Genomic DNA, 72,089 nt, shown 5'->3' with positions numbered 1-72,089 from the left:
AGAAGCGCAAGTTTATGGGCGGAGAGCGGCCCAACCTCGCTGACCTGGTGAGGAAACGTGGCAAAATTCTCCCAATGTAGACACAATATAAAAGACATCCACACATTTGCCATTCTCTGGTCTCCATCAGGCGGTATTTGGTGTCCTTCGTGTGATGGAGGGCCTCGAGGCCTTTGATGACATGATGGCCAACACCAAAGTGAAGTCATGGTACCACCGCATGGATGTGGTCACCCTCAACTATCATGGATGCTCTCAGTTGTCACGGTAACCACCTTTTTCACCAAAAGAAAAAGGTTTTGCATAGAAGAGTGTGCCCGGCCAACATTCAATGCAATTGAAGGTGGATTTTTATAGATTACAGTAATACCTTGAGATACGTTCCGGGACCGAGCTCTTATGTCGATTTACTCGTATTTCAAATTAACCCTTCCCATAGAAATTAACTAAATTAATTAGGGGGGGAGGGGGAGACTTTTTCTATGACAACGTGCTCGTAACATAACATAAAATAAAAACGATACACACACAAAAATAAGTTTAATCTAACCTCATACGAAGTTTAATTATTATTTTGTTTTTAATTTTTTTTTACCTTCTCGGTTGGCTCTTTTTGCCCCGCCTGCACCCTGACTTGCAACCGGAGTTTTTAAAAGGAACATGTTGTTTGCTTTTGTCTTCCCTTTAAAATATTCCGAAACTGATCCTCACAAATGTCCTCACAATAGGATGACGCACGACCACTTGCCAACTTGTCCGGGTGCTTGCTCCTCTCATATTAGCGAGCCAGCTCCATCACTCATGTTTTTCGATAATTTTGTTCTTAATATCGATTGTCATCATAATCCTTTTCTTTGCACAACTCTTCAATCCACCTGCTTGCTTTGGACCGACCCATTGTTCCCTTTATTCTGCACTGACTAACGGGAAAAAAAATATGGAAAAAAGGGAACGCTCCGCCCATTGTTTGAAGGTATCTTTACACGAGGGAGTAGTGGCGAGAAAGACAGTGCCATGCTGTTCACATAAGCAGCTTCTTGTGTCTTGGCCACCTGGCTGTCTCGTATGCTCGTATCTCAAAAATTGTCTCGTATCTCAAGGCAAATATTTGCTCGGAATTTTACTCAAATTCCTTGTATGTCGTGGCACTCGTATGTCAAGGTATTACTGTATGTCAGTTTCATTTGAGTTCCCTAAGAAGTCCCCAAATACACAAGGAAACAACAAACAAAGCAAGACAGGCACAAAGATATTTGTGTTGAGCTTCTGGGATGAGGGTGGATGAGGCTGCTGTTAGAAGGTTCTCTTGAGATGACTTGAGTATTGGCCTGTAAATTATTGTCATGAAAAGAAAATCGCTCCTGGTTTGGAAACATCTCTGTGAAGAATTTCTCATGCATAATGATTGCAAGTAAAGTCTTAACCCACCTTTCTGTCAATGATCTATTTTGTATTCAGTGTCTTGTGTGTTTCAATTATAAAAACGTGTTGGTATCATTGACGAGGCCAGAATAAGTTTACTGTGAAAATTAAATTTTTAACTAGCCATTTTGATAGTTACTTTTATAATTACAGTTATCCCTCGAATATTGCGGTTAATGTGGACCAGACATGGCCGCGATAATCGAAAAATCTCGAAGCAGGGTCACCCCCAGGGCCTGGAAAGTATTAATTTTTGTTTCAGAAATATATTTGTCTTGCAAAATAAATATATTTTAATTTAGGCCGCAGAAAATAAATATATATACATGTTTGCCGTAGAAAACAATAATTGAAAATTATTGCAATATATTTCTAAATCCACTTATTAATATTTAGCAAATTTAAAAAAGAAAATCGGTGTGTAACTCGCTAAGTTTCAAGGAAATTTATCACATTTGGCTACCTTTATAATTGAGTTCTGACATTGAGGGGGGGATTGTCTTGAACTTCCTCCGGGGCGCAGAATTCCTCAGTATGCCACTAAGAAATTAATGAAAATATATTTTGATAATTGGGCAAAAATTATATTGGAGCTTAGCGTGAGAAAATTGTATTTTTTTCATGGGAAAAATTGTTTTAAACCCCAAAAATTAAATTTTGATGACCCCTGGCACTACATCCCCGAAGTTCCCATCCGAAAACCAGAAGAAATTTGCGTTTTTTGGTTTCACGGTTGTAGATTTATATGAAAAAAATAGAAAACTGTGGGGAACCTTCCAAAGGATGATACGATACGAGAGACGAACTTGCAATCCCAAAATGGAGTCTCACCAGCGCTTCGTTCTTCTTGGACGTGGTCAGTCAATGTTGAGTACAGAACAACGTTCGCAATTAGTGTTGCGCAGCTCAAGCCGTGTGGTCAACGTGGGGAAATGCATGAGCCAATCAACTAGCTCTAAGTGTTCGACCAATAATTGGCCACATTGTGATCACGTGGATTATGCATGCATATGCAATACTGGCGTGTGCGCACATGCGTGCACTGTGCACAGCGCATACAGCATTTGACCTTGAATGCATTGAGAAATGCGAGCAATGTGCATGCAGGCGTGTTTTTTGCGGGCATATATTTGCAAATTTCTCGCAAGCTACGGAAAATGGCCGAGGAAAATTATTGGAAATAATTTTGGTTCGGTGACCATTAATTGATTTTTTTTTAGCAGAAACATAAATATATTTACATCGTGAAAGCCCAATTGAAAATATATTTACGGCAATATGCTGCAATAATTTTCTAACAATTTATTGCGACCCCTGGTCACACCACTGTAACTTTTTTTTAAATTAAGTGCTGAGTCGTAGTGGCAAAAGTGGCTTCCGCTTGCGACTTTCAGTGTGGATTTTCACATTGTTGTGAACTTTTTCAAAAAAGGTTTTAATAATAGCAGCGAAAAAAAATCGCAAAGTCGTGAATTCGCGATAAGTGAAGACGCGACAATTGAGGGATTACTGTATTTTATATTTTGCCAACCTTCTACCGGTCAGCCATTGTGCTGACCTATGCTCTGTCAGTATGGCACTCAATCTGTAAAAAAGCAAACGGGAAAAGACATGATCCTCAAACTATTCCAGAAAGGGCTCCAGTGGGTGCAGGTTTTCGTTCCAACCTGGAAGAGGAAACCTTTCCACCAATCTGCAATCCTGGAAGTGCAATTAGTTGATTGCAGTCAGGTGCTTCTTGCTTCATTGGTTAAACTGATTGTGTTGGAACGGTTGGAAGAAGAAACCTGCACCTGCTTTAGATGGTGATCAAGACAGCACAAAAGATCATCAGCTTAAGCATGCCATAGTTATCCTTAAAACCCAGCTACTCAGACTCCAGTCAGCTCAGCTCGATCCAGCAAATATGTTGCCATTGTATTAAATATCTCATCTCATTTTCTGAACCACTTTCTCCTCATTTGGGTCGTGGGGGGTGCTGGAGCCAATCCCAACTGTCTCCGGGCCAGAGGCGGGGGACACCCTGAATCGGTGGCCAGCCGATCGCAGGGCACAAGGAGACGGACAACCATGCACACTCACACCCGTACCTAGGGGCAATTTAGAGTGTCCGATCAGCCTACCACAGTGGCGGGCGGTGCATTTTCTGGTAGCGCCTTCAACGTATCAATCCAACCCTCAAAAACTATTTTATGGCTATAAAACCTCTACTGCAGCTACAGCTGCGACACATAAAAAATAGTCAATAAATTAATGCACAAAAATTGGGTAAAATCCACTTCCTAGCAGCATTTCATGATTAAATACAAATACTGGAGCTTTTCAGACATTAAAACCAGGCCAGGGGGTGATTTTCCCGGGAAAAGACAGCGATGAACGTCAATGGTGTACGGGCAAACATTGCCCGAAAATTGGGTCAAATCCAGCCGAAAACAGCATTTATTGATTAAATACAAATACTGGAGCTTTTTAGACATCAGAACCGGGCCCGGAGTATCATTTCCCCGGTAAAAAGGCAGCGATGAACGTCGATACGTCCATACGTGAAATGACAAAAAATGCACTAATATTAGGTAAAATCCACTTCCTAGCATCATTTATTGATTGAATACAAATACTGGAGCTTTTGAGACATTACAACCAGGCCAGGGGGGTGATTTTTCCCGGGAAAAGACAGCGATGGACGTCAATGGTGAAACGCCAAAAATTAAACTGGGGTAAAATCCACTTCCTAGCAGCATTTTATGATTAAATACAAACTGGAGCTTAAATACAAACACTGGAGCTTTTCAGATATCAGAACTTGGCCCACAATTGAAATACAGTGGTACCTCGAGATACGAGCTTAATCCGTTCCGGGACTGAGCTCATATGACAAGATTCTCGTAACTCGAGCGGAAGTTTCTTATTGAAATGAATGGGAAACAAATTAATTCGTTCCAACTCTCTGAAAAAAACACCAAAAACAGGATATTGGATTGGAAAAATGTTTTATTTCTTCCAATTCCCCATATATTGACAAAGTAATAAATAACGAGTGGTTTAATAGAAATAAAGTGTTTAATCTAACTAAAATTGGGCGGATTTCGCCGAGGGGAGAGGGGCACAAAAGGGGCGGGGGCTTCGGTTTTTTTTTTCCACACAACGCACTCGTAAACGGAACAAACACTCCACCTTCACGTTCGCTATCGATGGGCTGTTTGCTGTCGTACTATTCCCTTCAAAATATTCCGAAAATGATGCACACAAATGTCCTCACAATCGGATAACGCACGACCACTTGCCAACGAGCAGCAGTCTTTTATCAGCGATCGCGCCGCTGCTCATGTTGTTGTTGGGTCACCTCAGGCGCCTGAGGATTACCCTCAGCAGCGCTAGAGCTGTCACTGGAACGCGGATTAGTTCATCCAGGGGGTAGCCGGAGGTGTGGGGCAGTGCGAATATCTCCGGCTGGATGAAAAACGTAGGGCGCCACGTTCCTGGGTGGCAGCTCTGGGTGGTTTTGTTGGATTCGCATGGGAGCTTCGGGGGCGCTGGCTAGCGGCTCCTTTTAGCTTGTAGCATCTGTGTTCGCATCCCCTCGAACGGCGCCTATGATAGAGTGCCATTGCCTGTCGGCGTTGTGCGCACGAGTATACTTCATTACCCAGAAAGCCCTCTTTTCCCCGCGCATGCGCATTGTGCGTTTCCTGGTCTGAATAACTCAGCCGGTGCTCGTAAATATTGTTATACACGAAAGATATGCAAAAAAAAAATGCCATGGCCACCTGGCTTGGTCGCATCACAAAATTTTGACCGCATCACGGGCGAATTATTCCATCGAAATTTCCCCCGTAAGACGAGCATTTTGTATGATGGGCGATCGTATGACGAGGTACCACTGTATTATTTAGGAATATAGCCATATTTTACTCACCAAAAATCCTTTTTACACAATATCCATCCTCCTTTCTTTCTTCCTTCTTTCCTATCGCCATCGAAGCTAATGATGAAAGTCGAGCCTGTCCTGTCATATTTCCGGCATAGTCCGTTTTGAAAATAGCATTAAATCAACACAACAATATACTATTTGCTGGTGGATCTAAGTTAGCGCGCTGAAAGTGCCCCACACACCATTTTCCCGGCTGTAACAGGCTTGCTAGCTTCGGAGTTGACCGCCCTTTCTTAATGATGTCCATTTTTTCTGGAAAAGTCCGTCTGGAAAATAGCTTTGTGAGCAAACAGAATCAATTTGTTTTTGCTTCTGCTTCTGTCGGCCATAGTGGGTGGAGTTTGCGATCTCGGCTGCCTGGGTACTGCTTTGGCCCGCCTACTAGCCAATCATAGTTTCTGAAAGCAATGACATGTCCCAGCCAGCAAAATGCTAACGCCTATGAAAAATCATTTTGGGGTTGCCAACTCGAAATCTGATTGGTTAAAAGCAACAGTCTAGTTTAATGTAGCAGAGCCCGCAAGAACTGATTGTGAAGGCTTTGAGGCAGATCTGATCTGGCAACAAATAATGGCTGAAATGTGATTGGTTAAATGCTTCAATATGAAAATACACATCTGGAAGCAGTGCAACCAGGGGGAAAAGCAATGAAAGGAAGCTAACAGACCATTTGGAATAATAAGTATTGATGGACAAAATATAATATGATTCAGATATTTCTTAGGCCAGCAGAGAAGGCCTTGAAGGCCCTGACGGCCCGCCACTGGCCTACCATGCATGTTTTTGTAATGTCGGAGGAAACCGGAGCACTCGGAGAAAACCCACGCAGGCCCGGGGAGAACATGCAAACTCCACACAGGTGGAAGTGACCTGGATTTGAACCCAGGACCCCAGAGCTGTGAGGCTGACACACTAAACACTCCCTCCACCGGCCGCTGTATTAAATATGATTTGTTTCATGTACCCTGCTCTGCCTTGCTTTGCTCAGGTTCGCTCAGCGTCGATCTGACAAAAATAAAAATCCAACTATGGGCAGCAGGCAGGGGACACCCTGAAATGTTTCCCAGCCAATCGCAGGACACAAGGAGATCGACAACCATTCACGCTCCCTCTTTTAGCTCGTGGTACCTAGTTTAGTATTCAATCATGCTGCCATCCATGTTTTTGGGATGTCGGAGGAAAAAGTACCTGAGGAAAAACCTACACCGGCCCAGGGAAATCATCCAAACTCCACACAGGAAGGTTAGAACCCAATGGGGATTGAACCCTCAATCTCACAATTTGTGAGACGAACATGCTAACCACTCTTCTACCAGGCCACCTTATTTTGGATATTGTGAACAAATATTCGTTGGTTACCCCACTATTCTAACCCATGTGCGGTCGTTTGGTCGCCGGTCTTTTGGTCGCCCGGACCCAAACGACGGGTGACCAAAAGACCGGCGACAAAACAAGGTAAAACAACACGGTCTATGCATCAATAAAGGGCCAACAATCGCCCTGAGCAGTTTCACTGAGCGGACATGTGAGTGTATAAGAGTTTGTATGTACATGAGTTTGTAAGATTATATCAGTTTTTGTGAGTATAAATGCATCGTTCTCATACAAATTGTGAATGGCTGACATGTCAGCACAAACACTCAACTGTCCGACACTGATCAATTACTTTTTGCCCTTCAAATGACTGAAACGTATCTGTTCAAAGTCCTGCTGACAACTGTCAGTTTTGCCTGTATATAAGACTCACTCACTGGTCATTCAGTGAGAGCTGCAAGGAGAACAGACTGTGAGCGATCACGCTGTTTGAGCTCTCCCCATTCCTGCAGTCCGGTAATAAACTTATTTCCTTTAAATTGGTCTTACTCCTTCTTAACCTCCTCCTTAAGTTGTTTTTCAGATCTATCATTCTTTGGTGCCAAAACCCGGGACCCAACACGCCAGTAATTGTCAGAGCGACGACGGACCGCTACGAAGGGTAAAATAAAGACTGTTGACAGCATTCTCCTTTGAAAGGGTCAGCCCGACGGACGTTCCCTCGCCGCTCCAGTGGGAAAAGAGGCTGAAGGTGACGGGTCCTCCGAACTAGGACAGGTTCGGAATGAGAAAGATCGTGAGTTCACCCTTTGATTTCTGTCTCCGTGATGTGTGATAATTTGAATGAGTATTATCACTACGGTAGTGAATGTTCGAGGTCTAGACCGACGTAGGTAGAACATGAATGTTTGTGGCCTGGACTGACGTAGGTAGAACATGAATGTTCGAGGTCTGGACCGACGTAGGTAGAATGTAACTGTTCGTGGTCTGGACCGACGTAGGTAGAACATGAATGTTCGAGGTCCGGACCGACGTAGGTAGAACATGAATGTTTGTGGTCTAGACCGACGTAGGTAGAACATGAATAGAGTCAGGGACTGCGCTAAGAGATAAAGTCAGGGACTTATCTGATCTTGGTGTGTTCAGAGATATTGGGTGAATCTCGAAGTATTGAGATGAATTTGGTAAATTTAGAATAGAATTGTTGTTTAAACTATTAAGTAAGTGATTAATATAGATCGGAAAGCGACAAGGGAGATGGGTTTGTTGCCGGACTGCAGAATGGAGATCGGAGGGTTGCCGGATGTGGGGTATGTACGGATGGGTAGTGTGGGGGGTTGCCTTTGTCTGCCGCGATGGGTGGAGAGGCATGGTTTATGTCCCAATTTGAGGGATGTGGAAGGTTTGATGAACGTAGAAAGGGAATTGTTGAAGAAAGTGAATAGAAAAGAAAGTGTGGGAAAAGAGGCTGAAGGTGTGCGGAGAGTTGACTTGAAGAGAGGAGAGTGGAGTTAAAATATTTTGTGTGCAGAGTGTTGCTGCAGAAAATGGCTCTTATCTTAAGTAAACATAGTCTCCTTGGTGGGGGTGAGATGAGCCAATAGGAATTCAGCCAGTAAATTTAGCTATCCTTGGATAGTTAGCAATATAGGGGTGATTTGCGAATTAAGAATTATTTGGTTGTTAATGATATGAAACAAGATAATGACAATGCAAAACTGGCATTCATCCAAATTATTAGGTAAAGTGTACCTGGCCTGTTTACGTAAAATAATTAATTAATAATTAATTCAGGATAGGCATGATTTCCCTAGGACGGAAGAGGCATGGAATGTGTTCCGTGCACGGAAGACATTCCTTGTTTTTCCCTGAGCAGGTGAAATATGCTTTGGAGTGGGTCATATTAATGACTATTAATGGAATACGGATTGCATAAGCATCGAACATTTGATATCAACCAAATGACGTTGACCTATTTCCTTTGGGAATGATTATTGCTAATAGGACAGCAAAAGGTGGTTAGCTGCCAAGAAGCCCCAGACTGGGGACGGCGCTCTCCACCGGTGATGAAAATTTGCAGACCACTGATGTCTGATTGAGTGTGAGCGTGAATGTTTGTCTGTCTTTTTGTGTTTTTGATTGTCTGGCCACCGAGATATAATCAATCGGTTAGATATCAAGGCGGAAGAGGATTTGGAAAATTGGAATCGATTTCTGAAATAGCCAAACAGCCCTTTTCAGGGATGGCGGCGAAGGATTTGGAAATTTGAAATTGATTTCTGAAATCGCCAATAAGCCCTTTTTCAGGGATGGCGGCGACAAATCATGGAAAAAATATTTCGTCAAGTGAAATTTTTGATTCAAATACAGCAGCAGTACTCCAAATGTGAAACTTGACATGGAGGAACAAATAATCTGCTCTGCGAAATGGGGAATTTGAGGGCACTGAAAAAGAAAGAAAAAAAAGGGAAAATCTTAAAGGAAATGCATTGAATTTGGGTTAGCAGAAGGAGACTGTGCTTCTCAACAGGAAACGGACCAACGGTGGTGCCAGGAGCCTGGGTGTTCAACCTACAGTAAAAAGAAGAAGCACTAGCACGACTCAAAGTGGGACCGTCCATAGCAAGTGTTGCTGACCAACCAGCAGACATGAAAATGCCGAGAGGGGGATGTGGATCCACCTTTTGCACTGTAAGGAGGGTCCCTCAGTTGAAATGTTTGAGGAGACAGGTGAGAACAACTTTCTGACGTAATAAAATGAAACGACAACCACTCCAATATTGATTGGAAAGATTATGGCTCAGCGAGCAATGCCATAAACCATAGGGAACTCTTTTATATTGGTTTTATTGTCTCCATATGCAAAAAAGGTGAAAGCGTTTCAATTGAGACTAAACCTTCTTACAAAGGGTTAAAATAAATGTAGAATGAAAACGTCCAATGGATCCCACGCAGAGCTTGTCACAGAACTCCTGAAAGTGGCACAGCTACCAATGAAGCTGGCTATCTGCAAATGTAAAGCACACACGACTGGACAAGACCCCGTCTCATTGGGGAAGAAGCGAGCAGACGAAGCAGCCAAAGAAGCCGCAAACTGCAATTATCTAGACGGCAATCTCCACGGTGGAAAGACACATCCCAATCCCTGCCGAAATCCTAAGAGGCATGCAACGAGGATGGTCCGCGGCCTCAGCTTAATGTCCTACGAGGAAAGATGCCAGCGACTCAATCTGCCGACCCTTGAGGCTAGCCGTCTGCGAGGGGACCTGATACTGGCCTACAACATCCTCCACAGTATCTACAACATGCCCCGCGATCTCTTCTTCACGCCCGCCCCTGATCGTGGTGTGAGGGGTCATCCGTGGAAGCTGTATCCTCGCAGGTTCCGGTTAAATCGGCGGAAGGCTGCTTTTTCGGTGCACATCGCCGGTCCTTGGAACCGGCTTCCACAGAGTGTGGTCGAGAAGCCGACGGTCGCCCAGTTCAAGAGGGCTCTGGATGACGTTTTGGCCGTGAACCAGTGACAACACCGCGTTTTTGTTTACACATTTCTTGTATCTTTGTTACATGGCCCTTAGCCTTGCGCTTTTTCTTGCCAATAAATTGAATTGAATTGAAAAATAAAAAATAAACGACCAGAAAAAGAGAAACTACAATGGGAAACAGAAGGAGCCACTCAACACAAGAACGGCCTCTATGCAAACAAGCCATGCGTTCCACGATCATTGTTTGAAGTAATTGCCAAATTGAGCCATGGCAGGAGCCATGTCTCAACAGGAGGGATAGTATAGTCCCAAAGGTCTCCAAACCTACTTAAAAAACTGCAGAAAATGTCTCACCTGCTGTAGACACAACTCTCAAGGCAATGAACGACCCAAGCTTGGAACAAGGCATCAGAAACATATCCGTTCGAGGTTCTGAACATGGGTTTCATTGAACTGAACCAAAGTGGCATGTACAAGTACTGTCTTGTGATCATTGACACACTTACCAAGTGGGTTGAGATATGCCCATCCAGGAAAGCTGACGCCATGGCATTCGCAAAAGCCATATGCAAAAGGATCATTCCAAGCCATGGAATACTACGAGTCATTTGGAGTGATGGTGGTGCTCGCTTTGTGAGCCGCATGATCCAAGCTGTTGGGCGGCATCTTGGAATCGACCTGAGGTATCATTGCGCCTGCCGCCCCCAAAGTTCTGGACTCGTTGAAAGAACCAATGGAACAGTAAGACTCAGACTGGTGGTGGAGGAGACAGGAGAAACAGATTCTCTCACTCAGTGGTTATGCAAAATTTCCAGGAAAGAACTGTGATAAATGCAAATAATCTGCCAACATCTTCTCTGTCTCCCACACAGGAGGTCCTGTCCCCAGGTGACCTGGTACTCGTCAAGGTGATAGAAAGAAAGTGCTGGTCATCTCCACGTTGGGACAGGACCTCACCGTGTGATTTTGACCACCGTCAAAGCTTATGAACGAGTGTTGGAGCTCACGACCATGATCCAGTGTGGGGCTCGGATGTCCCCCTCAAACATAAACACTGGTCAGTCTCCTCCAAAATCCTGATAGCTCTGTTCCCCTGGGTAGGAACAGCAAGGAACACTACGTCTGGAGGCCATTGACTGCAAATTCCAGGCCTACGTCACCGCATCAGTCCGACTACAGCAAGGCCGGGGACTACAGCAAGGCCGGGAAGCCCAAATAACCGCCCAGCAGGGAGGTGTGTGTGCCATGGTAGGAGACTCATGCTGCACTTTCATCCCTGCCAGCGCATCCTACTCAGTCCATGATGCCCTACAAACTATGAAGAACATACAGAACGCTATGACAAGAGATCCGGTTCCATGAGGATGGCTTGACTGGTTCCTCTCGGGCTCATGGACACAGACTCTTTTGAAAGCCCTAGTACTGTTCGTAACAATTATTGCTCTCGTGCATGTTATCCTAACTTGTTGTTTGCCCTGCTTCTCAGCTTTGATCAAACGTACCACTAATGTCACAGTCGAACGGACCATGATTGTTGAAACCCAGCAAATGCTGAATCGTATACACATGCAACAATCCATATCCCAATCTGACCCTGATGTTGTGCTACTATCTGACACTGATTAATGTCTTTCCTATTCTGAGACACCAGGCCATGAGGCGATCATTCCAAGCGGGAGGTCAAGGGAGGAATTCTCCCTCAACTCCTCGAGGGTTTTTTGCCCCCTCCTGGTCGGTCTAAACTCCAGTTCGAAGTAATTTGTGAAGAATTTTGTTCAAAATTAGCGTTGCGAGGTTCCGATGTGTTTATACTCACACAGGAGGGAATTGTAAGATTATATCAGTTTTTGTGAGTATAAATGCATCATTCTCATACAAATTGTGAATGGCTGACATGTCAGCATAAACACTCAACTGTCTGAATGAATAATCAATCTTAGTCTTGTGATTGGGTTGACATGTCAGCACAAACACTCAACTGTCCGACACTGATCAATTACTTTTTGCCCTGCAAATGACTGAAACGTATCTGTTCAAAGTCCTGCTGACAACTGTCAGTTTTGTCTTTATATAAGACTCACTCACTGGTCATTCAGTGGGAGCTGCAAGGACAACAGACTGTGAGCGATCACGCTGTTTGAGCTCTCCCCATTTCTGCAGCAGAAGGATTTGTAAGTAGGGTTATCACCATATACAAGTTATTTTTAAAATGACTTGAATGAATCCAGAAGGCAGATCATGACATAGCACCCTTGAACCTTTTGTAGACATCCCAAATTTCCTGGTTTTCTGACGAGACGGGCGACCTCGTCGAAGTAAGCTTCCCCGTTGCCTATGGCAGCCTAAATCGACCACAGCATTGATCTCTCATTTTCATTAATGTTCTATTTCAAGCTACTGTATTTACTCGCATATTAGCCGCTTTTGTCGGAATTTTTGGAATTGAGGGTACGGCTTATATGCGCATAAAAACACGTCATGAACAAAACTGCAAGGTGATGACGATTACACGATGACATCACGACGCAAGACAATGCAGCACTATACGGTCATTTATTTCAAAATAAAGAAAAGATAAACGGATAAAACGCTAAACAAAATGAATTCTGACGTCTATAAATATAATTCAAGGAAAGAATAAACCGTATCTTGCATAAAACGTGAAAAAAACTCACATTCCCGTCACTTCTCATCATCGCGTAGTTAAACGTGGTCAGACTGGCCAGATGTGAGTACACACACGTGTGTGTCTGCTATTGCTTGCTCGGGGCGCCGCCATCCTACTGTAGCTTTTACCATGTCAGCACATCCAATAGTTAAGGCTGTTCGAAGGTCTTGCGGTCAATCGTAAAAATATAAACCTTGGTACCTACTTAATCGAAATATCTTGATTTTTTATGGTTCATATTACTGCAATAGTTGTCACTTTCGAACAAGAAATAAAAAGAAAAGAAAATCAAAGTGGAATTTTGTTTTATTTCATAATCACAAATGTACAATCATTTCCTCTCTGTGATCCGAAAGGGAGGGTGTTGTTTGCACGTAGACAAATTAAAAAAGGAAGTAACGTAAGTACAACCAGGAAATATGCTCATAGCACTATGCGTAGTGTTCAAGTCTCTGGGTGCAATAAAAGCGTTCACATTATAATAATAATCGGACATAGGCCCTGTCATCATCAACAATAAAAGCCTAATTGTCATCACACCCAGAAACTGCGTATGTTGAAATTGGTAGTGCTTCTCCATAAGGTGCGTTTTCTCGGCAAAAGACCTAAATAAGTGATAGTTCCGGACTCGTAATTTGGTATTCTGCCGTTATGGATCCATCGCATCACCCCCTGAACGGATCACTTACCTCTCACTGTCTTTCACTTACCTTCAGTCAGCCAGTAGGAGGCAGATCACCACCCAAACATCTTTTCATATAGCCTCACCCCAAAGTTATTACACAAAGGATTGTGTGTCGTTCTACCGCAAGTTCAGAGTCCCGATGGGTGTGGGAAAAAACTGTCCTTGAGCCTATTTGTCCATGCTTTGTGAGGCCTGTAGCGTCTGCCAGAGGGCAGCAGCTGGAACAGGTTGTGACCAGGGTGGTATGGGTCCCCAACAATGTTCCCGGCTCTGCTGAGGTAGCGAGGGCTAGCAGTGTCTTCCAGTGAGGGCAGAGAGCAGCCGACAATCTTCTGGGCAGTGTTGATCACTCTCTGCATGGCCTTATTGTCTGCTGCCGTACTTCCAGCGTAACACACTGTAATGCAGTATGCCAGGATGTTCTCCACAGTGGCTCTATAGAAGGTTACCAGAAGCTTAGTGTGCGAATTGTTCCTGCTGAATACCCTCAAGAAATGGAGTCGTTTCTGGGCCTTCTTCACCACTGCCGTGGTGTTGGTAGACCAGGAGAGCTTGTCCATGACGTGGACCCCCTGGAATTTGAAGGACTGGACCCTGTAAACGCATAATCCATTCATGAGGAGTGGGGCCAGGCCTGTGCTGCGTTTGCAATAGTCCAGGATTATTTCTTTAGTTATCGTGGTGTTCAATTTGAGATTGTTCACCAAGCACCACAAAGACAGTTTGTTGACCTCATCTCTGTAGACCGACTCATCCCCTCCTGAGATGAGTCCGACCACAATGGTGTCATCTGCAAATTTCATGATGGAGTTAGACTGGTGGGTCGGTGTACAGTCGTATGTGTACAGGGAGTACAGAAGAGGACTCAGTACACAGCCTTGAGGGGAGCCAGTGCGCCGTGTAATGGAGGAAGAGAGGTGGGGACCAAGTCTAACAGTTTGTGGACAGTTGGTTAAGAAGTTCTTTATCCAGCAGCAGATGGAAGAGGTTAGTCCAAGGTGGGAGAGTTTGTCAGCCAGAATGTCCGGTATTATAGTGTTGAAGGCTGAGCTATAGTCAATAAAAAGCATCCTCGCGTAGTTCCCATGGTGCTCCAGGTGGCTCAGTGCTGTATGTAGAGCTACGGCGTTGGCGTCCTTAGTGGACCTATTTGCTCTAGAAGCAAACTGGTGAGGGTCAACTGAGGGAGGGATTGTATCCCTGATATGGCGGGCGACCAACTTTTCAAAGCACTACATGATCACAGGTGAGTGCAACAGGCCTATAATCATTCAGGCTGTCAATGGTTGGCTTTTTAGGGACCGGGATAATGGTGGCAGATTTCAGGTAGGATTGAATGATGGATTGTTGCAGGGGACAATTGAAAATGTTTGTGAAAACACCAGTCAGCTAGTCAGCACAGGCTTTGAGCACCTTACCAGGTACTCCGTCGGGGCCAGCAGCCTTCCTGGTGTTCACAGTCCGCATTACCTGTCTCACTTCATGTTCCTGAAGCTTCAGTGTACTGCTGCAGGGTGGTGGTGGATGTGTTGAGACTGAGTCAGATTTGTCAGTCTCAAAGCGGGCAAAGAAACAGTTCCGTTCTTCTGCTAGTGAGGCATCTGCGTTAACGGACACATTATTGTCATTGTAATTGATAGTGTCGTATTCCCTGCCACATCTTTGGTTTATTTCCTGTGAAGTGCTCCTCGATTTTCCTTGTATATGCTGCCTTGGCCTTTTTAATGCCTCTCTTTAGCTCTGCCCGGGCAGCGCTGAATTTTACCTTGTACCCTGACCTGAAGGCGGTATTACGGCATTTGATGAGTGCATGTGTCTCACTGGTCATCCAGGGTTTTTGGTTAAGAAAAAAACGTATCCGTTTATTAACAGTGATGATGTCCGATCAGTGTTTGATGTAGGAAAGTACAGTGTCTGTGTAGTCCTGGAGGTTGTGGTGTTCAAAATGTTCCCAAATGGTGCTGGAAAAACAGTCCTGCAGCTGAGAAAGGGCGTCCTCGGGCCATGTTTTTATTATCTTTATTTGTGGCCTTGTTAGCCTCCGGAGTGGGGTGTATGAGGGGGTGAGGTACAGGCAGAGATGTTCGGATCCAGCAAGGTGAGGGAGGGGTGTGGCTCTATAAGCATGTTTGATGTTAGAATAAACATGGTCTAGAGTTTTATCTCCTCTGGTGTGACACTTCACGTACTGGATAAACTTAGGCAGAACAGTCTTTAAACATGCTTTGTTGAAGTCACCGGCGACAATAAAAACTCCATCGGGGTGGTCAAGCTGCTGTTTGTTTACAGTCGCTAGCAGGAGGCTAAGTGTCGTGCTAACGTTAGCATCCGGTGGGATGTAAACAGCCATTACAATGACAATCGTTAGCTCTCTAGGTAGATAGAAGGGCCTGCACCGTACTGCCAAGAGCTCTAAATCCGAGGAGCAGTGAGTGTTAATGACCCTACTGTTGCAGCACCAGTCATTGTGTATATACATGCAATGCCCCCCTTGCTTTTCCCTGCTTCTTTCGAACGATCATTTCGGAATAGCGTCCGACTAGCTAGCGATACTGCGGCATCGGGGATTTGCGGGTGTAGCCACGTTTCCGTGATGAAGATGATGTTGCAGTTCCTGACAAAGCTGTTGGTAGCAAGCTGACGTTCCAAATCGTCCATTTTGTGGGTAATGGATCTGGCGTTGGTCAAGAAGATACTCTGAAGCGGTGCTCGGTGTGGTTGCTTCCTTATCTTAGCAGCTAGGCCCAGCCGGCATCCGCACTTTCGCTTTCTTTCCCTTCGCCACCTCCGTCGCACTCTGAGTGGGCTGACTATCCACGGAGATCCCGGTGGTCTCGAGATGTCCTCGGGGATTTTGTAGGTTCATTGGTAATCTGTTGTAATGGATATATCGCATCTCCTCCCGAGAGTAATTAAATCCTGGCGACTGTAGAAAAAGTTTGCCTCGCAGATGTTAGTAAATAACGATAAGATTGAGAAAGCAAAACACCATACTGGAGAGCAAAGAGCCGCTGCACCCGTGCGCGCCACCATCTTAGGGTTTTAAACCAGGAAAAAGGTTTTAAATCGGGGAAAAAAAGTAACGGGACAACAAGTTTAAAAATTAAATGGGTTAGTTAGGGATGAAAGGCTTGCCAAAGACATTCCCGTAGGAGGTCTTCAGGAAGTGGGCGTAATTCTGCAGGCTGCGGTTGCTCTTGTCCGACTTATCCAGATGCTTCTTTAGGTTCTTCAACTGGTTCTGGGAGTGCCACTCCAACTGCGGCGAAGAAAAACATTGGTCTTTGGCCGTTTGAGAGTCCGTAGGGGTCGACGGATCACCTTGTCCTTTCTGCGTTGCAACTGAGGGAGCTGTACCGTTGCCCGGATTAGCTGTTCCTCCAAGTCCAGTGCTTTGGACTGTGACCTATGTTCTTTGTCCAAGACTTTCTCGGCACTGTACTGTGCCTGCCGCTGGGCGTCGTGCAGAGTTTGCTGTAGCCGCTGGGCCAGGACTGAGTTCTCACGTTTCTTTTGTTCTAGTTGCTCCTTGGTCCTCAGCATGCTGACCTTCTTTTGAATAAGTGCTGAGCACATCTCCTTGGTCTCCGGCAAAGAAAAACATTGGTCTTTGGCCGTTTGAGAGGCCGTAGGGGTCGACGGATCACCTTGTCCTTTCTGCGTTGCAACTGAGGGAGCTGTACCGTTGCCCGGATTAGCTGTTCCTCCAAGTCCAGTGCTTTGGACTGTGACCTATGTTCTTTGTCCAAGACTTTCTCGGCACTGTACTGTGCCTGCCGCTGGGCGTCGTGCAGAGTTTGCTGTAGCCGCTGGGCCAGGACTGAGTTCTCACGTTTCTTTTATTCTAGTTTCTCCTTGGTCCTCAGCATGCTGACCTTCTTTTGAATAAGTGCTGAGCACATCTCCTTGGTCTCCATGTGTATGGACTCCAGTTTCCTGGAGGGAAAAATACCATGTTTTTTTCTTCTTTAAGGCCCGGGCACCCTTCAGTGCGAACGGCTCTATTCTGAAAATAAAATTATCACTCATCTATAATCCTTATGAAGTGTGATTTATGGGTGTGTGTATGTTAAGATTCTCTCTTTACGTTTGTCCAAACCGTGCAACGTAGAGTTGAATTTTTTATGGTGGCCAGAAACGGCAGTCGGATGATTGAATTCCTTCTCTAAGTGTGTAAACTCAACTTTTATTTGTTACAGCTGAAAGCAGAGTTGATGTGAGTCATTGTTTTTACATGATGTGTCCTAATTACACCGTGTGGCTGATTGGTCGGCCAGCGAGTTTCTAGGTACTCCCCGGAACACTTTTTTTTCTGTCGTGTCGGGAGTTATAAAACATCCACCTATCCATAATTCACGCGTTATCTATTCTCTAATCCTTGTAAAGTGTGATGTGCGGATGGATGGATGTGTGTGTGTGCACCTGGAAACTTGCTGGCGGAAATTATTCCCAAAATGACGTGGAAAGGCGTCTTGGGTCAGCGCGTCCAGCACCATCGTGTCTCGCCAAGTCTTTTCCGTCATGACAGGGGGAAAAAAGGGTTTCGGGGAGCAGGAATAGATAAAGCGTGATTTATGGCTGGGTGGATGTTTTATGTTAACATTCTCACGCTACTTTTGTCCAAACCCTGCATCGTAGAGAGTTGACATTATGGTGGCCAGAAACGGCAATCAAATCCTAATAGAAGAGTGATTGAATTTCTTTACCTTCTCTAAGTGTGTAAACTCAAGCTTTGAGAATTTGCAAATATTATCGATGAGTATGCCTGACCTGAAATATGTTAGCTTGCTGCTCTCTTGTGATGGTTTAAGTTAGTTGCATGAACTACGCAACAGCACCGCTATTGTGTATTTATTTTCTTCACATTTTCACTTTGGTTTACAATGTTTTACCAAAATTAACAACCAAACATTGCTTAAATATGTAAAATTCGTCAGCCTTTCTTTTGAAATTGACCGTCACTTTTCCATACTTATTCCTAAAAGGCATACTCCTGCTTCTGTATATATTATACATTACTTTTTTGCATACATACGTTTGCACCATCATTTTCACCAATTATACCAAAAAAGAGGAGTTCTCATTTCATATCGAGTTGGGAAAGACGTGAACAATTGAAGCGCACCAAGATGGCAGCGCAATCAAATCAATCAATCAAAAGCCTTTATTGTCATCATACACAGCTGCGTATAACAAAATTGGTGATGCGACTCCACAGTGTGTTTTCCCAGTAAAAAAAATAAAAAAAATAAAAATAAAAAAAATTCCAAAGTGGTGGCTTAACCAACCAGAGAGATGACATTCCACGTCCCAAGAGCCAGTTTCTGCAGCCAGGGATCGGACTGCCAAGGATCCCTCCTTTGGGTGCCACCCAACTGTCAACGCACCCGACCTCTTTCGCCCCTCTCACAGTTGGCGAGCCCATGTGAGGTGGAACCCACGTTGTATCTTCGGGCTGTGCATGGCCGGGCCGCATTGGTGTAGGCCCGGCCCCCAGGCGCTCGCCATCGCGCTCCTCCTCCGGGGCTGGCTTCAGAGTGGTGCCCTGGTGACCCGCGTCCCGGCGAGGGAAGACGTTGTCCAATAATTTTGCTCATAAGAGGTCTTCTGAGTCATGCTTAGTCTAAAGTTTTAAATAGTTTAAATACTGTACTCGCAGAGAAAACTGTCTCTCCCCGCGTGATATAAATAAATAAAAAACTGGTTAATGGGAGTTTTAGTCCAAGTCCTCCTGCACAGTCCAGACCGTGAAGGACAGCCCTCTTTCAGCTGGGTACAGTTCTGCATTCAAGATGAAACAATTTAAGAACCAGTCCTTTGTGAGGGCTTTCGTAATCCAGGCATTCCGGTCTACTCATCCAGTAGACAGCCAGCAAGGCTTTATTCCTGTTTTTTTAAAGCATGAGGACGGTCGAACTTGTGGGTTAAACCTGGCTTTCCCATGAAGCTAGCAGCATTCCCACACATGATCTGCACTTTCAGTTCATCTTTGAATAAAAAATTCTAGGAAGGCATTCTCTTTAAAAAAAGGGCAGTATAATCCATGTTAAAAAAAACTTGCTCTAGGAGATAACCAACCATTCTCTTGAATTATGTGAGGGAACTCTTCCTCGCTGTACCGTTTCGCTGCTTCTTGGTCTGCTGAGGAGGTTTCCCCATACAACGAAAAACTACCATACCTCTTCTTAAACTTTTCAAATCAGCCCTTGCTTGCATTAAAACCATGAGGCTCACTCGTGGCACGGGAATGGAGGCATTTTGAATGGCAATTCAAAATTCAAACAATGCTGGAATAGGTTCGGCGTAGTTTTTCTGTGCGCGATGCGAAATGTAATCCGAAGAAAAGGCACAGCGTCCTTCTCAGCTGTTTGTATTATTCGGCACCTCATTCTTCTATGGTGAAATTTTGCTTTTTCTTCTGTGCGATCCATTTCAGCACCTTAGAGGGAGCGGTGCCCTGACTTCCGCTTGTGAATTTTGACTTTTATTTTTTTAATACTTAATATAAAAAATGGGATTTACTAATGTTATATCAAGCATTAATGCTGTGTTACACTGAATACCCGACTTCCAAAAGAACATAACCTTACCAATATCACCACACCAAATTACAGTACATTTTTTATTTTGTTTAAAGTATGTTACAGGCGACACTACGAAGTCGCTGTAGCGACCTCTGAAGGGATAAAACGAAAGTTCGCCCTTCGCCTAAAGTTGAAATTATCAACACTGGCCTAGAGGGCACTCTTGCGGTTTTGTGTAAAAATATCAGGTGCAATGATAACGTATTGTGTGAAAAAATTCACACAAGGCCAAACTTACAAAAACTGAAACTAAATAGACTGCACATACAGTATGCTAGTTCAATGTAGAATATGTCTATACTTATGAAAAATCCAAGTTACAAAAACACTTCTGAAATGAATTAATTCTGTATTATAGAGGTCCCACTCTAATCTTAAGCAGCTGGCCATTTTCAAATTTGGATTCTCTTTATATGTTTAATGCAGTGTTTCCCAATCAATGTGTTGTGACACACAGGTGAGCCATGAGCAATGGCCAGGTGAGCTGTGAGAAATTACCTGCCAATAAATCATACATTGTAATATTTAAAGAGAAAAATAATAATAATATGGGATGGTTGGGAAACACTGCTCTAAAGGAAAAATAAACATTTAGTCACAAGGTTCGTTATGTAATTGTAGCCAACATAGTCATTTTGATCGTAGGCTAACATAGCTAATACATATACAGTGGGGTAAATAAGTATTTAGTCACCACCAAATTTTCAAGTTCTCCTACTTGAAAAGATTAGAGAGGTCAGTAATTGTCAACATGGGTAAACCTCAACCATGAGAGACAGAATGTGGAAAAAAAACTGAAAATCACGTTGTTTGATTTTTAAAGAATTTATCTCCAAATTAGAGTGGAGAATAAGTATTTGGTCACCAACAAACAAGCAAGATTTCTGGCTGTCAAAGAGGTCTAACTTCTAATGAGATTTAACAAGGTCTCCTCTCATTAGCTGTATTAATTGGACATGTTTTAACTCTTTATCGGTATAAAAGACACCTGTCCACAACCTCAGTCTCTCACACTCCAAACTCCACTATGGACACATCCAGGCCCGTCTGCGGTTCGCTAGAGAGCATTTGGATGATCCAGAAGAGGACTGGGAGAATGTGTTATGTTCAGATGAAACCAAAATAGAACTTTTTGGTAGAAACACAGGTTCTCGTGCATGACAATGATCCCAAACATATAGCCCGAGCAACAAAGGAGTGGCTTCGTAAGAAGCATTTCAAGGTCCTGGGGTGGCCCAGCCAGTCTCCAGATCTCAATCCCATAGAAAATCTGTGGAGGGAGTTGAAAGTCCGTGTAGCCCAACGCCATCCCAAAAATATCACTGCTCTAGAGGAGATCTGAATGGAGGAATGGGCCAAAATACCAGCAACAGTGTGTGAAAAGCTTGTGAAGAGTTACAGAAAAAGTTTGGCCTCTGTTATTGCCAACTCAGGGTACATAACAAAGTATTAAGATGAACTTTTGGTATTGACCAAATACTTATTTTCCACCATGATTTGAAAATAAATCTTTAAAAATCAAACAATGTGATTTTCAGTTTTTTTCTCCATATTCTGTCTCTTTTGGCTGAGGTTTACCCATGTTGAAAATTACAGGCCTCTCTAATCTTTTCAAGTAGGATAACTTGCACAATTGGTAGTTGACTAAATACTTATTTGCCCCACTGTACCTACAGTGTGTTCCCTTTACTATAAGGCTAATACCAGGCTTTTAATTTTTGAGGCTGCCGACATGTTTTTATTGTTTTTTTCCAATATGGCTCTTTTAACATTTTGGGTTGCCAACCCGTCCTCCGTAAACCCGGAAGTTGAGCTTCATTCTCATTTTCACTTAACAGGACAGTACAATGGTATTGCCTTCCTAAATAAGCATTGAAACGCTGCATGCTTTTATGTCCATATTTTTGTAAATTCTTGTCCTTGTTCCAATTGGAAAAGCCGCGCAGAACTTAGTCTCTCAAGATTGCACTGTAACAATAAACCAGAAGTGACGGTTGTAACACGTGAGGCAGTGGTGGGTCATGCTCGTCGACCAGTGAGAGAAGAAGAGAGGGGGGGAAAACGATTCAGAGTTTGGCAAATTTATTTGGAGTAAACGACTTCAGTAATCAGTAAACTAAATTTGCCTGAATTATAACAATTTAGAAAAGCAGGATTCATATTCTCTACTGTTGTCCTATATCATAGGGCCTGTTTTGACCAAGGATTAAGGCATTGGTGGGCAATTATTTTTTTTGGGCAGGCCAAATGAAATGCTGAATGTAATCCAACGGGCCAGTCTTAAAGTTTTAAATCTCCTACTACTACGTAATTCTACGTTTTCCGTATTTACTAGCATATAAGATGCCCGTGCGTATAAGCTGCACCCTGAAAATTGCCTTGAAATTTTTGAATTTTACCATTTCTCGCGTATAAGCCGCCACCCTGATTCCCAATTTTCACCTCCATATTCATGGTTTTAATAGGGAGTTCAAATGTTTTACTTTGAAGGGAAAATCTTAAGAAAAATCACAAGTGGTATTTCTGAGATACTGTATGAATCAAAAGTTCATTGTTAGGGTCAATATCTTAAGGAAGTTAATATGTCTGTCTTTGTGAATGCAAAATATCAAATTATTCAATTTGAAAGAAGAAATAAGTCTGTCTTGATGAGAACCTGATGCTTTCTAATTACAGAAATTACAATTTTCTTACCAGAAGTTTAAGATATCTTACTCCAATAGTTGTCACTTTCGAACAAGAAATACAACAAAAAAATCAATTGATATGTTCACCAATAGGCATTCCCAAATTCATGCACAAATAAAGACAAGACAATCTTCTGGGATTTTCTTGCAAGGGGAAATCGAACCTTTCAGGTCTCGACCCAGGTTCGTTCGGGCGTCACACGCTTCTTTTCTTTGTTTATTAACTTCAAGGAGCCTAGTTACAATGGATGTCTCAACTCTAAGGAGGGGTGCGAAACTGAAGTGAGACGTCAAATAGTCAAAACAACTGAAGGTCATGTGCAGCCGAAGGATTTTCACATTCCAGCAGTCCAAGTGGATTCGGCTTCCCTTTTGTTTCGTCTAATTAAGGAGCAAAGCATTTGCAAGCAGGCATTTTAGATGTTGTAAGCGAAGCACTTTCTTCATTGCAAGAAAATATATAATAATGTAAGACTAATAACCCTAACATTGTCCGGTCCACGATGAACATTCACAAGGTTGAACACAAGTAAGCACGCCAAGACAGATGAGTGAGATTTTGATGCTTCTGCAGAAGGAGAGCACGGAGGGAGAACAGACAGAGTTACTCTGCGTAAGACTCCGGTCAATCTTCGACTGTCTCCATTCTCCAAGCTCCGATGACTCTCCTTCTGCATCAACTGTTTAATTAGGGCAAGATTGCGTGACATCCAAATTCTCTATGACAAAGGACATATAGATTCTCTATGACAAAGATGCAGCAGGGCTGTGACACCGATGAAGGCTGTGACACTGATTGAAAGCTGTGACACGGATTGAAGGCTGTGACACGGATGCAAGCTATGACACGTATTGAAACATTCTTTGTTTACTTAAGATTATTTGACATTTCCCCCCTGTAGTAACAAAGAATTTTCAGCAATCACATCAATCTGTATCCCTCCTCTCCGGGTCTAGAATACAAACATCATCAGCTACTCCTCACAGGGTATGGAAAACAACAAAGCCACCTGTCAGGGCACCATCTCAATGAGCAAAGTCAAGACAAGCACATCTACACAGGAGTCTGCATCCTGGGATTCGTCACACTTCAAAGGAGTGCGAGAATCTCCGGCATGGTTTGCCATGCGGTGGCACTGTATGTCACCGCAAGCTACCAGCGTGTGCTGGATTCAAGGTATTGCATCGCTTTACGGTGAGATGGGGTTGCAATAACTGTGGCTGTTTTGGCCAGGAGTCTTGCTGGTGACAGGAATGACATTTTTGTTTGTGTTATCAGTAGATCCACTTCAGCTTATGTCTTGTGACTGTTCCATATGGGGTGTTCGTCAGGACGCTGACTGTAGGAGTCTGATGTGACCACGACTCCTCGCTTCTGGTCTCCAAGAATCGCACTATGCATTCTAGGTCCTTCCAGGACCTGTGGGGTTTTGTCTTATGGAACCGTGGGGTGTTAACCCAAACTGTAGCAGTTTTTCCGCTTGAGGTGGCAAGTCCACTGAGGTGGCCGCATCTCCCTCTGCCGTGGTGTACAGGTACTCCAATCGAACTAGTTGGGGTCCTAGTCGCTCGAACTGTTTAACAAATTATATTCAGGCTTTCCCAAACTTCATGGTGATGTGTAGTGGCCAGTGGGTTTGTGCTTGGCAATCTACATCTTCTGCTTTGGTTTTTAACTGTTGGACTACAGGTGAGGGCTCTTGTGTTGTTAAGTCTAGGGAGTAGAATGTATGAGGTTCCTCTTTACCATCTACTTGGATCTCCGTTTCCTCCTCCCTGTGTACTGGTTTCATGCTTTCATCTGTGGGGATAAGGCTGATTCCCAGTTTACGGAGTAGGTCTCTTCCCAGGAGGTTCACAGGACAGTTCTTACTCCGGACGAACTTTGCTTTGTGGTTTCGTCCATTTTCATCTTATTTTTATTTTCATTGACTTCTTCAATAGTTCCATGTGTTCTCCTGCTCCTTTCACAGTGATCCATTCTCTTCCTGGTACCAATCCTGGCACTTTGTCTTTGATGACTGATTTATCTGCTCCAGTGTCCCATAAGAATTTTATTGGTGTTTGTCTTTGTCCCAGAGGGTGGACATGATTTTGGTTAAGTCTAACACTTCTGCTGGCGAGCAGGGGGTTTCTTCGTCCTCCCTCTCACTTTCTTCAGTTTCCTCCTCCATGTTAGGCTTCCGTTTCTCTTCCCTCTGGCGTCATTCTTGATGTTGATGTTCAAGGTTGAACGGTGGGGGTCTCTTGTTCCCATTGGGTGTACCTCTGCAGTCTCGAGCAAAGTGTCCTCTCTTTCCACAGTTGTAACACTTGCCTTCTGGGTTTGATTTTCTTGGTGGGCCGGGTCTTCCTCGGCCTCTTCCTCTTCCACGTCCTTGTTGGTAGAATACTTCTGATGACCCTTGGTTCACCAATGAGGTCATGGCTTGGGTCAGAGTATTGACTCCTCCGCTTGCCTGTTTTTGGCGGTGTCTCCTCAGCATGAATCACCCACTCCATTTGTTGATTCATTGGCATGGTTCGGTATGTGAAACAGTACTTCTGCACGAACCCTTTGATTGGGGGCTGGAGCCCTTCCAGGAACCCTTGGTGTTGGGCGCCACGTGTCTCGCATTCGGGTCAGGACTCTTTCCACCAGTTGCGTTAGTAGGTCTTGTGAGTCATGGGGGTGGACTTTTCCCTGGTTGTCCCTTTCGTCAAAATTTCCTCTCACTCTGGCCCAGTTGTTTCCCAGGCTCGTGGTGAACTCTCTTCTTGTTTCGGCTCCATTCAGGTGGAAACTTTGTCTCAGCTGTTCTTCGGTGCATTCCGACTTGGTCCATGGACGGTGGACGAGAATGGTTTGATCGCGATCAATAAAACCAATATAAAAGAGTTCCCTATGGTTTATGGCATTGCCCCCTGAGCAATAATTGTTCCAATCAATATTGGAGTGCTTGCCGTTTTGTTTTATTACGTCAAAAAGTTTATCTTACCTGTCTCAAACGTTTCAACTAAGAGAACCTTCAGTGCTCCCAAATTCCCCATTCCTCCACGTCATTTGGAGTACTGCTGCTGCATTTTCATCAAAAATTTCATTCGACGAAATCTAGTTTTTCAGAAATCGATTCCAAGTTTCTAAATCCTTTTCCACCTTGATATCTGATCGATTGATATCTCGATGGCCAGCCAATCAAAAACACAAAAAGACAGACAACCATCCACGCTCACTCATAATCAGACATCAGTGTTCTGCAAATTTTCATCACCGGTGGAGACCGCCATCCCCAGTGGGGCTTCTTGGCAGCTCACCACCTATTGCTAACCTATCACCAATAAACATTCCCAAAGGAAATAGGTAATTAACGTATGAAATATGCGCGCCACACATCTACAAATAGAAATTTGTTTTGGAAGTTCAATTTCCTCCATTCGTCGCCCTAGTCAGTCAGCATGAGCGACTGACATGCGAGTGGCTGTGAGTAACTCTTTATTTGCCAAATCTGTAAGTTTTAAGCTAAAGTTCTCTTAATTTGTATGCCTTTAAAGCAATAGAAGGCAATGTCATTTTGTTGATATCAATTGTTCGAATCTTATGCAATCCGTAATAATCTAATAGTCATCAATATGACCCACGCCAAAGCATATTTCACCCGCTCAGGACAAAACAGGGAATGTCTTCCGTGTACTGAAAACACTCCATGTCTCTTCAGTCCTAGGGAAATCATGCCTATCCTAAATTAATTATTTTATCTAAACCAGCAAGGTACAATTTACCTAATAAATGCTATTTCTGCATTGTTATTTTCATGTTCGATATAATTAACAGCCAAATAATTCTTAATACTTAAGGTCTAATTCGCTAATCACCCCCATATTGCTAACCCACATGCTGGTAGCTTAGTGACATACAGTACCACTGCATGGCAAACCATGCTGGAGATTCTTGCACTCCTTCGAAGTGTGACAAATCCCAGGATGTCGAGTCCTCTGGGTAAATGTACTTGTCTTAACTTAAAAATTGTGTTCGCTCATTAAGAGGGACATAGAGGAATTTTTCTCGAGAACCCCTGAGTAAACTCGAGCTTTCACCTCTGCCTTGACAAGTGACTTTATTTTTTTACATACCCTGTGAAGAGTAACTGATGATATTTGTATTCTAAAACCTGAAAAGGAGGCATACAAATTGATGTGTTTAAAGAAAATTCTTTTAGTTACTTCAGAGGGAAATCTGAAATATGAATTGTATTCTTATATTTACTCTTGCACCCTTTTTGCACTTTTATGTATTTTAGTCACTAGAATATAATTTTATTGACACCTGTTGGTTAAAACGTGCACTACACCTATTTTTGTATCACCGCCTCCTTCTATGTGACGTGATCTACCTCTAATAAAACGCCGTTGAAGCCAGAGATGCGCGTGAGACAACTTTGGAAAGCGGGAGGGTAGACACATTCTCCAACTTTTGCCTTGTTCCCTTCCCCCCTCTGCAGACACGGTTAAAATCTCATTCTTTCTGTCTCGGTGTGCTCTCTGTGTCCGATTTTATTTAAGTGTTGGTCAGTAGCCCCAACAGTTAGGATATATATACACCGTATTTTCTCGACTATTCGGCGCATCATATTTTTAGCCACAGTGTCAATAACGAGTGCTATTTCTGTATTTTACACACACAAAGGAAGCACTGTTCTTTTAGACGCAGCCAGGCATGGCATATATATATTATTTATGGATGATTATCGAACCATAATAGCGCTGTCTACGGAAGCAGCACCAGACGCTATTTCTGGTGCGCAGTGACTGCTGGGCAATATAGTCCTTTTGTCAATACACCCAGGTTGACGGCTGTGATAACTTTGCACTAATAGTATCAATATACTACAACGGCGAACACACTAATTTGGTGCTACATGCACCAAATGCACGCTACACCTGCACGCTAAAAACACATTTTTAAAAAGGCAACGGAAGCAAGACTGAGTTTGGTTGTACTTTATTTAGTTATTTTTCAATGTACTCACGTCGTCATCACCCACAAAACCATCAAAGTCCTAATTTTCTGTGTCCGAATTGAACAATTGTCCATCGAAAATGCTGAGTTTAATACGTTCGTCCAGGCGGCCACAATGGAGGGGGGGAGATGCGCATATGTATATCACAGTCAACGTGAAACTTCGCTAACCCTAACCCCAAAGCTTTAAGGTGATTGAAAAAAAATTCTGAAAAACAGGTGGAACATAACTCACAAAACACCGCAGTATATAACGTTGAACAACAAATTCCCTTTGCGCTCAACAAAAAGCAACTACCGCCCCCTAGTGGTCGATTGAATACTCTCCATTCATTAGCATCAGCTTTAGTATGGTGAGTGTGAACACTTTTTACATCTTGTTGATAGGTCTGAAAAACAACTTCAGGAGCAGGTTAAGAAAGAGTGAGACCAATTTAAAGGAAATAAGTTTATTACCAGACTGCAGAAATGGGGAGAGAGCTCAAACAGCGTGATCGCTCACAGTCTGTTGTCCTTGCAGCTCTCACTGAATGACCAGTGAGTGAGTCTTATATACAGGCAAAACTGACAGTTGTCAGCAGGACTTTGGACAGATACGTTTCAGTCATTTGCAGGGCAAAAAGTAATTGATCAGTGTCGGACAGTTGAGTGTTTGTGCTGACATGTCAACTCAATCACAAGACTAAGATTGATTAATCAGTCAGAAGGTTGAGTGTTTATGCTGACATGTCAGCCATTCACAGTTTGTATGAGAACAATGCTTTTATACTCACAAAAACTGATATAATCTTACAATTCCCTCCTGTTGTGAATATAAACACATCGGAACCTCGTTCGTTAGCGATGCTACTTTTGAACGAATTTCTTTACAAATTACTTCGAACTGGAATTTAGACCGACCAGGAGGGGCGAAAAACCCTCGTGCAGTTGAGGGAGCATTTCTCCCTTGACCTCCCACTTGGAATGATCGCCTCATGGCCTGGTGTCTCAGAATAGGAAAGACATATTAATCAGTGTCAGACAGTAGCACAACGTCAGGGTCAGATTGGGATATGGATTGTTGCACGTGTATACGATTCAGCATTAGCTGGGTTTCAACAATCATGGTATGTTCGACTGTGGCATTAATGGTACGTTTGATCAAAGCAGAGAAGCAGGGCAAACAACGGGTTAGGATAACAAGCACGAGAGCAATAAGTCACGAACGGTACTAGGGCTTTCAAAAGAGTCTCTGAGCCCCAGAGGAACCAGTCAAGCCATCTTTGTTGTAGAACCGGATCTCTGGTCATAGCGTTCTGTATATTCTTCATAGTTTGTAGGGCATCATGGACTGAGTAGGATGCGCTGGCAGGGATGAAGGTGCAGCATGAGTCTCCTACCATGGCACACACACCTCCCTGCTGGGCGGTTATTTCGGCTTCTCGGCCTTGTTGTAGTCGGACTGATGCGTTGACGTAGGCCTGGAATCTGTAGTCAATTGCCTCCAGACGTAGGGTGTTCCTTGCTGTTCCTACCCAGGGGAACAGAGCCATCAGAATTTTGGAGGACACTGAACAGTGTTAGTGTTCGAGGGGGACATCCGAGCCCCACACTGGATCATGGTTGTGAGCTCCAGTCTCTGAGAAGCTCCCTGAGGCTGTGGTTAGTATTGTTAAAGATCTCGAGCTTCTCCACCAACAGATGCCGCTGCCGTATGAGTTTGCATGCCTGAACCTTGTACAAACGCTTTTCCTGTGGAGTCCGGCCTTTTGTTAGTTTACACAATCATGTACAATGTAGTATAGATTTTCATTATGTTGGTAAATAATAGGCACCAAATTACTTCCAGGTAGCAGACATGGGTTAGAAACTCACCTGTTGTAATATAAAGCTATAATGAAGTCTATCATGGCTGTCTCTTTTGCTCTACTTTGATTTTGTTTTTGGAGGCGCTATCGCAGTTTTGGCAAGTACAGAATGTGTGGCATCTATGTGACAAGGTCTACAAGTCAGGATGGGGTGGGCAATGATTTACCTTAGTCAAGCTGTCTAGGGTTTCCTTGAAGGAGGTCAGTTGGTTGGCTACTGCCATGCTATCCACCTCCGCCTCCACGAGTGCTCGCACCAAGAGCTCCATCTCTGAGGACTGGATCTAGCCTCTGATATACAGACCAAACATGTTTGCAGATAAAAACTAGTCAACATAATGATAGTCTAGCACAGAGATGCTCAAACTTTTTTGCCTCAAGATCTACTTTTCAAGTACTGTCTGATAGGGCGCAGTCTCAGTTGCGGGTATATTTTCTGTTTTTTTGTCAATACATAGAGCGCCTCGTCGGGTAAGGCACTAGCGTATGTTATGCTATCCGCTAGCATATCTATGATACATCTATGATATGCTAGCCGCTAGCATATCTATATTCTAGCCGCTACCGTATCTATGATACGCTAGCCGCTAGCGTATGTTACCCTAGCGGCTAGCGTATGTTAGGCTAGCCGCTAGCGTGTTTTTTTTAAAGACAGCACGAGCGTTTGATAGTGCTTTATTGAGGTAAAATGTACACAAGTTGTGTCTGTATCTGATATAAAGAGTTCGACGTTCAACATGCTATGCTCCACTGTCAGTCAGAGTTGTGTATTCTGGGAACTTGATTCCAGCTTTGGCAAACGCTCGAACAACAGTGCTGGCCGACGCTTAAACCCAGTCATCCATAATCCATTGTAACTTGCGACATGCATCACTCCGAAGCTTTTGATTCTCCTTGCTGTTATATCGGCATGGACAAGGGTTAGGGTTCCAAATCATCATGTAACCCATGCGAAGCTGCCTGCCCAAACTACTATGTTGGCCATCCGATAGATGGCTTCAGTCAATTTTCCAAGCGTTCACACCCGCAATGATTTCATAACAAAATATGGAACCTTTTGTCAATTCCATCAATTATTCTGTTAACAGGATTTGGATGTCATTATCACTATAAATCAATGGTTCTTTGGAATTTCATATCATGCACTGTCTTTGTTTTTTGTTTTTCTCAGTGCTCCCAAATTTCGCATAGCAGATTTGTTCCTCCACTTCAAGTTTAACACTTGGAGTACTGCTGCTGCATTTTCATTAAAAATTTCATTTGATGAAATATTTTTTTCCATAATTTATCATCGCCATCCATTTAAAAGGGCTTATTGGCGATTTCAGAAATTGATTTCAAATTTCTAAATCATTTTCCACCTTGATATCTGAGTGATTGATTATAATCTTGAATTGATTTAAAATTTCTAAATCATTTTCCGCCTTGATATCTGAGTGATTGATTATATATCGGCGCTGCAATGATTGGTTCTAACCATACCACAGAAGAAGAAAGCAAAAGTATAAATGCCTCTGCGGACATGCACGCCGCCGGTCTTTCCTGTTCCCTGCATGTAGCGTTTAGCATTGCGTACGGAGAGTGAATTCCAGCTTTCTTTGGATTTTACAATTATACACCACAACAAAAAATGATGGTACCCGGTCGTTTCGTCGACTGACGATTGGTCGACGGACACTCGGTCCCCGGACGTTTGGTCAAATGGACATATCGTCGACGGACAATTCGCCGAACGGACGTTTCGTCGGCCGGACGTATCGTCGAACGGATGTTTGGTGGACGGATTCGCCGCTGGACAGGACGTCGAAGAGACGTTTCTTCGCCGGGTTCGCTCGCTCCCAAAATTATAATCATGAGACAGAGAGTTTACTGTTGAAAGCGATCAACCAGGTAATCTCTCGCTGTCAAAATTCTAATCGATGAGAGTGAGTTTGTAATTGCATTGACAATGTAAGAGCATTAATATCTAAATATCTATTGGCGTGTGTGTACATGTTATTCATCGCCGGATTCGCACGCTCGCTACCGGCAGAGTTTACTGTTGAAAGCGATCTCGCTCTCAAAATTATAATCATGAGAGAGAATGTTTTAATATTGTTACACTAAATTTAAACCTTGTGCAATAACCAAGGAAAAGATGTTTAATGTATTCCACCACGGCTCTCGAGACGGAAGTTCCTGCTTCTCCATGTCTCAGAACCAAGTGTTTGTTTCATTCAAAATATAAACCTTGATACCTACGTAATGTGTATGCTATTATTGCACCCAAAGACTTGGTGAACACTACGTATAGGGCTATGGGCATGTTTCCTGGTTGTGCTGACGTTACTTCCTTTTTTAATTTGTCTATGTGCAAACAACACCCTCCCTTTCGGAACACAGAAAGGAAATGATTGTACATTTGTGATTATGAAATAAAACAAAATTCCGCTTTGATTTTGTTTTCTTTTTATTTCTTGTTCAAAAGTGATTGCAGTAATATGAATCATCGAAAACAATCGAGATATTTCGACATTAGAAGCAATTTGGCTGCCACATCTTAAACTTCTGGTAAGAAAATTGTAGTTTATGTCATTAAAAAGCAATGGGTTCTCATCAAGATACACATTTCTTTTTTCAAATTGAATAATTTGAAATCTTGCATTGACAAAGACAAGCATATTAACTTATGATATTGACCCTAATAATATGCTTTTGATTCATACAGTATCTCAGAAATACCCCGTGTGATGATTTTTCTTAAGAATTTCCCTTCAAAGCAACACATTTGTACTGCCTATTAAAACCATAAATATGGAGGTGAAAATTGAGAATCAGGGGGCGGCTTATACGCGAGAAATTGTAAAATTCAACAATTTTAAGGGTGCGTTTTATACGCGCAGGCGGCTAATATGCGAGTAAAATACGGTATGTGGAGCACATAAAATAATCCCTTCCAAAAGATTTTTGTTTAGAAAACAAATGACCGTAAAACCTTTATTTGAGTGGCACCTCCATTTGAACGGCACCTCTAATAAAACGGCACTTTGGTGGAAGAATTGAAAAATAGAACGACACCCACTCATTGAACGGCACCTCTAATTGAATGTCACTACGGGGGAAAGTTTGAAAAATAAAGTGACATGCCGGTGAAATAGAGGTTTTTCTAGAAGTTTAAGATGTGGCGGCCAAATTGCTTCAAATGTCGATATATTTCGATGGTTCACTTTACTGCAGTAGTTGTCACTTTCGAACAAGAAATAAAAAGACAAGAAAATCAAAGCAAAATTTTGTTTTATTTCATAATCACAAATGTACAATCATTTCCTTCCTGTGTTCCGAAAGGCAGGGTGTTGTTTGCACGTAGACAAAGTCTATTGAAGCTCGAACAGAGTGCAAACTTGCAAAGCAATGAGACAGGAACAAGGACCCACTTTATTGAACATCTCAGCATCTTTTAAAGCCGTACGGTAAAGGACATCCGCCGCCCTTCGCAATCCCGTCTGACGTCTAGGCACAAGTCCAAGTACCGTACGTCTAAGCACAGTATAGTGCAGACATGGGCAAACTACGGCCCGTTAGGCCTTTTAATCCGCCCCGCCGACGTTGTCCAAATTATTATATATATTTTTTTTATTTTTTTGCGGTCAAAATACAGGAAATCATTGGATGACCTGCATGAGCAATTCTGCCGTTGGTTTTGTGATTTGGGAAAAATTGACAGCTGGTGTAATTTCCTTTCTCACAAGACCCGAAAACGGTTCCACAGGAGTTGCAGTTGGAACGGATTGATCTCCAATGTGACAAGTTCAACTCCCTGAAAGTCTCGGAGTTTTAGGCTTCATTAAGTGCAGCCAAATTTCCAAACATCCAGAAGATGGCACAGAGGATTCTGGTGTTATTTTGCTCTACATATGTGTGTGAACAGACCTTTAGTCTGATGAAAACCAAGAAAGCACCCCATAAATCCCGGATGAGTGATGAGTATGTTCATACTTTAGTCCTTTTTTTCTGTTTAGGTTTCATATGTACTGTTAACGGATGCAGTTTTTATATGTACAGACACTCCCCTACTTACGAACATTCGAGTTACGAACAACGGTACGAACGAACATGTCTGCGCATAGGTTTTTTTTGTTTTTTCCCCCCTTTTCTTTTCCAAGATGGCTCCGTCACGCGGAAGCCAGTGACAGTAGCTCTGTATATTTTTATGTTTTTCGTGTTTTACAGCCCTTTTATCATTTTTTTAATTACATTTTAATATTTCTTAATACATTCCTCTTTACTTTACTTTGTACTTTCTACATTTTACTTTAATGTTTTTACAACTTTCTTTGTTCTGTGAGCCTGGCTTCTTTCGGCTACTTCTTGTAGTGCTTCTTTCCGCCGCTAATACCGACGCCTAGCGCTGTGAGAGCTCAGCTCACCCATCATCCACCTTCCTCTGCCCAGTTCGTTGCAGTGCGTAAGTGCGTGAACGTATCTCCAGTGCGCAAAGAACATTTTTATCATTAAATATCTCGTGCATCCATTATTCAATATGGTTGGTGAAAAGCGAAAGGCTTCTAGTGAGGGTGGTAGTGCAAGGAAGAGGCAAGCCATTTCATTTGAAACGAAAGTGGCAATAATAAAGAAGCTTGATGCGGGTGAGAAAATGGTGAGCGTTGCACGGGCATACAACTTGAATCGTTCGACGATCGTTCGTTAAATGTTTTTTTTTCAGTACAAACCAATGCAGGTTATTTATACAAGCCTTAAACATACAAATGCACTTATATAAACCTTCAATATACTTATATAGGCCTTAAACATATATTATAATACAAAATATAGCACTGAATCAACTTACGAACAAATTCAACTTATGAACAATTGCTCGGAACCTAACTACTCGTAAGTAGGGGAGCGTGTGTATCGTATCTTGTGCTGACCCGGCCCGCCTGTCAAATTTTTAAAGTCAATGTGGCCCCCGGGCCGAAAAGTTTGCCCAACCCTGGTCTAGTGCAGTATATTTCTCGGGAGGTTAACCCCCTCTGTCTCCTTGTGCTTCTGCTTACGTAATCACATGCTGTTAACTGCGACAGTAGGTGTAATCTAGACCTACAGGCGCCTCAATATTCCACAATATTCCCCCCTTTTGTAGTTTCTAACTACAAACAAAATGTGGCAGGCCACAGTTCAGATCAGCTCAGTTCCTTGGACTTCCAGTGCACGTCCCGATGTTTCCACTTTTATTACCGCCCAGAGGATTATTGTGCCAATGTTAAACCGGTATCGGGGGTCTCCCGGTCCCTTTTCTTCAATCACCCGCCGATGATCAGCACAGTGTCCTTTGGGGGGACCCCAGGTCAGGAAAGTCGTCCCTCGTCATCCCGAGATTGTGGCTCCGCACGCCACATGTTGGAGTTGGGTGCTCTCTCCCTCCACCTCTTCCCATAGTCAGCTTCCCAGATGGATCCTCTTTGTTAACACTTCCAGGAGCAAAATGTATTAGCAAAAGGCACATAGGAGTCCAGTCCGTTCTTGCGCCTCTTAATTCAAACCAACTTAGGGTATTTCCCCTTTTCTATTATATATTTCCATACAATCTAATGCCCTTATTCCTACATTTTAAAAACTCAATTTTATGACAAATATAATTCCACCCGGGAGGGAATGTGCAGGTCTGCTCTTTCCCCGAATCCCCCTTGCTTGCAGGTCAGATCTGAAAAAGGAAGAACAAAATCAATCTCGTCCAATTCACTTTCGTATTCATCGTAGTCATGGACATCAATGCCCTCACTAGTAGGCCGTGTAATAAGTGGATACAATTGTTGCAATTTGGAATTTGTAGGTGCATTTGCCGTGGTTTTACGTCAATTTAACAAAGTGCGTAAGCAGGGGATAAGACAACGCCCACACAATGTCAAAATAGTAGCAAAAACAGCCATTGAGATCACCACAGAGAAGGCCAATTCTTCACACTTGTCGAAGGTCTTACCCCACCAGTCTGTTCAGGCGGACAATTCCACTCCAGAATGCCTTCATATTCTGGTTCAGGGTCTGCAGGCCTTCATCGGCTCTGGTTAGGGACCCATCGGGTGACGTGTCGTTGGGAATAAAGGTGCAAAATTGATCTCCAAACATTGCAGACACGCCCCCTTCATATTAGCATATGAACCGCTTTGTGGTCCTGGAAAGCCATTAGACTGGTGGCTGCCAGCTATTCGTTCATTGCTACAAATCCCTGCCCTGTATAATTTCCTAGTTTTTGGACATTGTAATGGATGTCGTTTATCCTATCCATATTTTATTTGGAGTAACTCAAAGAAAAATAAACTGCCAACCTTCTGCAATTTGTTCAGCCAACCAATACTCATCTGGTACGCCTCTTGGGATACAAATTACATCAATCAGTGTAAATCGGAACGCCATCCCTCGATGAGGCTCAACGCCGTCGAGGCCAGCCACTGCACTGAAATTCTGAGCCGCCAATCGTATTTCCTCAACTGTAGATGTAAAAACAAATCCTGTAAGAGCAGTGAAACCAAAGCACAAACAAATTTAAATGAGCTTGGATTACAATGCAGACACACTAAAAAATAACCTTACACTAAACTTAATTCTAATTTTGTTTTAAATTTTTATACCTTTCCTCTCCGGGTTGGCTCTATTTGCCCTGCCTCCACTCTGACTTTCACATGCCACCTATCAAGGTTTGTTTGCTTTTGGCTTCCCTTCCAAATATTGCTAAAAATATGCACACAAATGTCCTCACAATAGGATAACGCACGACCACTTGCCAACTTGCCCGGGAAGTAGTACTCCTCACAAGGTCCGCCATTCGCACATACTAATGGGGAAAAAACACAAAAATGCAACGCTCCGCCCAGTGCTCATAGAGACTTTACACGAGGGAGTTGCGACCAGAAAGACAGTGCCCATGATGTTCTTATAAGCAGTGTCTCGCGTCCGCTGTATGCTCGTCTATCAAAATTCGTCTCATAGCTCAAGATAAATATTTGGTCAAAATTTTACTCGTATCTCAAATTGCTCGTATGTTGGGGCACTCCGATTTCATGGTATTACTGTAATTTATCCTAACCAGCCAGCTACTTTTTACCTAATTGTTTGAATGAATGCCATTTCTGTATTGTTGTTTTCATGATTGATATCATTAACACCCAAATACTAATTCTTAATATTTAAGACCTAATTCTCGAAACAAACCCATATTCTTAACCTACTCAAGGACAGCGAAATCACTGGCTGAATTCCTCCTGCAACCGACCCGTCTCACCCCCTCCAAGGAGACGATGTTTATACTTAAGATAAGAGCCATATTCCGTAGCTCACTGTTACCACAATTAAATCCTACAATACGTAAATTAGAGAAAAATAACCTTTCACTAGGCATGTCCCAATGATAAATTTTAGTGTTTGATAAAATTACTGTGAAATATAGAATGTATTTCTCACAAATTCATCTATATATATATATTATGTAGTCACTAGAATAGAATTTTACTGACACCTACAGGTCAAGGCCTGTCATCACTTTGTATATAGCACACCTCCCCTTTTGTATTCCCGCCTAAAGTTTGTCTCCGCCTACTTCTATTAAATACCTTCCCCGACCGTTCGGACGGCGTATCTGGATGGGAGACGTCTCCACATGAATGTGGGTTCTGCCCACCCCTACCCGGCTACGAAGGGTGGGGGCTAAAGAAGAACAAAGAAAGCAGAGCGGGCCGCGGCCATTTTGAGAACCGTTCAGATGAGTCTCCCCCAGATAACCTCCATCGGCTGGGAGTCAAAAACTACTACGTGTTTGCTGCTTCCTCTGTATGAAGATTATTGTCGAGGCATCCAGTGTTGACATTTTGGTGCCGAGAACCCGACATTCTTCTCTGGTTTCCGGCCACGGCAGATCGACAGAAGGATGGATGACTTGACGTCGGCTAATCCAGCCTTGAGAGAGGGCGATCTGGCCTGCTGGCCCGGGAACAGATTACGAATTATCCTTTCGTACAGAGGAGGCACCAAAAACGGTACGGCACTTTTAAAATTAATTTGTAGAATCCAACCCAGCATAAGGCCCCATTCCCTACGAGAAAGGGAAATGCTCCATCAGTTCTGTGTCTCGGAGAAATACGTAAAGGTATATAGCAGGATACATTCAAGACATCTCAGGTTACCTCACACCACACGATGAAGCAAGGAGGAGCAGTAATAGAAAGATAAAGAGGAGAGTTAGAGACAGAAAATTGACAATATAACAGTGACAAATTATGGGTCCTCTAATAAACACTGAAATTTAGCATTAGGAAATGATTAAGAAATTTGCTAAGTAGAATGTTAGTTTCTCTAAATTTTAATTGTGGTAAGAGTGAGCTCCAAAAAATGGCTCTTAATTTAAATAAACACAAGCTTGGCGCAGAATAGGAATTCAGCTAGCGCAATTCAACTATTTTAGCAAAAAGAGTGATTTGCGATTTAGACTTAAGTATTAAGAATCATTTAGAATATTAATGATATCAAACATGAAGTTAACAACTCAGAAAGGCATTCATCCAAATTATTAGGTGAATTGTACCTGACAAGTTTAGATAAAATAATTAATTTAGGATAGCCATGATTTCCATAGGATGAAATAAGCATGAAATATTTTCAGTGCATGGAAGATATTTCATTGTTTTGCCCATCAACAGGTGAGATATGCTTTAGTGTGATTCATATTAATGACTATTAGAATATTACGGATTGCATTAGCATCAAACAATTGATGTCAACCAAATGACGTTAACCTATTTCTTTTGAGAATGATTAGTGCTGATAGGACAGCAAAATGGAGGTGAGCTGCCAAGAAGCCCAGACATGGGATGGCAGTCTTCACCAGTGATGAAAACTGCAGACCACTGATGTCTGATTATGAATGAGTGTGAGCGTGAATGGTGGTTTGTCTTTTTGTGTTTCTAATTGGCCAACCACCAAGATATATAATCGATCACTCAGATATCAAGGTGGAAAATGATTTAGAAATTTGAAATCAATTCAAGATATATAATCAATCACTCAGATATCAAGGTGGAAAATGATTTAGAAATTTGAAATCACCAATAAGCCTTTTTAAATGCATGGCGATGACAAATTATGGAAAAAAATATTTCATCAAATGAAATTTTTAATGAAAATGCAGCAGCAGTACTCCAAAAGTTAAACTTGAAGTGGAGGAACAAATCTGCTATGCGAAATTTGGGAGCACTGAGAAAAACAAAAAACAAAGACAGTGCATGATATGAAATTCCAAAGAACCATTGATTTATAGTGATAATGACATCCAAATCGTGTTAACAGAATAATTGACGGAATTGACAAAAGGTTCCATATTTTGTTATGAAATCATTGCGCCTACATAACGGTCAACCGGACAACAAAATATGGAAATCATATTTAGTAGACCATATCAAACGCCATTATTCACTACCCGATTGGAACTGGATGATGAGGCTAATCTGGCTATCTGCATAAAAGAAAAAAAATTAAAGGAACGCATTGAATTTCGGTTAGCAGAAGGAGACTGTGCTTTCCAACAGAAAACAGACTGGACCAACGGCTGTCCCGGGAGCCTGGGTGCTCAACACAAGTGTTGCTGACCAACTAGCAGACATGAAAATAGCCGATCCACTTTGTGCACTGTAAGAAGGTTCTCTCAGTTGAAACGTATGAGACATAAGATAAAAAGATAAAAAAAATGACGTAATCAGACGAAATGGCAAGCACTCCAGTATTGATTGGAGGGATTATTGCTCGGGGAAGCAATGCCATAAACCATAAGGAACTTTTTATATTGTTTTTTTTGTCTCCATAAAAAAGGGTGAAAGTGTTTCAATTGAGGCTAAACCTTCTTACAGATAGTTAAAGTAAACAATTGAGACTAAAGCTTCTTACAGATTTTTTAAAGTAAACAATTAGAAAGAAAAGAGAAAGAAAATGGATAGAACTGGAACTAGATTTTAATTTCATGCCTGACTATTGAAAAATATTGATTAAGAAAGTTTTATAGGAGATGATTGACAAACTCCAAAGACAATGGAATGTTACATTTGATAAAAATACTACTATATTGGGATATTTTGAATTTCAAACAACTGAGTTTAATATGCCACGCGATACACATTATTGAATGAATTGGGACTTGATTAGTATGCATTTTATAAGTAATGAGTTTTAATTGCTCTAAAGGACACAATTATGCTAAAATTATTAACCCTGACAAACAAGGGGTAGTTACATTTTAGTGGGTTCAATTCTATTTAGAATTATAAATGTGTGCATTTTGTTTCTGGATATTAATTGATGTGAATGTAACTTTTGCGGAGAACGGGAACGCTGTTTTCCTGAGGAGAAAGCAGCCTGGTTTGCTTTTTGTATTTTTCCTATTTTCAGTATGATTAGTTAATTTGTGTAATTGTAGGAAAGAAAAAACAAACAAACATGGATTTTGATCTTAACAAGGAAGCAGTGATCATAATAGAATACCAGCTAGCATATTTGATTTTGACTGATAAGGCATTTAAATTTTCACAAACTATAGTGATGGAATAAGTAAGATTGTTGCGATTTTTGTTCATTGAGTATTAAGCCCAACCAAATAGCTGTAAGCAAATGTTAAGCACGTGTTGAAGACAACGACAGAATTTTTCCAACCTTTTCTCTCTAAACAACTAATCACTAATGTTAAAGTATTTTTAATAAACCATCCATTCAAAACCAATATTAATAAATATTTTTATCCACCGAGAGCTTTTTTTTAATCATAAAATATGAAATAGGTCACCAGGGGCCAAATCTGGCCCGCCGCATCATTTTGTGCAGCCCAAGAATGTAAATCATGAGTGCCGACTTCCTTTTTTCTCATCCCATTAAAGCAGGGGTCTCAAACTTGCGGCCCGCGGGCCAACTGCGGCCCTCGGGACGATAATTTGCGGCCCCCGTCTTAATATGAAAGATTAATGTTCGTGCGGCCCGCAAAATTGATATGAATGACACTTGTGTTCGGAGCAATGTTCCCTCTAAGCTGCGCGCGTGCGCAATTGCGCACTACTCTCGTCTTCTCTGCGCAGTAGCAATCATATGGCGCACAGTAAAAAAAAAAATCGATTTTTTTATTTATTTATTTATTTTTTATTATTATTATTATTTTTTTTTTACCCCTTTCCCCATGATGGCGCCGTTTAAGTGGCAGCCAGTGGCAGTAGCTCTGTCCACTCATGTTTTTCGTGTTTTACAGCATGTTTTACATGAAAAATTAGAGGGAACATTGACATGCACCTGCTTGTGGCAGGTGTGATACTGGTGTGCCCATAGCGAGCAATGATGATGTCGTGACCGGATGATTCGCCTAAAGACGTTTCGCCGACGGACGTTTGGCAGACGGACAGGTCGTACTAGTATTTGTTAGTTTAATGATTAAATACAAATACTAGTATTTGTATTTAATCATTAAACGCTGTTTTCAGCTGGATTTGACCGAATTTGAGAGCATTTTGAGCCGTTTGGCGAATGGACGTCTATAGACGTTTTTTTGCCTCCATCGCGATATCATCCAGTATTTGTATTTAATCATTAAATGCTGTTTTAGGATGGATTTGACCCGATTGCTGTCATTTTACGGCTCGGTTCTGCTACATCTGCCTGCCCAAGAGTGCTTATTCCCGGACTGCCATGCCCGCCCAAGAGTGCTTATTCCCGGGCTGCCATTGATGGTAGACGAACATTGATTTTTACTATAATTTGGACAACACCGGCGGTGGGCCGGATTAAAAAATCCTAACGGGCCGTATATGGCCCGCGGGCCGAGGTTGAAAAACTTGTACACACACGATCCGGCGGGGCGAGCGTTCGAATCCCATTTCGGCGAAACCTCCGTTCGGCCGAATGAACGTTCGGTGGAACGTCCATTCGGCGACCTGCCCGTCTGTCAAACGTCCGTCGGCGAAACGTCTTTAGGCGAATCATCCGAGTACCGATGATGTCGCTCACACTGGTACTCAGTGCGCTCAGGGAGGTTGTCTTTCTGCTCAGACCAACAAAAAATTAGAGGGAACTTTGGTTCGGAGCTGAATGAACCAATCACGGTGAGGTATACGGCTCTGGAGGGCGGGACATCGGCCGGGCTGTCCAGTGCCTCGCTCACTCACTCATTCATTCCTCCAATCAGCTGGGCGGAGGAGAAGCCGTGAGGCCGATCACTCCGCTCGGCGCGCACACTCCTCCGCTGCTCTCAGCATAGAACTGAATGAGGCGCTATGATCCGTGATCCAGCCTGTCAGTGTCTGTAGCCATCTCCGCGATTGAAACGGAGAGCGAAAGTGCACATGCGCCACAAACCCGCGCGACTGAATGTGAAAGATCAACCCGAAACTCATTCCAAGTGGAAAAACATATTACAGAGCCCCAGAAATGTCTCTTTCAAAGCCTGCCGTGAAGAGAAAGGTCGGTGATGAGCACAGACAGTTTCAAGAAAAGTGGGGAGTGCAATATTTCTTTGTTGAACACAGGGGCACCCCGACGTGTCTCGTTTACACTGAAAAAGTTGCGGTGCACAAGGAATACAATTTGAAACGTAATTGTACTACGAGACATGCTGAGGAGTACGAAAAATACCAGGGAGATGAGAGAGCCAACCAGGTTGCCAGTCTTAAAACACGTCTTCTGAGGCAACAGGATTTCTTCAAGAAGGCTACCAAAGACAGTAATGCAGCAGTCAAAGCTAGCTACGCCGTTTGTGAGTTGATTGATCCTGTGCTAAGTGATCCCAAATGGCTCATGGACTTGGCTTTTCTTGTTGATATCCCACATGAGCTTAATGTACTGAACAAGAAGCTACAAGGCCAGGGGCAACTTGTCAGTGCTGCCTATGACAACGTGAGAGCATTCTGCACTAAACTTGTGTTATGGAAAGCCCAGCTCTCTCAGACAAACCTTTGCCATTTCCCAGCATGCAAGGCTCTCGTGGATGCAGGCACACCATTCAGTGGTGAGAAGTATGTTGAGGCCATTTCGAAGCTACAGGAGGAATTTGATCACAGATTTGCAGACTTCAAGACACACAAAGCCACATTTCAAATTTTTGCGGACCCCTTCTCCTTTGATGTGCAAGATGCCCCTCCTGAGCTTCAAATGGAGCTCATTGACCTGCAGTGCAACTCTGCACTCAAAGCCAAGTTCAGGGAGGTGAGTGGAGAAGCAGACAAGCTTGGGCAATTTTTGAGAGTGTTGACCCCCAGCTTCCCTGAACTTTCCCGAAGGTTCAAGCGGACCATGTGCCTTTTTGGGAGCACATACTTGTGTGAGAAGATCTTCTCCACCTTGAACTTCAATAAGTCCAAGTACAGGTCCAGACTTACTGATGAGCATCTTCAAGCTCTACTGAGGGTCTCCACTGCTTCCTCCTTCAAGCCAAATGTGACTGTGAGAAGAAGCGCTGCCAGGTCTCTAGCAGCAAGGAGTAGGCAAGAGAAGCCATGTTCAGAATATTTCATGTTCAATGTTCCATTCAAGTTCAGAAAGTTAAAGGTTAAAGACCTGTTAATACAGACATTTGAAACGGAATAAAAATAATTCATTTTCTCTACTTAGCCAGCCAGTGTATATCTACTGTATGCTCATTAGTATTATTTGGTTTTGTATTACTGATTGATTGATTTTTTATTCATCTTTAAGTTAATTTATTTAATTCATTATTTTTTGTTAAAAAATAAAGATATTTGATAACGTTGGAATGTTTTATCAGTCCTTTTCTTGTGGAAATCCTGATGCGGCCCAGTCTCACCCAGACTCGGCCTCTAGCGGCCCCCAGGTAAATTGAGTTCGAGACCCCTGCATTAAAGGATCTTAACTGGAAGTAACGCAAGCACATCCAGGAAATAGCGCTATATGTAGTGTTCACTAAGTCTCTGGGTGCAATAATAGCATACACATTACGTAGGTATCAAGGTTTATATTTTAATAATCAACCTTCGATATTGGGATGTGCTGACATCAGAGCTGCCAACCTCCGTCAACCCCGTTTCAGGAGTACCTTTGTCCCATTTCCGGAGTTTATCTGGAGTGAATGTGATTCACGCAAAATCAATATGCGCTAGAGTCGCACAAGACAAATCATTCGTCAGAACTTGTACCTCGGTGATTCACGATGCACTCGTGTTACCGAATTCTTCCAGTTTACAGTGCACTTGAATCAAGATGGCGGAGGCCGTAGCGAGTGTGAATTTTGAGGCATTTGAATTGGAAATTTGGTACTTTTCCAAAATAGTTGCTTCAAAGAAAATTTAAGTGACAATTTTTGGGGATTTCCGGAATTTAAAGAGGTTGTCCGGAGTCCCGGAGTTTGCCTTGCATTTCCGGGTGAACTCCTGAAATTCCGGAGTAGTTGGCAGCTCTGTGACATGGTAAAAGCTACGGTCAGAGCACGTTTAACTGCGGTAAGATGGCAGCGCCCCAAGCGATCAGTGACGGGAACGTGAGTTTTTTCACGTTTTATGCAAAATACGGTTTATTTTTTCCTTGAATAATATTCATAGACGTCAAAATACATTTTGTTTAGCATTTTATCTGTTTATCTTTTCTTTATTTTGAAACCAAAAGACAATTGTTGTGCTATGAATTTAAAAAAATATCTTTTGAAAAATGGGTGTTTAACAAATAAAAGATTGGGTTTATACACTTGGAGAAGGTGAAGAAAATCATTCACTGACGGTGCAAACGTATGTTAAGTATACAAAAAAGGAATGTATAACATATACAGAAACAGGAGTATTCCTTTTAGGAAAAAGTAAGGAAAACTGACGGTCAATTTCAAAAGAAAGGCTGATAAATTTTACCTGCCTTTCACCTGCGTGTCATTGACAATTATTTGTGTATTTAAACCTCACGTATTGTATGTTATATGTTGGACCGTCTGATTTACACTTCCTCATTTCCACGTCTCCACGTTGCCTATTTCCAAGTACCCTCGTGTTTCCTCCGTCAGGTTTGATTGTGTTATTCGATTCCAAGTCCTGTTATTTTCTTTGCCTCTAGTTTAAGTTTTGTTTGAGCAATCATTCCATCGTCCTTGCCTGCTTCCCTGCATTCAGGTTTCCTCCCCACGACGTCGCCAAACACGTAACAATTTAATCGAAGTTTATTTGTTAGTTATTTAATATTTTTTGTTCCAAATTGGAAGATTATTGGGATCCTGACATATTAGAATAAATATATTCTATTGTTTTTCTTCGCTCAAATTAAACGCCATACTCGCGAAAGCTGGTATACCCGCCAAACACCATGCTTTAGTCGCGTCTTTCAACCCCAGCAAGGCCAAGTAAGGAGAAATGTAAGAAAAGAAAAATGAAGATTCAATGATGTCTGAGCTGATTCATTTGCATTTACCTCTGATGAGAGTGGCCTACCAGTATGCTAAATTTGTGGAGAAAAAACGTCTAACAATGAACGGCCAAATGTCGCAAGACATTTCAACAATACACAGAGCCTTTGCTGAAAAATATTCCGAGGGAGAAGAGAGAGAAAAAGCTGTTTCGGAACTGATGCGGAAGGCTGATCTCACGAAAAATCACTTCAAGAGGTGGGTGAGGTCTGCAAATTCAACTACCGTATTTTCACGACTATATGGCGCAACGCATTTAAAGTCGCAGTCTCAGTAACAAGTGCTATTTCTGTATTTGACACACACACAAGGTGCACCGCACTAATACACGCAGCCAGGCATGGCAAAACATACACCAGCTTAAACATACGGACATGCTAAAAACACGTTTTTAAAAAGGCAACGGAAGCAAAACTGAGATCGGTTAAACTTTATTTAGCCATTTTACAATGTACTCACGTTTTTAGATCAATCATCACCCAGAAATCCATCAAAGTCCTCATTTTCTGTGTCCGAATTGAACAATTGTGCAAATGATTCATCAAAAACGCCGGGTTCCCTCTCTTCGTTGTCAGAGTCACTCACATTACCATGTGGCTCCACAGAAATGATGCCAGCTTTGGCAATAGCTCGAACAACAGTGCAAGCAGACACATTAGTCCAAGCGGCCACAATCCATTCGCAAATAGTGGCGTAATTAGCCCGGCGCTGCCTTCAACTCTTCGTAAAGCTGTGTTTACCACCTATCATCCATTGTTTCCAAGCCGCTCGCAACTTTGCTTTGAACGCCCGGTTGATGCCGATCTTTAGTTTAGTTAAGCCTCCGGGAATGACGGCAAGCTCAGAATTCATTTACGTAACTTGGTTTTTCACCGCTGCTGTGAGATGGGCACGCAGGGAGTCGCAAATCAAAAGTGACGGCAAGCCATCCGGTCTCTTAACATACACCTCACGTAGCCAATCTCTCATTTTCTCCTCGTCATCCAGCCCTTTTGGTTTGCCTTCACAATGACGCCGGCTGGAAACTTTTCTTTCGGCAGCGTCTTTCGCTTAAAAATCACCATAGGTGGTAGTTTCTGTCCATTAGCATGGCAACCAAGAACGACAGCAAAAGCGTCTTCTTAAAAAACACACCCTCCGAATGCCTGACCCCACCCACGTCCGCCTTTTTTCTATATAAGAACCGTGTTGGCCGGAAGTGCTCTCAGTCAGGCTTTGGAGCTCGGAGCATACACACGGCGCTCCGCATTATAAGGCGCCCTGTCTATTTGGGAGAAAATTTAAGACTTTTTAGTGCGCCTTATAGTCGTGAAAATACGGTACATATGCAAGTTTTGTGGCGGCTCAGGAAAAAGTCAGGCATGGGAAACCGTTCAAAGATTCAGACGCTGTATTATTTTTTCAAGAATTCAAAATGTGTTCATTACATGATAAAATTTAATTTTCTCTGTAGCACTTTGTAGATTTCATAAGCAACACACTTTTGTTGTTTATACAAGTGTAAAGGTAAGAAAAAGCAATTTATACAGTGTTACCTTCTTTTTAGATAATATGATAGCCCATCTTCAAAAGGGTAGTCAAAGCACGAAGTGTACGTCTGGGGTGAACCCCAAAGCATGAAAGGGAAGTTGTTGTTTTTAAATATTTTTTCTTTCTATTTGATAAATGCATTCATAAATAAATTCATTTTAGATGTCACAAAGTATTTGCGGCTCCCAGTGTTTTCTTTTCCGTGGAAACGGGATCAAAAGGCTCTTTCGGTGTTAAAAATTGCCGACCCCTGCCATAGTTGGCGAGCATAGGCTCCAGCACCCCGAGCCTTGTGAGGATGAGCGGTACAGACAATGGAACAATGAATTTAGTTAAACTTCTAAAAATGAAATACTAAAGTAGTACATATTAATGACCCAATCTTTTTCACCTGATTCCAATCCTCTCAAAATTATGTGCTGTTATGTGGAGCCAATCCCAGATTATATTATTGGATCAGGGACATCTTTAGATATAGAATGACACATGATTACCAAAAATAAGGATATTTTTAATTGGGTCGTGATAGATGAACGAATCAATCAATGAAAATAAGAATTTGGCCAATTCCAAATTGTTGTAAATGGGGCCCCTGAACTCTAAATCCTGGGATGTGTCTATCATAGACTAGTTATGTCCATAGACAGTTTAATCTTGCATGGTAATTGTAGTGTAACGTACTTTTTAAAGCAATTTAGTATGGCGAAGTCAGTTATAATCCCCTTTAAACCTAGTAAATAGTTTATCTGGTGAAGTGAGTACTCTCTGAATAGATTAGCTTCAGATATGCATAAAAAACAGTAACTATTGTTTCGACTTCCTGTGCATAAGCACTGTGAATTAAAGTAATTGTTCAAGAAGCCCACTAAGTGAGTATAAAAAAAACATACAATTTCTACTCACCTGTCCCATTAGGGCTCCTTCTCATGTGAACAACGTTCCTCCACTTCGTGGAAGTGAACACGGGTAGAGTGTCTGGTTCTCATCCTTCTTCGAGTCTCCAACTCAAGCTCATTAATTGTTTTATAACAATAAAAACGTTTCTGAATATTTCTTCCCCCATCAGTATTCGACTAGTGTAGTCATATTGTCAAGCATAAAGGTACGACCGAACTCCCCAAAACTCGTGTTTGGAAAGACAAACAACGTCGCTTGATTGGTCGTATGGCATAACAAAATGCACACTCTGATTGGTCACTTTCAAGACACAGGCTCTATGATTGGCGGAACTGCATTTTGATCGGCGTTGCCCATAGTTACAACTCTACTCCAGGTTGGATAAGGTCTCAAGACGCCGGAGAAGAAACACGAATGAGGAGAGTAGAGTTGTAGTTGCCGCCATTTTATCAAATACCATATGGCTGTTTTTAATGGTTATTCAAGTAAAGCGCACACGCTTTTCCAGAAGTGGTCGTATGAAATTGATTTCGTGTTTCACAAACGCAGTTCACGAAAAAACGAAGCTCCCGGGTATGAACGCATTAAAAAGATTAAATACATCAAATTGAGGAAAACAAAATCATATCGTTATTCGGTTAAAGTGCTGTTAAGAGTGTACAACACGTTCAGAGTTCAAATACACTATCTCATTTGAACATTTTTCTTTTCTCGTGGCGGTTACATGTTTCGGGTGCTAAAAACAAAAGATGCTAACGGCTCGCGCTAGTTAGTTGGCGACGAGAGTATCCCTGCGCGAGTGTTAATGACGCAGTGAGGCCTCTGTGTTCTTTGATTGTCCGTACCGGTTTAAGGGAGGAAACCAGAGAAACCCCACCTGTTCCCAGGATTGGAGAATTGGTCTCAAAACTAGTCCTCAATGGCCACTGTTGGTCCTGGTTTTTGTTCCAACCGATCAAACAGAGTTTAACCAATCTATTCAACTCATTTTCTGCACCGCTTTATCCTCATTCGGGTCACGGGGCGTGCTGGAGCCTACCCCAGCTGAGTCTGGGCCAGAGGTGGGGGACACCCTGAATTGGTGGCCAGCTGATCGCAGGGCACAAGTAGATGGACAACCATGCACACACCCATACATAGGGGCAATTTAGAGTCCTATCAGTGGTCACAATTCTATCAACATCTTCCTTGTGCGCCGAAAACCTACTGCACCTACTGCAGCCACTTGTGGAATAGTTTTAGATCAGTGAAATGTAGCCACACACCCACAATGTAGGGTTTGCTTAGGTTGGTGGAGACCTTTAAGGCAAAAATATATCAATTCCTGAATGTATATATTGAAAGCTTTAAATATAAACTCCACCCTGTACACAAAAAATTATTTAACCCATTTCAAGACAAAAACTTTACACAAGTGTTGCCTCCACAGCCTTCTGCTGAGAGAAGACTGTCTCCAGTCTGCTCATAACCCCAAATCATTCATCAATAGACTTCTCATATCAGAATACTCCCACACGTGTATAGACACATGACCAATTTATTATTGAAACAGGTTTACACTTTGTGAAGTTTCTTTCCCTTCCTATACCTGAGATTTTATATGCCCGGGAAGTGAGCATTTTGGAGGTGAGGGCAAAATGTACACAATTTTTTTCCCATTTTGTTCTTTATTAAAAATGTCATTTCAAATTCCATGGATATCTGTAAAACAATACAATGAAGGAAAAAAAAGTCCCATATAAATGGTTTCAAAATTACCACTCTTGCACCCCACAGTCCACTTGATCCCCTCCCTCTTAAGATGACAGGAATGAGCTTGGGTGGGGGTTGTAATTAATATTTCACCCAAAAAGTTGATGAGGTCTGCTAGTGCTAAGGAGACTACATCTGGCTTCTCACCACGCTTGGAACCCGAGCACGTCTGTAGGAAGTGTCTTCAAATTCTACAAGATTCTATTTTTTGTTTATATGTATCTTCAACAAGAGATGGATCCCAGGTGTTGTGTAAGACGTGTGTACTCAAATGTGGAGACAAAAAAAAGTGCCGTCGGCCTTTACTTATAGAGAAACGGAACCCGCAGATGAAAGAGAAGGCTTCAAAATGTCAAAAATGAAGCAGACGCATGGACTTAAAACAACGACAAAAACGGAACAGCAAAAATAAACCTTTGCTCCTGATGAGTTGATAAAGCAAATGGGGAATAGAAAGGTGAATAATGAGGAGGGCACAACTGGGCTTCTCAGTCATCTTCTGCCTCGTCGTCCTTGGTGTGAAAATCCAAATTAGTCAACAATCACCCACTGACTTCAAAAACACTCTACTCTACCTCGCCATCTTCTCCATCATCATCCTCGTCATCTTCCCCGTCCTCATCCCCCTCCTCATCGATGTCTTCCAGACCTTCCTCATCCTCTTCGTCTTCCTCGCCTTCACCTTCCTCGTCATCCATGTCAGGGACCTATCAACCTTACCATTAAAATCAATCTCTTTTTGGTAACAGCCTGAAAGGATATTTTTAAATGCACATCACCAGGTAGTACTGGAGTGGATTTGGCCAGATGTCATCCTTGATGACTTCGCCCAACTCGTCGGCACCAACATCGGCATGGTCAGTGAACCAGGTGAAGAAACTCTCAGGCTCCTCGTGTTGCCTTTTGCGGCCCGCTTTGTTCTGTGTCTGGCTGGAGCGCTTGGTCAAGTCCTCGGATGCAAAAAAATAAATACATGTATTTAAAAAAAAAAAAAAATCAGAAATATGGGATTTAATCATAGAGCAGCATTTCTTGTAGATCAACTACAAATAATTGATTTTGTTCACCTATACAAGTGACAGTTGATTGCATAATGCCTCTGCACCCGTTGACTTACCTTTCCTGATTTCCATTTGATTTCTGTCGACTTTGAAGAAGGATCGCCACTCTCGTTCAGGTGGAATTCTTTGGAAAGGACTTTGTTTTCAAAGTACGGATTCTCGTCAAAATACTGCAAGAAAAGTGTGGCATTATAGAAACAGCCATTTGGTGTGAATGCATACAATTCCAACCATACTTACAAAATCTATTCTGTAACCTGACTTTATGTCTTCAAACTCGGTCACCTCCACTCGGCTCAGGTAGTGAAGTGCTTCCTCATCCTCCTCCCCCAGTAGGGCAGATACTTTAGGAGACATAAATGCAATGTTACACACAAAACGACATTTGGGTAGCCTGATCACATGACTCTGGATCCTGACCTTGTGGATGGTTGACAAATGTGGTGACCCAAAAGTTGGGGATTTTGGCGATCAATTCCGATCTTTTCTGAAAGAACGGCTGGCGAAGTTTGTTGTATTTCTGTTCTACTTTCAAGATCTCTTCGCTGGCTTGCTCGTTCAACCTGCTCAAACATTAATTCACATCAGAAAAGCAGGTTTAGCACATCAGATGTCTGAACACCCACCCAGGTTTTTTTGTGATGATTTAACCAATTTCTGTAAATGTTAGCCTACAAATATCAAGGCAAATTAAGTTCTTTCATAACTTCATAAGTTTTTATTATATTCTGGTTCTTCGCTACACAGATTGTTTAATTCAAAAAATACAAATTTTGTTGATAGACTTGTGAGGCATTGTAGTACACACTACAGGCAGAGCTGCCAACCTCCTTGGATGGCATGTCGGGAGTACCCTGGGTCCCATTTCCGGAGCTTTATGTTTTAGTCAAGGGTGAATGGGATTTGCGCAAAATCGATATAAAATGTGAAGAAAAATCACATAGGGAAATTTAAATCAAACTGTTATTATTATGTTTTGCATTAATTGAAATTGTGTTTTTGCAAACTATTGAGAAAGTACAGCATTATAAAGCATAAAAAGTGAAAAAAGTATAATTTGTTGATCATTTATTGGCAAATTCAAATTTCCACAATTTTAATTTACGTTTTTCAGGTAGTCCCTTACCCGCACTTGCCTGTTGTCCAATATGCAAATGTCAGTCCTTTTGGAGATGGCTTCAACATGGGATATTTCGTCGAATGCGAACCAATAAACTTCTGTGAGTGTCTGGGTTTCTGAGAAGTTTTGTCCAAATTGCTATCCAATTTGCGCTTATCTTGAGCAGGCATATTGACAAGACTTACCAGTGCTGTGTGCTCCTACTTCCTTTAGAACAACCCCGGAATTGATAGGATGTTTCAAAACAAAAGACTGGTGGTTTAATCAGCCTTAATACTTACTTACCTTATTAAAAAAACAAAAATGTTAAAGTGAGAGTGATAGAAGTACCAATGCAATCGATTGCCACACTGAAGTCGCACAAGCCGAATCATTCGTCAGAACTTGTAACTTGGATGATTCAGAATGTACCCGTTATCGAATTCATTCGGTTTACAGCGCAGTTGAATCAAGATGGCGGAAGCCATAGCGATGGCGTTAATTTAGAGGCATTTAAATTGGAAATTTGGTACTTTTCTGAAATGGCTGCTTCCCCCAAAAATTTTAATTTACAATTTTTGGGATTTTTTCCCCCAAAGTCAGTCATTTCCAGAGTTTATGGTGGTTGTCAGGAGTCCCGGAGTTTGCGTTACTTGTCTGGGGTAAGTTGGCAGCTCTGCACTGGCAACAGAGTAATAAACATCATTAAAAATCAATGGCGACCCGAGTCAAATATTTTTGCATTGCATTTTTATTGTACGGTTCAACAATTAGACTTGGGCTTATAAAATGTTTATGGTTATTTATTTAACATAATACAATCTAGCTTCCACTTCCATTTGGGTGAACTCGCAACACAGCATTTGTTTATTAGAATTTGTTAAAATAATCATACTTTTATAGTATTATTTTGTAGGACATTTACTCGTGGACCTGAACTGAAAAGCTGTAATTGACACTTATCTGAAACTATACACCACTGAAGACAACTTCTAAACATGAACTACATTTGTTCATTACATTTTTGATATTCTATTTTCCCAACATTAAATAACAAAGATCTTGCAATAATTGTTTTAGAAAACAACTTTTAATGACAAATAATTTAAGTCTGAGTTGTGATATGAATTGTGATAGACATAACTTTTTAAACTGAAATAGGCTGGCAGCAAATAATCACTGCCAGGCCTCCCAGTCAAAATGGATTGAAGGTGTAGAGCCAAGTGGTAGTAAAGCTAACCTTGAAATTTTCTAAAAATGAGTGGTGATGCATTTAAGCACATCGTGTGACATCTCGTCAATTTCAGACAATGAAACCCAACCATTATACTACTACTTTTGAGTCATTGTAGTACACACCACGGCAGAATAAAAAATACTACTATTTTTACAGTGATAGATGTAGATTCTTGTCAACCCATACTTTAGGGTATTGTTTAAGTGAGGGGTGGGCAAACCGGCCATCAAGGGACACTGTGGGTGCAGGTTTTTGTTACAACCGATCCAATTCAGACAGTTTAACCAATGGGCATTCTGCTGAAACAAGAAGCACCTGACTGCAATCCACTGATCGAAGTTTTTGGTAATGGTAAGGTATGGCATTAAATAATGATTAAGCACTGAGCATCACAAGTTAAATATTTGACAATATTCTCATTTATATAATTATGTTGGCAATACAAGAAGAACAACAGCTAACTAACATTACCTGTCTATTTCATTTTGAACTTCATCTATGTGTTCAATAGCTTCTTGCTGCTCTTTCTCTGTTGGGGGAAAAAAATTGAACGTTAGAAAAATTAGGCCTTGCAATTGGTTGGTGGAAGGGACGTTTTTTTGTCCATTTACATTAGTAACTGCAATTCTGTAAGTAAAACTTCGACGTCGACGCATGTGATGCTGGCCAGGCATAGGATTGGATTTGCATTCGGACCATTCGCGGGATTTGTTGCTTTATCGCGGCATGTGTAACTCGTTGTTGGCCCCCTCTCTCCTGCCGGTCGCCTCCAAGGCCGCGTGGTTTAAATGTGTTACACACGACGCGACTGTTGTTACGCGACGCAGCTTCGCGAAGCAACCGATAGTCCCGCAAAACTAGTTAGTTCTACTGCTCGTTGTTAAGGGGGTTGAAACGTCACAGTAAAACTTGCTTTGAAACGCAACAAAACAGGTCGTCCGACTCGCGTTAGGTAGCTACTACAACAACAACAACATGCGGGCGCACAGACTCGCCACAAAAAAAATCAAAGCCCCGTCTTCCATCTTGGGGCACACCAAACGTCACAATGGGCTAGGAATCAAAATGGACATGAAAGAAACCGCGCGCAAGTAGAACTCGTGAAGCTAAATGGCCAGCTAACGATGCTAATGGAGGAAAAAGCGGCGCGCGGGGGTGGGGGGGGCAACATGGTAACCCCGTGCACGACAACAGCACCCTAAGCTAACAAATCGAGCTACAGTGCCAGGGAGCGGACAACGCAAGTTTGAATTCAAACAAGACAGCGAGGTGTTGTAAATTAAAAAAAATGATCCACGTGCCGAAAACCACGAGGACACGCATCGAAAACGCGTTGCAGGAAAGATGAGAGTGAGGGGGAAAATGGCGGTGAAACAAGGAGGCCGCCATGGCGCTTACCGGAGGTCTCGTCTCCTCCGGCGTGGTTTGAGTTGAGCTCCTTTTTACTCACTTTTGCCGCCGATGCTGACATGTTTGGTCGTGAGGTGCGCAAATAACAAGCCGGTCGGGGTTGCGGGGGTTTTGTTATCGAAGGAGACAGAAAGCGCGGCTCTATGGGCGTAAAGTTGAGGAGAGACGAGTCGAAAAAAGCCACCAACGTGCTCCCGGCGTGCGCGCCCACACAATGTGAAGGAGCGAGCCCGCACAAAGTAGGGGAAGAGGAGGTGCTGCTGGCTGGGTGGGAGGATCTGATGGGCGGGTCGAGTCACAACGTCGATACGACGATGCTCAATATACTCGAGAGTCAACATCCTGTCTTATGCATATTAAGGAAATTGTGATTTTGCTACGATGACACTTTTACTCAAATGTTGAAAGACAAAATGATGACGGATGAATATAAATTTAAAGGCCGCAGTATTCAGAAGTAAACTATAAACACAATAAGACAGTGTAGGACAGTGCATTCAGTTGCTGTAGCTATAGTGTGACATGTACAAAAAACAAAAACTTCGAAAAAGATGCTTATGTTGGACAATTCTAATCCGTTATTCGTGACTGCAGAGGTATTGCAGGCTATACTTTGCTGTTTTTCAGTGTTTTTCAACAAATGTGTTTATTTAAAAAATTGGATATGTTATTTGTAATTCATTGCAGTGATTCTGACTTCGGTGCAGGTAGTCTGAGTGGAAGTGTGATTGTGATCGTGTTTATCCTTTTAATTGTGTGCAATTGGCTGGCAACCAATCCGGGGTGTGCCTGCTGTCCGTGCTTGCCTGGGACAGGCTCCTGCACACCGTGATCCCTATGTGGATAAGTGGTGGGGAAGATGAATGAATGAAGAAATAAAATTTGTACATAAAATTGCCACAAAACATTTAAAGTCAGTTTTTTTTTTGTTGTTGAAATTTTGCTTAAGATACAATCATACTTGGCAGCCCTGGGGTCCTGGGTTCAAATCCAGGTCATGTCCATCTGTGTGGAGTTTGCTTGTTCTGGGTTTCCTCCGGGTACTCCGGTTTCCTCCCACATTCCAAAAACATACATGGTAGGTGGATTGGACACTCTAAATTGCACTGCGATCGGCTGGCCACCGATTTAGGGTACCCCCCACCTCTGGCCCGGAGACATTTGGGATTGGCTCCAGCAACCCCATGACCCTCGTGAGGATAAAGCGGTTCAGAAAATGAGATGAGACAATCATACTTGGATACTTTAAATTGCCCCCAGGCAATGTTCCGTCTAATTTTTCGTTGGTCTGGGCAGAAAGACAACCTCCTCCCTGAGCGCACTGAGTACCAGAGTGAGCGACATCATCGGTACTCGGATAATTCGCCTAAAGACGTTTTGCCGACGGACGTTTGACAGACGGGCAGGTCGCCGAATGGACATTCCGCCGAACAGAGGTTTCGCCGAAACGTGATTCGCGTGCTCGCCCCGCCCCCGGATCGTGTGTGTACAAGTTTTTCAACATCGGCCCGCGGGCCATATACGGCCCGTTAGGATTTTTAATTCGGCCCGCCGCCGGCGTTGTCCAAATTATAGTAAAAATCAATGATTCATTTCCCTTTGCCGCTCATCACTCTCAATTTATTAGTCTACCATCAATGGCAGCCCGGGAATAAGCACTCTTGGGCGGGCATGGCAGCCCGGGAATAAGCGCTCTTAGGCGGGCATGGCAGCCCGGGAATAAGCACTCTCGGGCGGGCAAATGTAGCAGAACCGAGCCGTAAAATGACAGCAATCGGGTCAAATCCATCTTAAAACAGCATTTAATGATTAAATACAAATACTGGAGCTCTTTGGACATTAGAACCGAGCCCAGGGAAGTGAATTCCTCGGTAAAATGTCGCGATGATGTTGCGATGGAGGCAAAAAAACGTCCATATACGTCCATTCGCCAAACGGCTCAAAATGCTCTCAAATTCGGTCAAATCCAGCTGAAAACAGTGTTTAATGATTAAATACAAATACCAGTATTTGTATTTAATCATTAAACTAACAAATACTAGTATTTGTATTTAATCATTAAACGCTGTTTGAACGAACGTTCATTCGGCGACCTGTCCGTGTGTCAAACGTCTGTCGGCGAAACGTCTTTAGGCGAATCATCCGGTCACGACATCATCATTGCTTGCTATGGGCACACCAGTATCACACCTGCCACAAGCAGGTGCATGTCAATGTTCCCTCTAATTTTTCATGTAAAACATGCAGTAAAACACAAAAAACATAAGAGTGGACAGAGCTACTGCCACTGGCTGCCGCTTAAACGGCCCCATCATGGGGAAAGGGGTAAAAAAAATAAATTACTGCGCGCCATATGATTGCTGCTGCGCAGAGAAGACGAGAGTAGTGCGCAATTGCGCACGCGCGCAGCTTAGAGGGAACATTGCCCCTAGGTATAAGTGTGAGCGTGAATGGTTGTGATTCAGAAAATGAGATGGGAAATACAATCATACTTTATATATCTGTGAAGTGTATGACAATGGTGATACCGTTTTATTCTCTTATCCAGGATGTTCATAGCTGTAATAATTTTTTTCTGCTGTTTAGTCATTCAGAAAATTAGATGAGAATGTATATATATCAGTGGCGGTCCGTGCATTTTCTCGTAGCGCCTTCAACGAATCAATCCAACCCTCAAAAACTATTTTATGGCTATAAAACCTCAACTGCAGCTACAGCTGCGACACATAAAAAATAATCAATAAATCAATGCACAAAAATTGGGTAAAATCCACTTCCTATCAGCATTTAATGATTAAATACAAATACAGGAGATTTTCAGACATTACAACCGGGCCGGGGGGTGATTTTCCCGGGAAACGACAGCGATGAACGTCAATGGCGTACCGGCAAACATTGCCCAAAAATGGGGTAAAATCCAGCCGAAAACAGCATTTTTTTATTAAATACAAATACTGGAGCTTTTTAGACATCAGAACCAGTCCCGGAGTATCATTTCCCCCGGAAAAAGACAGCAATGAACGTCGATACGTCCATATACGTCCATGCGCGAAACGGCAAGAATTGCACTAAAATGGAATAAAATCCACTTCCTAGCAGCATTTATTGATTAAATACAAATACTGGAGCTTTTCAGACATTACAACCGGGCCAGGGGGGTGATTTCCCCGGGAAAAGACAGCGATAGACGTCAATGGCGAAACAGCAAAAATTGCACTAAAATGGGTTAAAATCCACTTCCTAGCAGTATTAAGTGATTTAATACAAACACTGGATCTTAAATACAAACACTGGAGCTTTACAGATATCAGAACCGGGCCCACAATTGAAATATTATTTAGGAATATAGCCATATTTTACTCACCAAAAATCCTTTTTAACTGTACACAATATCCATCCTCCTTTCTATCTTCCTTCTTTTCTATCGCCAACGAAGCTAATTCTGAAAGTCGAGCCTGTCCTGTCGTATTTCTGGCATAATCCGTCTTGAAAATGGCTTTAAATCAACACAACAATATATTTGCTTGTGCAGCTCGCTACAGATAAAGTTTGGTAGCTCTGGCTAATCACTAGCCAATCATAGTTGGTGAAAGCGATGACGTATCCCTACGCCTATGAGAAGGCAATGACGTATCCCTACGCCTGCCACAAGGCATTGTGGTGTTGCCAACTCGAAATCTGATTGGTTAAAGCAACAGTCTTATCGACGCTTGTTTAATGCAGCAGAGCCTGCAGAACTGATTGTGAAGGCCTTGAGGCAGATTTCTGACCCTGGCAACAAATAATGGCTGAAATGTGATTGGTTAAATGCTTCAATATGAAAACACACATCTGGAAGCAGTGCAACCAGGGGGAAAAGCAATGAAAGGAAGCTAACAGACAATTTGGAATTATTTAATAAGTATTGATGGACAAAATATAATATATGATTCAGATATTTCTTGAAGGCCCTGATGGCCCGCCACATATATATATATATATATATATATATATATATATATATATATATATATATATATATATATATATATACATATATATATATATATATATATATATATATATATATATATATATATATATATATATATATATCGAAAAAGCATTGTGGGGTTACCAACTCGAAATCTGATTGGTTAAAAGCAACAGTCTTGTTTAATGCAGCAGAGCCCGCAGAACTGATTGTGAAGGCTTTGAGGCAGATTTCTGATCCTGGCAACAAATAATGGCTGAAATGTGATTGGTTAAATGCTTCAATATGAAAACACATCTGGAAGCAGTGCAACCCGGGGGAAAAGCAATGAAAGGAAGCTAACAGACCATTTGGAATAATACGTATTGATGGACAAAATATAATATATGATTCAGATATTTCTTAGGCCAGCAGAGAAGGCCTTGAAGGCCCTGATGGCCCGCCACTGATATATATATATATATATATATATATATATATGTATATGTATATATGTATGTATATATATGTATATATATATATACATACATATTTGCATATATATATATATATATATATATATATATATATATATATATATACAGTTGTGGTCAAAATTTTACATACACTTTGAAGAACATAATGTCATGGCTCTCTTGAGTTTCCAGTTATTTCTACAACTCTGATTTTTCTCTCTGATTGGAACAGTTACTTCTTTAACACAAAAACATTCATGAAGTTTGGTTCTTGTATGACTTTATTATGGGTGATAAGAAAAAAAGTGATCAAATCTGCTGGGTCAAAAATATACATACAGCAGTGCTAATATTTGGTAACTTGTCCCTTGGCCATTTTCACTTCAATTAGGCGCTTTTGGTAGCCATCCACAAGCTTCTGGCAAGCTTCTGGTTGAATCTTTGACCACTCCTCTTGACAGAATTGGTGCAGTTCAGTTAATTTTGGTGCCTTTCTGACATGGACTTGTTTCTTCAGCATTGTCCAGTTTTCAATGGGGTTTAAGTCAGGACTTCGGGAAGGCCAATCGAAAACCTTAATTCTAGCCTGATTTAGCAATTCCATTACCACTTTTGATGTGTGTTTGCTGTCATTGTCCTGTTGGAAAACACCCAACTGCGCCCAAGACCCAATCTTCGGCCTGATGACTTTAGGTTATCTTGAAGAATTTGAAGGTAATCCTCCTTCTTCATTATCCCATTTACTCTCTGTAAAGCACCAGTTCCATTGGCAGCGAAACAGCTCCGTGGCATAGTACTACCACCACCGTGCTTGACAGTAGGCATGGTGTACTTGGGGTTAAAGGCCTCACCTTTTCTCCTCCAAACATATTGCTGGGCATTGTGGCCAAACAGCTCGATTTTTGTTTCGTCTGACCACAGAACTTTCCTCCAAAAGGTCTTATCTTTGTCCATGTGATCAGCAGCAAACTTCAGTCGAGCCTTAAGGTGCCGCTTTTGGAGGAAGGGCTTCCTTCTTGCACGGCAGCCTCTCAGTCCATGGAGATGCAAAACACACTTGACTGTGGACACTGACACCTGTGTTCCAGCAGCTTCTAATTCTTGGCAGATCTGCTTTTTGGTGATTCTTGGTTGAATCTTCACCCTCCTGACCAGTTTTCTCTCATCAGCAGGTGATAGCTTACGTTTTCTTCCTGATCGTTGCAGTGACAAAACAGTGCCATGCACTTTATACTTACAAACAATTGTTTGCACTGTTGCTCTTGGGACCTGCAGCTGGTTTGGAATGGCTCCAAGTGACTTTCCTGACTTGTTCAAGTCAAGGATTCGCTTTTTCAGATCCATGCTGAGCTCCTTTGACTTTCCCATTGTAGCGTTTGTGGGCGTTTGCATCCAATGAGCCCTATTTAAATGGCCTCAAAGAAGTCACCAGCTGTAGTCACTCATAATCACTGAAAAGAAGTTAAGAGGCCATGCTATGAAGCTCATTTCACTGACACAACTTTCTAAGTCACCAAAATTGCTAATTCGTGTTGTTGTATGTATATTTTTGACCCATCAGATTTGATCACTTTTTCTGTTAACCCATAATAAAGTCATAAAAGAACCAAACTTCATGAATGTTTTTTGTGACAAAGAAGTATCTGTTCCAATCACTCTATCAGAGAAAAATCAGAGTTGTAGAAATAACTGGAAACTCAAGAGAGCCATGACATTATGGTCGTCACAAGTGTATGTAAACTTTTGACCACAACTGTATGTGAAAACATGTAAGTAAAGTATAGATAATAATAGAAGTGATCCTACTTTTTCGATTATGGTGGCCATTGTCAGATAATCTTAAGTAAAAAAAGAATGTTTCAATAGGAAATGTCAAATGATCTAAAGTAAAAAAAAGAATGTTTCAATAGGAAATGTCAAATAATCTTAAGTAAACAAAGAATGTTTCAATACGTGTCATAGAGCCCTTCAATCCACACCACAGCCATGGATCTTTGTCATAGAGCCATGCATCTTTGTCATAGAGACCTTCAATCCGTGTCACAGCCATGCATCTTTGTCATAGAGCCACGCATCTTTGTCATAGAGAATTTGTATCTCATGCAATCTTGCCCTAATTAAACAGTTGATGCAGAAAGAGATTGGTCGGAGATTGGAGAAAGGAGACAGTCGAAGATTGACCAGGAGTCTTATGCAGACTGACTCTGTCTGTTCTCCCTCCGTGCTCTCCTTCTGCAGAAGCTTCAAAATCTCACTCATCTGTCTTGGCGTGCTTACTTGTGTTCGACCTTGTGAATGTTCATAGTGGACCGGACAGCCATTTCTGTTATGGGTTGTAGGCAAAGGACCACGAAGCAGGCAGAAAGACAGCTTTAGTGGCGATGATGTCTCTTTATTGCAATTCACCCTGACAGAGCAAAGGCACGAGGGAGTAGTTTGGCAGTCCGGGAGGCTGATGCGAGGGTCGAGGGCCGTTAGAGGGTTCGATCTGGCTTGCGGGGTTGTTCTGCCCGATGGACACTTTGTAGCTCATTCATAGTGTACATAAAAAATTCAATGCTTACATTTTTTCAACAACAGTGCCAAAAAAGAGCTGTTTGTGAATTGTGTGATCAAATGATACATTTCCTATACACAATCACATTTGCTAATTTGCCCCACTTCCATCAGGAGAAACCGACAAACAAACTACAAGCATTCTGGAAAGTCCCTCAAAATCAATAGGAAATGATCCCAAATTTAACGGAAATGACCTGTAAGTACTCTAAAATGGAAATGAGAAAAACCTCGTTGCCTCCTATTGAACACAATAGATGTCAATTTGGATTGGATTGGATAATTATTCATCCCGTATTCGGGAAAATTCGTTGTTACAGTAGCAAGAGGGTGAGGATGCAGAAATAGGAAAGGCATTATAGACATTAATACATAGGTAATAAGTAAGTTAATAAATAAATACATGAGTCCAAAGGACAGCCCCCAGAACAGAGCTGGCCCTTCTGACCAGCTTATTCAGCCTGTTCCTGTCCCTCCCCGTGCTCCCGCATCCCCAACAGACCACTGCATACAACACTGTAGATGCCACCACAGTGTCGTAAAAAGTCCTCAGCAGGGTCCTGCACACTCCAAAGGACCGTAGACTCCTCAGTAGGTAGAGGCGGCTCTGGCCCCTTTTATACGGGGCATCTATGTTTGTGGACCAGTCTAGTTTGTTGTTGAGGTGAACACCCAGGTACTTCTCCACGATTTCAATGTCTGTACCCTGGATGTTAACCTGAGTGGTCTGTTGAGGATTCCTCCGAAAATCGATAACCATTTTCTTTGTCTTACTGGTGTTGATGTAGAGGTGGTTTTGCCTACACCAGTCAACAAAGGCTGTGATGACTCCCCTGTACTACAGGTTGTTCCCATCCGTCACTCGTCCAACAATAGCGGTGTCATCAGAGAACTTCTGGAGGTGGCAGGTGTCTGTATTATGTTTGAAGTCTGATGTGTAGAGGGAGAAGAGGAGTGGGGAGAGCACTGTGCCTTGTGGGGCCCCCGTGCTGCAAGCTACCACATCAGACGTACAGTCCCGGAGTCTCACATATTGTGGTCTGTCAGTGAGGAAGTCGATGATCCATGCGGCTAGGTGGTTCCTTACTCCAGCCTCTTCCAGTTTCCTTCTCAGTAGGACCGGCTAAATGGTGTTGAACGCACTGGAGAGGTCAAAAACATTCTCAGCGTGCATCCCGTGTTCTCCAGGTGTGAAAGAGACCTGTGCATCAGGTAGGTGGTAGCATCTTCCACACCAATGCCTGGACAATAGGCAAACTGCAGAGGGTCCAGCTCTGCATTCATCAGGGGGCTGAAGTGATGTGTCAGGGATGATTCTCTCCAATGTCTTGATCAGGTGAGAGGTTAATGCTACCTGCCTGAAGTGGTTTGGCTCCCTGGGGTTCGCAGACTTTGGAACTGGAACCACACAGGAAGTTTTCCACAAGGTGGGGACCTTCTGCAGACTGAGGCTGAGGTTGAAAATATGCAGAATCACTTTGCTAAGCTGATCCGCTGTCAGGAGTGGCCCTTTTGGCCCTCCTCGGTTGCCGTCGACACGTACCGGCTGTAGCCAATCCATTGATTTCTTCCGGTTCCTGTATTTAAGTAGCGACGCGTCATCACACGTCGCCGGATCGTTCACTATCGTTCACTGTCGATGACTACCATTGACTGTTGTTAGCGGTTGCTAGCGGTAGCTAGCTGTCGTTATTCTGTTGCCATTCTGTTGCCTCTGTCCGTATGCGTGCCGCATGCGGCCACGTTTGTTTTCCACGTTTTGGTTAATTCATTAAAGGACTCTGTATCACGCTAATGCCTCGTCCTCTCCTGCCTCCTGCATTTGGGTCAACCTACATCCACGGTCGCGTCACACGACGCGGCGCGACCGTAACAGATGCCCACGATCGCGCTCCGTCGACCCAGCGACGCAGCGTGATCATAACAGAACGATCCGGCCATAATGGACCCAGCGGGAGGCTACCCACGCTCGCGCCGACGCGCTCGTCGACGCCAGCCTCCCTCGGCCCCTTTGGAACGCCAAGTTTTTGTCCGTTGGGACACGGACTTTTCTGAAGGTGAGGACGACCGGGGGCTAATAGACTTATATGCTGGATATTGGGACTCCGACCTTTCTGAAGAGGAGGACAGCCAGCGGCTAAGTGAGTTGGATGCTGGAGATTCGGTCTGGGACGGCTATTTTCTTAGCCGATACGGAATCCGATACGCTCCAACTAAAGACGCTGAACGTTATGCCCCACTGGAGAAGGATCGCCATTGCCCCTCCGACTACTCAGACCTGGATTACCCCGCCCAGCATCTGCCAGGTCCGCGGGCCATCTACACAGGACCACCGCGTGGCGGCCGGCGGGGGGGCTCCGGTAGGAGTTTCGACCACCGCCCGTCTTGTTTTTTTGGGGAGGCGCAGCAGCGAGGTCTTTCACCTGGTCGGCTGGCCAGCTACGATGGGCCACCATGTGGTGGCCGGCATGCTGTGACGCCCTCCCGGAGGCGGCGGCGAGCGCCACGTCGCAGGGAGAAGCAGAGGGAGGGCCTGGATGCTCGAGCCCCGGACCAAGCTTCTCGGCCGACCACGCCGCTCCCAGCCCCTCGGCCGACCACGCCGCTCCCAGCTCCTCGGCCGACCACGCCGCTCCCAGCTCCTCGGCCGACCACGCCGCTCCCAGCTCCTTGGCCGACCACGCCGCTCCCAGCTCCTCGGCCGACCACGCCGCTCCCAGCTCCTCGGCCGACCACGCCACTCCCAGCTCCTCGGCCGACCACGCCGCTCCCAGCTCCTCGGCCGACCACGCCGCTCCCAGCTCCGCAAATTCCCGTGCCCAAGCCACGCACAATACTCCCATTGCCACCGGGGTCGCCAGTCGCACCCGTGCCGAAGCCACGAACCAGGCTTCCGGTCCCGGCGGGTCTGCCGAGCTCCGTTCTGCCGAGCTCCGTTCTGCCGAGCTCCGTTCTGCCGAGTTCCAGTATGCCAAGTCCCAGACTGATAAATTTCATCCTTGCCGGTTTCGGCCGGCCCGGTTTCCGCCTCACCCCGGCTGATTTCCTCGAGCCCAGCCCTCTCCCGCCCAGCTCTCTCCCGCCCAGCTCTCTCCCGCCCAGCTCTCTCCCGCCCTGCACTCTCCCGCCCTGCTCTCTCCCGCCCTGCTCTCTCCCGCCCTGCTCTCTCCCGCCCTGCTCTCTCCCGCCCTGCTCTCTCCCGCCCTGCTCTCTCCCGCCCAGCTCTTGCCCGCCCGAAAGTGGCGGCGACGCGCCGGGGCCCCTGGACGAGGGGTTCGGCGAAGGCAAGAGCGACTCTCCGGCGCCCCTGGACGAGGCGGCCGGCGAGGGAGAGAGGGACTCTCCGGCGCCCCTGGACGAGGTGGCCGGCGAGGGAGAGAGGGACTCTCCGGCGCCCCTGGACGAGGGGGCCGGCGAGGGAGAGAGGGACTCTCCGGCGCCCCTGGACGAGGGGGCCGGCGAGGGAGAGAGGGACTCTCCGGCGCCCCTGGACGAGGGGGCCGGCGAGGGAGAGAGGGACTCTCCGGCGCCCCTGGACGAGGGGGCCGGCGAGGGAGAGAGGGACTCTCCGGCGCCCCTGGACGAGGGGGCCGGCGAGGGAGAGAGGGACTCTCCGGCGCCCCTGGACGAGGGGGCCGGCGAGGGAGAGAGTGACTCTCCGGCGCCCCTGGACGAGGGGGCCGGCGAGGGAGAGAGTGACTCTCCGGCGCCCCTGGACGAGGGGGCCGGCGAGGGAGAGAGTGACTCTCCGGCGCCCCTGGACGAGGGGGCCGGCGACGGCGAGAGTGACTCTCCGGCGCCCCTGCGCGAGGGGCCCGGCGACGGCGAGAGTGACCCTCCTGCCCTCCCGACCGAGGGGGCAGGCGACCCCCCGAACAGCCAGGGTAAGGTACCCGACGACCATGCTAAAGTTCCGTTGTCTGTTAAGGGCAGGGGGCTGGGCCAGCACCTAAAGCACCAGCAGGGAGGCCCGCTGGACCGGCAACTCCCACTCCTCTCCAAGCGCCGAGGTCTGCTGGAGAGGCCTCTCCTACGTCTCGTCATCGGCCGGCGCGGACGCCCGCCGGACCGACCCTGCCCACGCCTCGTCATCGGCCGGCGCGGACGCCCGCCGTACCGACCCTGTCCACGCCTCGTCATCGGCCGGCGCGGACGCCCGCCGGACCGACCCTGCCTACGCCTCGTCATCGGCCGGCGCGGACGCCCGCCGGACCGACCATGCCCACGCCTCGTCATCGGCCGGCGCGGACGCCCGCCGGACCGACCATGCCCACGCCTCGTCATCGGCCGGCGCGGACGCCCGCCGGACCGACCACTTCCTCGCCTCGTCTCTGGCCGGCGCGGACGCCCGCCGGACCGGCCACTCTCCCGTTGCTTCACGGGCTGGCGCGGACGCCCGCCGGACCGGCCAACCCCTCGGTGCTTCACGGGCTGGCGCGGACGCCCCCCGGACCAAGTGTACAGTTCCCGCCCGCCCTCCCTGGCTGCTTTTCCGCTTTTCATGGACATTTGGCTTTGGGGCGTCTGGAATCCGTCCCTTAGGGGGGAGGTACTGTCAGGAGTGGCCCTTTTGGCCCTCCTGGGTTGCCGTCGACACGTACCGGCTGTAGCCAATCCATTGATTTCTTCCGGTTCCTGTATTTAAGTAGCGACGCGTCATCACACGTCGCCGGATCGTTCACTATCGTTCACTGTCGATGACTACCATTGACTGTTGTTAGCGGTTGCTAGCGGTAGCTAGCTGTCGTTATTCTGTTGCCATTCTGTTGCCATTCTGTTGCCTCTGTCCGTATGCGCGCCGCATGCGGCCACGTTTGTTTTCCACGTTTTGGTTAATTCATTAAAGGACTCCGTATCACGCTAATGCCTCGTCCTCTCCTGCCTCCTGCATTTGGGTCGACCTACATCCACGGTCGCATCACACGACGCGGCGCGACCGTAACAGATGCCCACGATCGCGCTCCGTCGACCCAGCGACGCAGCGTGATCATAACATCCGCACACTCTCTCAGTAGTCTGGAGCTGAGGCTGTCTGGACCAGTAGCCTTCCTTGCCTCAATCTTCTTTAGCTGTTTTGTAACCTGATCGACAGTAATGCAGAGACCGGTGGAAGAGGAGGAGGAGAACGAGGGGGGACAGTTGCTTCTGGTTTGGGGGTCAGGGGAGTGGGGGCAGGACTGAATCTGTTAAAGAACTGATTCAATTTCATGTATACTGGCGGTGGATGCTCATCTTTCACTGCCATTGACAGCGCTAAATGTCCAATCCATTTTGACTGAGAGGGAATAATGATTAAACATTAGTCTGTCCTTCCCAGTCAAATAGGATTGGACGTCTAGCGCCGTCAATGGCGGCAAGTAAGTTAACTTTTTGGGCCAACAATAAACTGGTCCGTCCCACATGCAATCTAGTTGACATTAATGACGCCCGTGAACCAAACTGAGTTTGACACCCCCGCTCTAGATCCTCTTTTGGATCTTCCTTTTGGCAAATAGGGCATTTTCCTCACCTTTCCTGATGTAAAAAAACACACTTACCGTATTTTCATGACTATATGGCGCATTGCATTTAAAGACGCAGTGTCAGTAACGAGTTTTATTTCTGTATTTGACACACAGGACGCACCGCTTTTAAAAGCGCACCGCTCCACATTACCACTAGACGGTGCTGTGCTAAAGGGAATGTCAACAAAACAGTCAGATAGATCAGCCAAACTTTATTAATAGATTACAAGTCAGCTTTCTGACATTCCATTCACTCCCAACATGAATAAACAACAGTTTTTTTTAATTTTCTCCGAGGTTAAAGTATTAGTATTTTCGTGACACAGCAATAGCATAATAACTCATGTTGAACAGGTTGGCATCTCACCAAAGTCGCTATTAATCGAGTCAGTAATTTCTGCATTCCTGTAAGCTCGGACCACAGTTGAAACTTCCACTGGGAATGACGACGAACATAGAATTAATGTGCTACATCGAGCTCAACCGAAATGCAACGCCATTTTATATAGCTCAGCATTCACCGCGCACTGGAAATAGAGTCTGGGGCTACTTGCCGTAGTTGCCAGAGCTGTTGCGGCTCAATATGTATCCATATATATATATAAAATATATATATAAATATATATATATATATATATATATATATATATATATATATATATATATATATATATATATATATATATATATATATATATATATATATATATATATATATATATAGTTCGCAGTCTAGCTTTGAATGCTCTGTTGACGCCAACATCTAGCGGCAGGAGTTCTTTTGTAAATCCAGCCGGAATGATGGCGAGCACCAAATTAGTGTGCTCGCCGTCATACTGGGTGTATTGACAAAAGAACTATATATCACAGCAGTCACTGCGCAGTACTTTTTCTACGGGGAAAATAGTAGAGTCGGGGGCTGCATGCCGTAGTTGTGAGAGCTGTTGCGGCTCAATATTGATCCATATATATATATATATATATATAGTTCGCAGTCTAGCTTTGAATGCTCTGTTTACGCCAATCTAGAACTACATATCCCAGCATGAATGGCGCGTGGGGGGAAATGAAGTCGCAGGCTGCTTACCGTACTTGCGAGACCTGTAGAGGATGGTGTACCCGATCGACTGATTTATTTTATCGTGATAACAATTTTAGTATTGGTCCATATATAAAGCGCACTGGATTATAAGGCGGCCTATCTATTTTGGAGAAAATTTAAGACTTTTAAGTGCCACTTATAGTCGTGAAAATACAGTAATTAGAGTTAGCGCATACTTATTTTTTTAACCACAGAATTGAGAAACTTACTATTTCCACAGAACACCCAATCACAAATATCTAAACACAAAAAATCTTGCATTTTCATTACCTTCTGTCATCCTTTAAGCATTAATTTCATTCATGTATTCTCTAAACCGCTCATCTTCAAAACGGTCACAGGGAGTGTTGGACCTTATCCCAGCTAACTGGGGGCACCAACCGGGGGACACCCTGAATCGGTGGCCAACCAATCGCATGGCACAAGGAGACAGACAACCATTCACGGTCACACTCATACCTAAAGGCAATTTAAAGAGCTCAACCTGCCTAGCCTGCTTGTTTTTGAGATGTGGGAGGAAACTGGAATGCCTGGAGAAAACCCACGGCAGGCCGAGGAGAACATGCAAATCTCCATTCAGTGAGAAACCAACTGGGATCGAACTCTCGATCCCAGAACGGTCAGGCCGACACGCCAATCACTCGTTTGCTAGGCCGCCTTATCCATTAAGCAACATTGAGCCATTTTGTACCTCAGAGGAACAATCCCAAACTCTGCATTCTTGGGTTAAACCTTTGCCATTTTCACCCGCAGTTATATTCAGGGGCATTACTAAGAATAATAATAATAATAATAATCGGACATAGGCCCTGTTGTCATCATCAACAACAAAAGCCTACTTGTCATCACACCCAGAAACTGTGTATGACGAAATTGTTAGTGCTTCTCCATAAGGTGCGTTTTCTCGGCAAAAGACCTAAATAAGTGTTTTGTGTAAAGCATTTGGACAATTGTTCTATTCGGGGACACAGAAAATGTCTACTTCCTCCTATGAGGACCGCGTGTGTTATCATAGTTTTTTTTCATTTTTTTCTTTCCACGATCTTATTTCCTTACATTGAGCTCTGTTTTACTCAAAGTTACATTAAACATATGTTTGAGTGTGTCTGTATATATTAATCCAAGTTAATTTAAATTTGTTTGTTCCGCTACGAATTGCCGTGCAAAATAAGAGAATAGATGACTAAAAAGGCTACGGAGGCTGATAAGGGGTGTGAGATTCAATTCCTCCTGCAATTCACAATGCGCGGTATGGAAAATGAATGAATAAAGTAAAAAAAAGAATGTACAGTCACATTTTGCTGATTTTCCAAGCCAATATATACCCCTCAAATGAAATACAAATTTAAAAGATTATATATACATACACATGCATTTTCGAAATACAGTCATACCTCTAATTAGGAATGCCTCTATGTGCAAAATTTTCAGTTTACCACAGCTTTTTATATGCAAATGAGTGCCTCAAGTTACGAAAAAGACCCTCCATTTTTCTTTGTCCCGTTGTCTGCTTAAACTTATGCTTGGAATAAATTGTGGCCGAGTGGCTTAGAATTAGAGTCTAAGGCAGTGGTTCTCAACCTGGGTTCGGTGAGTCGGTGTCAGGGGTTTGGTGGAGCCTCTGCCACGGAAGTCAATTCACATTAACATGCCCAGCTTGACCATCACTGGTTGCAGATGATCACGGGACATTGCTTGGCCAATCAGTGCTGCGAGGATTTAATATATCTTTAATTTGAAAAAAAAAATCATATTTTGTCTATAATCCTTATAAAGCAGGATTTAGGGATGGATGTGTGTGTGAGTGTGTAGGTAAAGATTCTCTCACTACGTTTGTCCAAACCATGCAACGTAGAGTTGATTTTTTTATGGTGACCAGAAATGGCTGTCAGATCCTAATAGAGGAGTGATTGAATTTCTTCAACTTCTCTAAGGGTGTAAACCCAATCTTTTATTTGTTAAAGCTGAAAGCAGAGTTGATGTATAAATCATTGTTTTACATGATGTACTCTAAACGCACCGCGTGGCTGATTGGTCGTAAGGTAGGATGCCTTTCCACGTCATTTACAAATGTCATTTTTGGAAGAATTTCCGCTAGCGAGTTTCCAGGTGCTCCCCGGAACACTTTTTTTCTGTTGTGATGGGAGTTGGAAAACATCCACCCATCCATAAACCACACTTTTTCTATTCTATAATCCTTATAAAGCATGATTTATGATTGATTGTGTGTGTGTGTGCATTCGAAACTCACTGCCGGAAATTCTTCCAAAAATTAGATTAGATTAGATTAGAACTGTATTTCATCCTGTATTTGGGAAATTTCCTTGGTTGCAGTAGCAAGACAGTAGCAAGCACGGACACAGAGAACATTGTAGACCTAGGTAAAAAAAAACTAGAGCGACACACAGGAAGTCAACAAAGTGGGGACCCTCTGCAGACTGAGACAGGTTAAATATGCAGAATCACTCATTCAAGCTGATCCTCACAGTCCCTCAGTAGTCTGGAGGTGATCATCTTCCTTGCCTAGATCCTCCTAAAATGTCCTCCAGCAGCGGAGAGGTCGGTGGGGGGCTTCAAAGCATACAAGCACACAACTCTCCCATTGCAGTCCGACAAGCACCGACAGCTCCTCCATCTGACCGGCGAGAGATCTCACGCTCCCATAACAATGATACAATGCTCGGTCTGGAGTGTCGCCTCTTCTCCCAGCATTATCGTCCACTGCTAACAGTTGATCCCACGTGCATGACAGCGTAGGCACGGCTGAGTGCAGACCTTCTTCACTGCACACTGCAGTCCTTCCGCTTAGTCATTTCCGCTTGAAGTTAGTTGCAATAGCACCACTATTTTGTGAGTTTGTATTTTTGTCATATTTTCACTTTGGTTTACAATGTTTTAAAAAAAGAACACCCAAACATTGCTTAAAGAGATAAAATTCGTCATCCTTTGTTTTGAAATTGACCGTCAGTTTTCATTAGTTTTTCGTAAAAGGTATACTCCTGCTTCTGTAAACCTGTACATTATATATATATATATGTATATATATATATGTATATATATATATATATATATATATATAAAATATATTAAAGGATTAAAAAACTAATTGGATATCAGAGGTTGTCGCGCTCTTATAATAAACCCACGCTTGTATGTCTTTGCCTTTTTATGACTGTAGACACTCAACAGGCACAGTACATTTTACAATTAATACAAATTAAAGGGATATCATGAAAAGTGTAGGTTATATCAATTTTTGTGAGTATAAAACCACCATTCTCATACAAACTGTGAATGGCTGACATGTCAGCATAAACACTCAACAGTCTGACTAATTAACCAATCTTAGTCTTGTGATTGAGTTGACATGTCAGCACAAACACTCAACTGTCCGACACTGATCAATTACTTTCTGCCCTGCAAATGACTGAAACATATCTGTCCAAAGTCCTACTGACCAATGTTCCCTCTAAGCTGCGCGCGTGCGCAATTGCGCACTACTCTCGTCTTCTCTGCGCAGCAGCAATCATATGGCACGCAGTAATTTTTTTTTACCCCTTTCCCCATGATGGGGCCGTTTAAGCGGCAGCCAGTGGCAGTAGCTCTGTCCACTCTTATGTTTTTCGTGTTTTACAGCATGTTTTACATGAAAAATTAGAGGGAACATTGACATGCAGCTGCTTGTGGCAGGTGTGATACTGGTGTGCCCAAAGCAAGGGATGATGATGTCGTGACCGGATGATTCGCCTAAAGACGTTTCGCCGACGGACGTTTGACAGACGGACAGGTCGCCGAATGAACGTTCGTTCAAACAGCGTTTAATGATTAAATACAAATACTAGTATTTGTTAGTTTAATGATTAAATACAAATACTAGTATTTGTTAGTTTAATGATTAAATACAAATACTAGTATTTGTTAGTTTAATGATTAAATACAAATACTAATATTTGTTAGTTTAATGATTAAATACAAATACTATTTGTATTTAATCATTAAACGCTGTTTTCAGCTGGATTTGACCAAATTTGAGAGTATTTTGAGCCGTTTGGCGAATAGACGTATATGGACGTTTTTTTGCCTCCATCGCGACATCATCGCAACATTTTACCAAGGAATTCACTTCCCTGGGCTCGGTTCTAATGTCCAAAGAGCTCCAGTATTTGTATTTAATCATGAAACGCTGTTTTTGGCTGGATTTGACCGAATTTGAGAGCATTTTGAGCCGTTTGGCGAATGGACGTATATAGACGTTTTTTTGCCTCCATCGCGACATTTTACCAAGGAATTCATTTCCCTGGGCTGGGTTTTAATGTCCAAAGAGCTCCAGTATTTGTATTTAATCATTAAATGCTGTTTTAAGATGGATTTGACCCGATTGCTGTCATTTTACGGCTCGGTTCTGCTACATCTGCCCGCCCAAGAGTGCTTATTCCCGGGCTGCCATGCCCGTCCAAGAGTTCTTATTCCCGGGCTGCCATGCCCGCCCAAGAGTGCTTATTC

General features: G+C 43.4%; 2 protein-coding genes and 1 long non-coding RNA gene across 9 annotated transcripts in view; 1 reads left to right on the top strand and 2 right to left on the bottom strand.

Moving 5' to 3' along the window:
• The window catches only part of ptgesl (prostaglandin E synthase 2-like), a 58,138-nt gene extending 48,537 nt beyond the window's left edge, over nt 1–9,601 (top strand). For 5 of the 6 annotated variants that reach the window (XM_077599846.1, XM_077599843.1, XM_077599847.1 and 2 more), the window contains 3 exons: nt 1–47; nt 131–267; nt 7,367–9,601. The exon at nt 1–47 is cut by the window's left edge and continues 71 nt beyond it. In XM_077599846.1, the coding sequence (XP_077455972.1) occupies nt 1–47; nt 131–267; nt 7,367–7,439 (257 nt within the window). In that variant the 3' untranslated portion in view covers nt 7,440–9,601. The remainder of the gene's footprint in view (nt 48–130; nt 268–7,366) is intronic. The other variant, XM_077599844.1, reaches the window with a different exon arrangement.
• An 18,604-nt stretch (nt 9,602–28,205) lies between these two features.
• On the bottom strand, nt 28,206–48,521 carry LOC144074930 (uncharacterized). Of its 2 annotated transcripts, none has more exons than XR_013300421.1 (4): nt 47,444–48,521; nt 35,925–36,107; nt 29,787–35,302; nt 28,206–29,282 (listed from the first exon to the last, which is right to left on the bottom strand). It is a non-coding gene; the product is annotated as an uncharacterized LOC144074930 (long non-coding RNA). The 2 variants fall into 2 exon arrangements; XR_013300422.1 differs by having other exon boundaries at nt 35,925–36,086.
• A 563-nt stretch (nt 48,522–49,084) lies between these two features.
• LOC144074929 (protein SET-like) lies at nt 49,085–54,267 on the bottom strand. The gene is made up of 8 exons (XM_077601620.1): nt 53,985–54,267; nt 53,058–53,115; nt 50,671–50,813; nt 50,491–50,594; nt 50,307–50,420; nt 49,969–50,139; nt 49,765–49,896; nt 49,085–49,701 (listed from the first exon to the last, which is right to left on the bottom strand). The coding sequence occupies exons 1-8, from the start codon at nt 54,055–54,057 to the stop codon at nt 49,678–49,680; spliced, it is 819 nt and encodes a 272-aa protein (XP_077457746.1). The 5' UTR covers nt 54,058–54,267; the 3' UTR covers nt 49,085–49,677.
• Nucleotides 54,268–72,089: the final 17,822 nt, after the last annotated feature.

This window comes from Stigmatopora argus, chromosome 5, assembly GCF_051989625.1.
Source record: "Stigmatopora argus isolate UIUO_Sarg chromosome 5, RoL_Sarg_1.0, whole genome shotgun sequence".
In the NCBI taxonomy this organism is placed as follows: domain Eukaryota; kingdom Metazoa; phylum Chordata; class Actinopteri; order Syngnathiformes; family Syngnathidae; genus Stigmatopora; species Stigmatopora argus.
Note: the sequence above shows the minus strand (reverse complement) of the source record. Positions and strands in the feature narration are given on the sequence as shown.

What these genes read in the sequence shown, in the direction of transcription:
- LOC144074929 (XM_077601620.1), bottom strand. Translation starts at nt 54,057, where the DNA reads ATGTCAGCATCGGCGGCAAAAGTGAGTAAAAAGGAGCTCAACTCAAAC. An exon ending in ATTTGTCAACCATCCACAAG is followed by an intron (nt 50,595 to 50,670) that starts GTCAGGATCCAG and finishes TGTCTCCTAAAG; the next exon opens with TATCTGCCCTACTGGGGGAG. An exon ending in ATGATGGAGAAGATGGCGAG is followed by an intron (nt 49,702 to 49,764) that starts GTAGAGTAGAGT and finishes TTTCACACCAAG; the next exon opens with GACGACGAGGCAGAAGATGA.